Below are 72,089 nucleotides of genomic sequence, written 5' to 3'. Positions count from 1 at the left end.
CCCCTGTAACGGCGTTCAAACACACTGGCATGCCTGCGTTGGGCCGACCACTCCCCGTAACCACCCACAAATGGCACTTCCTGTCAATTACTTTCCAATAAATCTGCGTGATCTCTGCAATCACTTTTCCGATCGCAGTGAGCTGTTCTTGCACTGTGATGCATGCGCAGAAAGCAGACATTAGCCGTCTACGTGCTTATTAGCATCTGTGACCCTTGCTGAATCAGACCCTGTACTTTCTTACACATGTACTGTAGACAAAAACATATACACACTAGGGTTAATATTTGTTTGGAGTCTATTAATTTGCCAGTATATTTTGGGAGTGTGGGAGAAACCCAGAGAACTTAGAGGAAAGCCACACAACCACGGGGAGAATAATAAGACTTTTGGTAATAACATACCTTAGTTAACTCTTTTTCTTCGAGGTCCATAGGGTCCCCAGGAATTATCATGGGGTACGATGTTGGAGCAATCCAATGCACCAAACAGCTCAAGCTTTGGGACTCCCAGCAAGCAATGGTCCTCCTCCCTATATAAACTGTCCTCAGCCACAGGCATTCAGTTTGTAACCAAGCCTAACTGCAAGAGACGGAGAGTGGAGAAGGAAGTACAATGTACACAAGAACACTCAACATACGAAGAGGGAATCTGTGATACAAAATGGCTAAAGAATTGACGCCAGCTGTGTCAGGGTGGGCACCCTGTGGACCCTATGTACCTCGAAGAAAAAGAGTTAACTAAGGCATGTTATACCATAACTCTTATTTTCTTTTTCAGGGTCCATAGTGTCCACAGAAATTACCATGGGACGCCCTAAAGCAGTTCCCTTAAGGGTGGGGACGCAACTGCACAGAGAGGAGAATCCGCTGCCCAAAGGAAGCATCCTGGGGGCAAAAGTATCAAATACATAGAATTTGATAAAAGTATTGATGGAAGACCAAGTGGCTGCCTTTCATAGCTGCTCAGCCGAGATTCAGCTGAGGTGTCATGTCTACCCGCCCATGATGGTCCCACAGATGGAGTGGAATGTGCTGTCACCTTGTTAGGGACAGGGAGACCAGCCTGTGTATAGACTTGAGAAATTGTCATATGCAGCCAGCGAGCCAAAGTTTGTTTGTTTGCAGACCAGCAAAGTTTGTAAAAACCATATAGCACAAAAAGAGAATCTGATTTCCTGATGGAGTTGGTACAATCCACGTAAATACAAAGGGATCACACCACATCCAGGGAAGCTTCACCTGTAGACAGGTCTGAAGACTGAAAGACCGGGACTACAATTTCCTCATTTATATGAAAACGGGAAATAATCTTTGGAAGGTAGCCCGCCTTGGTACGGAGGGCAGCTCTATTTTAATGAAAAATCAAATATGGAGAGCGACATGACAGTGCTACCAAGTCCAAAACTCTGCAAGCTGAAGAAATAGTGAGGAGAAGGTGTCTTCGCTGTCAGCCATCACAAGTCCACCTTATCCAAGGGTTCAAAGGGAGGCAATTACAATGCCCTGAGAACCAAGGATAAATCCCTTGGTGCCACCGGTGGGAGAAATGGAGGTTGCAGCCAAAGAACCACCTGGAAGAATGTTCTAGCATCCGGCAATGGGGCAATCTTGCACTGGAACCAAACAATCAGAGCAGAAACTTGGACTGTCAAGGTAGCGAGACGGAGACCTAAGTCTAATCCAGCCTGAACAAAAGCAAGTACTCTTGATACCTTGAAAATATTAAGGTCATATTTTCTGTGAGAACACCAAAGAAAAAATGAATGCCAAATTCTGTGATAGATGCAGGCAGAAGTAGGCTTCCTTGCCCTCAGCAATGTCTGAATCATAGAAGCAGTGAAACCTCTGGCTTTTAAGAAGGAAGACTCAAGAGCCATGCCATCAAAGCCAGCCGAGGTAAATCCTGGTATAGGCAGGGACCCTGCACTAGCAGAGCCAACTGCAGAGGCAGTGGACATTCTTTGAATAGACATGTCAGATCGGAGAACCAATGCCTCCTGGGCCAGGGCAGTATCATCCTGCCACCTTCCTGCTTGAACTTTCTGACAACTCTTGGAAGGAGGGAGATTGGAGGGAACAGGTATAGCAACCTGAAGTTCCACCTCACCGCCAGTGCATCCATAAAGGCGGCTGAGGGGTCCCTTGTTCTGGACCCATACCTGAGGACCTTGTGGTTTTGACGTGATGCTGAGAGATCTACATCCAGTAATCCCCACTTGTACACCAGGAGTTGAAACACCTCTGGATGAAGAGCCCATTCTCTGGCGTGTATGTCCTGGTGACTTAGATAGTCCACTTCCCAGTTGAGTACATCTGGGATGAATATTGCTGAAATTGCTGAAAAGTGGCATTCTGCCCACAGCAGAATTTCTGCCACTTCCTTCATGGCTGCCGGACTTTGTGTGCCTCCTTGATGGTTGATGTAGGCCACAGTTGTCATGTTGTCGGACTGCACCTGGACAGGCCTGCGCTGTAGGAGGTCCTGTGCCAGTATGAGTGCTTTGTGCACTGCACAAAGCTCCAAGATATTTATTGGTAGGTGAATTTCCTGAACCGTCCACCCTCCTTAAAAGGTGTGGTGATCTGTCACCACTTCCTATCCTCAGACACTTGCATCCATGGTGAGAAGTACCCTTAATGGATGACCCTTGTTTAAATGACTCATCTCCAACCAACAAACGAGGAAGGTCTGGACCTCTGGTGAGATGCAAATCATCTGCAACTTTATCCGATGATGCTGACTATCCAAATGAGCCAGGATCCATTGCTCCAAGGACCTGGAGTGAAACTGGGCATAAGCCACCATGTCAAATGTGGCTAATATGGAGCCCAGCACCTGCATTGCCAAGTGAACTGACACTGTTTGCTTGCAGAGTAGACTGCGCACACGAAATTGTGGTGCCACAATCTTGTCTTCTGGTAGAAGAATCCTCTGTCCCAAGGAGTCCAGCAGCACCCCCAAGTGCATCATCTGCTGAGTTGGAGAAAGAGAAGACTTTTTCCGATTGATTACCCAGCCATGCTCTTGTAAGCAGACGATGGACATCTGTAGATGACACTGTAACATCTCTTGAGATTGTGCCAATATCAGGAAGTCATCTCGATATGGCAGTATCTTGACTCCTTGTCATCTGAGATGAGCCATCATGTCTGCCCTTATCTTGGTAAATACCCAAGGGGCTGTGGCTAGATCAAAGGGTAGAGCCTGAAATTAGTAATGTTACTGATCTCCAGTTCCAGTGATTTAGCCGCAAATGCATATTGCACCTTTAAAAAACTAAACACTCCTCAACACCCCTCATTTGCCCTCTATTAAAATACAAAGCAGACCACTACAGTATACTTGCTACATACTGTAGGTGGAACACTATTAAGTTCTACATTACATGATAAACTGGCCACCCAGTGGTGAAAGTATGAATTGCACCTTTGCTGCACTGCTGACAGCACGGCACAACAACATATGAGAATTGATGTCATGCCAAATTGAGAGCCATGGCACAATTTTCAGAAAGGTGTATGTGGACACATCTGTAGAGAGACAGACCAACCTCTAAGACCAAACAGCTTCAGCAGTACACAAGCACAAATGGTAACTGCGAGCGTTTCATTACACAAGGTGGTCAGATATAGTGAACCAGATGCAGGAATCCGTACCAGGAAGTTTGCATCTGGCGGGGAAGAGCGACCGTGGGAACGCCAATCTCCCCTAGATTGTGATTTTGATGGTGAGGTATGCTGCCCTCACAGTAGCAAGACATTGACTAGTGCACCTCTAGTTTGTCTTACCACACGTCCCTGGCGACAGGTGATATGGCGCCGGCAGCCTAAGTGAGGACACGTCACATGAGACCTTCACCCGCAAATGCCTCCGATGCATCTCTACACATGAGGACTGGGCTGCCGGGTACGATTCCCCAAGAGGAATCGCTTACCTGACATCTCCGTGATCCGACTGCAGTCCAGACCTCAGCGAAAGCCGCTAGCTAAGCCACGCTGAGGCCTGCTGAGAACCTCAGGGCATATAGTGGAACTGGTATTTCGGCGTTGGCGGAGGTAGATGGAGTTGCAGTACAACATTATTACCAGCATCTGGTACCGCTAAACTCTAAAGTTGAAAACTAAGGTAAATCATAAAAGAAAAAAGCTTAGGACTGCCTAGGCAGTCCTGCTGCATAACAGGTGCAACTGGCTTGCACTAAACAAAAAAACTGAATGCCTGTGGCTGAGGGTGTGGTATATAGGGAGGAGAACCAGTGCATGCTGGGGGTCCCAAAGTTTGAGCTGTTTGGTGCATTGGATCATTCCAACTTCATGCCCCATGGTAATTCCTGTGGACCCTATGGACCCTGAAGAAGAAATACAAACTACATACAGTTTGGGCCAGGCCATGGTGGGAATTAAACCGTGGACCTCAGTGCTAACCATTACATCATCCATACTACTTCTAATGCCAGGCAAGGTACATGCTAACCCTTACACCATACATGCTACTTCTAATGCCAGTCAAGGTGCATGCTATAAATACCATTACACCCAGGGGCAGAACTAGCAGCAGTGCAGCTGGTGCCTTGCACCGGGGCTCGCTGTGGTACAGGGGCCCATAGCCACCTGCACGAGACAGCGCTGCCGCCGCTGCCCGCCGATCTGGTACCCCATTAAGTAATTGGATGGAGCCGAATCGGGCCCACTCCAGCCGCTCCGGCTCCACCAACCTGACATAGTGACACCTGCCACGGCCCGGCCCTTGTTTGACATGGCGCGTGTGATGTCATGACATCGCACGCACATGTGACGTCACGACGTCACGAGCTCTGCTGGAGAGCCTGGGTGAGCCATGGATCAAGAGGAGCAGCGCCGGGGAAGAAGCGGACTGACGAGAAGAAGCCGAAAGGATTGGAAACAAGGTAAGTCAGTATAAGTGTAAAAAAAAAAAGCTGGGCGGCGGGCAGCGGGAGCGGGTTGCGGATGGACCAAGTGTGGAAAAATAGTCTGGGCAGCGGGGGGTTGGTGAGGTGAGGAGGTGGGAAAAAAAGTCTGGGCAGTGGGGGGTTGAGGGGTTTGGTGAGGTGAGGTTGTGGATGAAAAAAAACGCTGGTCAGTGGGGGGTTGAGGTGGTTGGTGAGGTGAGGAAATTATGAAAAAATAGGCTGCGAAGTGCGGGGGGGGGGGTTGTTGAAATAAAGGCTGGCAGCAGGGGTTTTGGGAAGTTGGAGAGGTGAGGAGGTGGTGAAAAAAAAGGTTGGGCATAAGGACAGGGCCAGGCACTGGATTTAATGGCTGGGGGGGAGGTGAGGTGCAGGGTGCCAGGAATGGGGGGGGGGGGCAAAGCATATTCTTGCTCCTGGGCCCACCACTCTCTAGTTCCGCCACTGATTACACCATCCTTGCTACTTCTAATGCCAATCAAGGTGCTCCCATAAGAGTACATAACTGTAGTGATTAAATGTCATTTTGTACTGCACTGTAGGGACTATGGAACCAATTTCCTATTATGGCAGCATTGATTCTTTGTGGTGCAGTCTCCTTCACTTCTGCAGATTTGTGTGGATGTTCATGCCTCATTCAGAGCTGTAACCAAGCAAATAGCAAGCAAGTATCTTTATGATCACAGAAATGCTAATAGATGTATTGGTATTTCTGTGATCAAATAGATAATAGCAGCATTATTGTAGAAAGGGGAGACATTTCTGTGTTGGAAGGATCTCTGTGCAAGAGAGTATCCTTAAAAGACAGTTGTCTGTGCAATTAGGGAATCTCTGTTAACCACAGCATCCATTGATCAGTAACAATAGACATAACTGCATGTTACATGTTCATTCTCATAAACATTTATTTGGGTAATGGTCAACACTAACATTTTAGGGTAAAAAAGGAAGAGGTGTTATTTGACTATTCTTTTTTTCTTCTGTTATTATTTATAGCTAATATCTTTGAATAACTTATAGTACCTTAAAAGAGTGTATATATACATATACGTTCAGACTTTGACCATTAGGATCATAGGTAATGGTATTCCTCATCATACATAGAACACCAACTAGACATACTTTTAATTTGCGTTTTATCATTTCTTTCATACAAACACAGATATTAAGGATAAATGATCAATATAGTACCTACATTTAACTAACACATTTTTTAAATTTTTCGTTTTATAAGTATGATCACTAATAGGATCATGAGAGAGCAACTAATTTATATATCTTTAGATTTGACCATTAATAGGTACACGAGACATTAATAAATTTATACATTTTAGGATTGGAATAACAACACGATCTGTAGATATTAATTTAGACACATTTTATTTTGAATAATCCGATACAACATTATTACACAGACATATATTTATAAATATCCTAATGCTTGATATACACTACATATTATCACTTTATTTTTACACACAAATATTTTTTATTCATTTTTTATGCACAGAGGTTTACACGGTTTAACACATGTATTTTGTAATTTAATAATATATAAGGAATAAGGAACTAGTAATAGATAGGTATACACAGGCAGAAGCCTGACTTGGAATAAGGACCTAAATAACAACATATCCTTTAATTATTTATCCTATAAACATGTTTACTTTGGATTCGTTATACTATCCCACAATATTCCCCTTTTATCAAATAGAGTAACTGTGATTAAGTTCTTTAATTTTAATAATTAATATTGAAACAAATGATCTGTTAGACACACTCCCCAGGTGCACGTGGGGGAAGCATATTTAAACTGGATCTGAGGAAACAGGCGAAATGTGCATTGGTTTCATCACTGTGTGTAGTGTAATATGAAATGTTAATCCTGTAACAAGTTGCTGTATACTAGATGTAGAGCCATCATACGGAAGTGGCGAACAGCAGTAAAAGTATTACTAAAACGGCACTGTGCCACAGGCAATATTTAGCCAGACGGAGATGGGTGCCGTCTGTGTGCAGGTGTAGAGCCGCAATACAGGAGCAGTGAATAGCAGGTACCACTAGCACGGCACAGTCCGACAGGCAATATCCAGCCAGACGGATGCTGAGTACACACGTAAAGATTTTCTGTCGAACCATCCAACTAGTTGATTGGTTGGAATGAAAATCTGGTAAGGTATGAAAGCAAATGACAATCAGCAATTTGCTCCCAAACGCCGGGAAATGGACAAAACTGTTGTTTGAACAAATTTTTTAGATCAAACATTTAACAAACTTGTCTGAACGACCATTTTCATCATTTACTCCCATCCGTTACCAGATTTTCATTCCAACCAATCAACTAGTTGGATAGTTGGACAGAAAATCTTTAGGTGTGTATCCAGCTTATAATACTAACTGATACACGCTAGTCCTTGAATGTTTAAACACTAATAAACTTAGCTTCAGTATTAACATGTGATTCTAAGGGCTGCATACTTACCCTATAGCGACTAGTTACATACACGCCAGATGCAAGGCAGGATACTGAATATTCTAATTATTTTAAACACACCTGTCAGGATGCGGCCTGGGATCGGCCGCTACTCACCTCTGCGCTGGTGTCCTTGGGCTTAGGTGTCCAGACGCTGGGAGTGGAGGTGAGTGGTGACTGAGTATTCTCCCTGGGGTCCGCTAGGGCTTCCATGTGTGCATCCTGGTTTCTGGGGTGCCGGACATGGGATCAGCCACCCAGGGGTATTTAAGTCTGACTCCAGGAACAAGTAACTGCTGTTCAACTTCATTATTTCAGTGCCTGTGATACTCCCACTGTTGCTCTGTGCTAATTCCTTCAGCCTGTTTCTTCAGCCTGCTCACAGTTTTCCAGTTTCCTGTATTAGCTTCCATGCTAACCCTTAGTCTGAGACTTTAGCTTTCTCACAGTACTTCAGTGTTTCATGTCTCTTTCCTGTGTGTCTTTGTATATGTGCTGCTAATTCTATTGCAGCTTTCCTGTGGCTATTAACCTGTGTCACTGAGGTGTCATATTACCTGCTAGTACTAATTGCTCAACAGCTGGACCTCCCAGCACTCTCCTAGTAATTGCCTTTGTCCAGTACCAGCATTACTAGCTTCCCCAGTTTATTCCTGTCTTCCCTCTGTGTTTCACTGTGTTTATCAGCTCCAGAATCTGTTGCAGTTCCTGTACATTTTTCTGTGTTTCCAAGCTAGCCTGCGACTGGGATTACTACATGTGCCTGTGTCCACTTCTATCTGTGTTTTGTGTGTGTTCAGTCAACACCTACATTTATAGCTTTCCAGTATATGTTTGTGTTCTTTGCTCTGTGTCTTGTCTCTGCAAATCAGCTCCAAACATATCTAGCAATTCCCAATATATGCCTCTATTTTTCTGTGCAATCAGCACTTGGATTTCTCAGTGATTCTCAGTACACTTTCCAGTATTCCTATGCTAGCCTGTGATTAGGATCCCTAACAGCGTTCCAATATCTAAGCATCCAGTTTACCTCCTGTGCTCTAGCATTTGCTTCGTTAAATATAGTTTCCGGTCTTCTGCCATTCCCAGGTACCTGTCCAGAGGGCTGCGACCTGCTCACTTGGTGCAGCGGAAAACCAAATCCCAATTGGAGGGGTCACTGGAGAAAACCACCAAGTGAGTTAGACTCCGAAACTCTGGTCAGGTCTAGCCAAACCTGTGTTCGGCCGCAACTAGGAGACCTAGTACAGTCACTTCCCAGGTCACCCAAACCCCCCGGCTTACCATCCTCCATGGAGGAACATTTGCATCGGATCGTGACAACTGCATTCCCATTTAACAAGCGATGTGTACGATGATCCAACATACTATATATGAATCCTGATAACGTATTGCATTCCATATATAAAGGGACGTAACATTATTATATTATAATAAGTGACATCAGGAAAACCATACACAATAACTAATTGCTGAATTATGAGATTACTTTACTAGTGATAAACTAAAGAATGGGTGTGAGCAAATAATCATTCGATACCACGGGTCTGATAAAAGATTTGGTTGATGTAAAAGTATCAGAAGTCTATCACAGCAAATCTGCTGAATTTCAGAAAGTGTTTATTACCAAGGGTCAATTCATTTGACACAAGGATTATGTTTTCTTTAAACAACATGTTACTCATATCTCTGAACATAAAAATCTAAATTGTAGCAAACTGTCTGATACATAACAAGTCAGTACATCCATTTAGCTAACTATACTGTGCACTGTATTAGCAACTACAGGATTAACCATAGCATATATGACCAAGGTAGTTATTTACCAATAAAAGACACACACAGTGGATAAGAAACAAGCTGTTTAATATATTTTAAAATTTACATTTTTCTCATCTTTTTTCACTTTCTAATTTTTTTTATATTTTGCCAATAATGATTTATGATATAAAAGTTATTTTTTAAAAACATATTAACATTAAAGGTTATGTTTTAAAAACAATACAATACATTATATCATTTAGAAATAAAAATGGTACAATAATTCCTAAAGTGCACCAAAAAATTTAATTTCTTTTTTTCTTTGTTTTCTGATAATTTATTTTATTACCATAAAATAAATATTCACATTTATTATTATCATAGGTCTAATTGTTTGCAATCAAATAAATACTTTTATATACAATTCAATATTTGCTTATATGCATTTTCAACACTTTCAAGTCCCTCCTCTTCCCATCCCCTCCTCACTCTCTACCCTTGACTTTTCCATCTACTTTACATCTATAATCGACTCTATACTTCAGGACATCCTATCCCAATAGACCTTCAGCACTCCAATCCCTCCTTTCCCAGATCACCCCTCCCCATCCATCTTACTAACTCTAACATCCTTCTCCCCTGGATAGGAAGTTATGGCCCTCATTCGGTCCTCCCTCCCTCCCTCCAACTCCTCCTTTGATCCTATCCTTTTCTGTCTCTTCTGCTACCTCTCTCCTTCTGCCTGTTCCCATCTTGCCCACCTCCACTGTCCCTTCTGCATTCAAATATACCCTTGTCTCCCCATTCTCTCTCCTCCCTTTTGTCTCCAAACTCCTTATGTGTATAGTTTACAACCACCTTACCACCTTTCTTTCCTCCCACTCCTTCCTTGATCCATTTAAGTCTGGCTTCTGTTGTCTCCACTCCACTGAAACTACCCTCACGAAAGTCAACAATTACCTCCTTGCTGCCAAATACAAGAGCCATTACCCTCTGCTCATTCTCCTTGACCTTTCTGCTATTTTGACACTGTAGACCACCTAGTCCTCCTGCAAATCATTCACTCCCTTGTTCTACGTAACCTGCCTTCTGGCTGTCCTCCTACCTCTCTGATCATTTCTTCTCTGTCTCCTCTTGTGACTTCTCTCCCCCCCACTTCCACTTATAGTAGGTGTTCCCCAAGGTTCTGTTCTTGGACCCTTCCTATTCTCCCTCTTTACATCCTCTCTAGGTGTACTTATCAGCTCTTTTGACTTACAATATCTTCTCTATGCTGATGATAGTCAGATCTACCTTTTCTCCTCTGACCTCTTCTCCTCTCTCCTCACTCATATCTCCAACTGTCTCTCTGCTATCTCTTCCTGGCTGTCCCAGCACTTTCTTAAACCTAATGGGGCATATTCAATTGGTGTCAAGAATAAGAAAAATCCAGCACCTGTAAGGTTTTGCCTGCAGGTGTGGGATTTTTGCTATTCAATTACAATCAGGTTATTCTTATTTTTTGAGCACCAGGAGGTTTCTTTGGGCACTTCCACAGCAAGTCTGATGTTTCCTAAAATAGTTAATTTTAGGAAAAATCAGCCGGACTTGCTCTGTCACCCCGATGGCACCCCCCCCCCACGAGGACTAATTAAGCAATTGGAAGTATCCAATTAGCTTAATTAGTCAGTAATTACTTATCTTCCAAAGAGCTTTCTTCTGCATCCAGCATCGGGACCCAGTCCCCTGCAGCAGCGGTGAGTATGTAGTGTGTGTGAGTTTTTGTGAATGTTTGTAAGTGTGTATGAGTGAGTGTGTGCATGTACATGAGTGTGTGTGTGATCACTGATGAGTTTGACCGCCTACTGTAAGTGTATCCCCCCTATGGGACGATGGGAGAACTACATCTCCCTGCAGCACTTGGAGCCTCCCAGCAGCCTTTGGGAGTCCCAGCAGTCCCCTCCTCAGTGAAAATATGGAGGAGAGGCACCAAGGAACTGCAGAGACTGCCAAAGGTAAGTAAGTGTGAATTTTTTTTAAGAGGCACAGGATTTTCTGAGATGAAAACCCAGAAAAAAATATTTTTTAATTACAGTATATACCATGAGTATCAGGAGCACGTATCTAAAATTGGGTGTAAGTGGTGCAAGGTTTTTCATCTTGCTAAACCTTGCACCCAATTGAATATGTCTAAGATTATGCTGATCATCTTCCCACCCTCCTGCATATCCTCACTGTCCACAATCTCTTTATCAATTGAAGGCACAACTATCTCCTCTAGCTCCAAAGTACACTGTCTTGTAGTTATCCTGGACTCCTTCCTTTCCTTCAAACCCCACATTCAGCACCTCCAAAGGTTCTACATCTGTTTCCCCTCTCCTACAAGTCCTCCATTGCTTCCCCTTCCCCTTTAGAACCCAATTCAAGGTTCTTACAGTACACTCACTCACAAACCCCTCACCCATTCCTCTCCTATTTACATTTATGACCTCATCTCCCTTCAAACTCCCACCAACCCTCTGCTCAACAAATGCATGTCACCTATATGCCGACTGATTACTTCATTGCATTCCTGCCTCCAAGATTTTGCTTGTGCTTCTCCCTACTGTACCTCTGAAACTCTCTCCCTCTCCTCATCAGATGCTCCACCGCTCTACAAATCTTCAAATGGGCTCTCAAGACCCACTACTTCATCGAGGCCTTCTAGTTCTCATCCTAACTTACTGCTACATGCTCCTCTCTCTCTGTCTACCCCATCTGTGTCATGCTTGTTTGTCTGCCTCTCCCCATTAGAATGTAAGCTTTCATGAGCAGGGCCCTGTACCCTCTTGTGCTTCTCCTTACTTATGCTTTCATCCACTGGGGCACCTAGCATTTATGTCCTGTTGCTTATTTGAGTGTTATGATCGCTAATACAGCAATGTACTGCATGTAAATCTTGTCCTTCTCCTGCATTGTATTGTGTTGTACTGTAAGTCACTGGTTTCTTGTTCACTTATGTGTTTATGTACTGTGTAAGACACTGTGGAACATTTGTGGCACAATATAAATAAAGTATAATAATTTTAACAACAAAATGTACAGCGAGTTAACATTAATATTTCAAATAGTATTGGTAATCTTTAGCCATATGATATTAGTAGTTTGTCCAAACATATGCAGCATCTTTGTAAATATGTCCAATTAGCATATTAACCATCTTCATATTGTAACTCAGTCCAGCTGCCCACGAAAGTCCTCTTACCACCCATCTGCTGGTTTTCCTATTGTGCAGCTGACTAGGAGGAAAAATTCCTGATGTCCAAGATAGGGTGCAACTTTGCAGGTCTCCAGGGATGAATTTTTGAAGACTAGAAGAAATTACTCTTTGATGAAAGAGCACTCAATGAACACAAAGACTTCTAAATGGAGATTATAGCCAGAATATACTGGAAAGGCTTATAAAATCTCCAAATCACACAATAAAGAATAACTATTGTTTCATTCATAAAAATCAGATGGAGATGACACCAAAATATGTTTTGTATCATGTTCTTCAATCAATGAAAAGATAGGTATGTTGCAGAAATGCTGGCCTATTCTTCAGTCTGTTACTGACTCTCTGAAGCCCTCATGTGCTTCTCCTGTCCCTTACTTACACTATCTTATACTCCCTACAATGGCCCCTAATATTTAATTGCTGCCGCCCTGCTGCTTGAGTGTTATGATGCTACAATGTGTATAAACTAGGGATGTGCAGGCTCGGTTTTACTCGGATTTACTCGGTTCTTATCGCCACTTTACCGCAAATTCGGATTTATTATATTGGCTATCCAAAACACATGATAGGCGATAGCCAATAAAATGCTGTTTAAAGATCCGAGTAAATCCGAGTAAAACCGAACCCGCTCACCCCTAGTATAAACCATGTCCTTGTCCTGCAGTGTTTAGTGCTGTAAGTCACTTTCTTGTTTTGCTCATTTGTAAAGCGCTGGGTAACCCTTATTGCTCCATAATAATAAAGAATAATGAGAAAAATAGGATAAAAATTAGTGGAAACAGAATGCAAAATTTCAATTATGAAGAAAGGGGATTTGAAGATTCATATTCCTATGGTAAATATATAGGCTTCTTGTATTTTGTTTATGTGTCTAGCCAGCCTATGTATTTCACTGAGCTGTACATCCTGGTTACTTCACAGGAATGACATGTACAGATATTCCTGTAGTTAGAGAAGAGGGGAAATTGATTGAATGTCACACACTCATTGGCTGTCTGATCTTTTCACAGATTTGCTGTTTTTGACTGACCAGTAGTTGCCTTTGTAATGGCTAATTTTCTCCTTAGAGTATGGCAGCTTGCATGGTGTATCTTCTTGTGCTGGCTGGCAACTTTCAGGCTGGGAAGCAAACAAGGGCAAGTAGCCCAGGTTTTCTACCAGTGTAAATGTAATTTTAAAATGGACTTGACAATAAAGTTGGTGGTGTGGTCTGTGTAATGTGGCGCTGCAGAGCAGAAAATATTGTATTTTTTTTTCAGGGGGTCCTATCCTATAAATGATAGCTATTTATGGGATGAGATGAAATATATTGCAGCTGGCCCGTGTGTTTGTTACTTATGTATAGGGATGTGCAGGCTCGGATTGGTTCGAGTTTGCACGTGGAGTTCGGATTTTTCCCTCCAAAAAAACGGAACTCAGAAAGAGGCAAAACGTCATCTTACATGGACGAACATCATCATTCCTTACATGGACGAACATCATCATTCCTGGATTGTCCAGGAATGATGATGTTCGTCCATGTAAGATGACGTTTTGCCTCTTTCTGAGTTCCGTTTTTTTGGAGGGAAAAATCCGAACTCCACGTGCAAACTCAAACCTATCCGAGCCTGCACATCCCTACTATGTATCATGCACATTGACATTTATGTAGGGGCAAATGTAGTAATTATTTGGGTGACATGCACATGTGCAAATACAACCTACATAAATATCAATGTGCATGATATATAAGAAACAAAAACATAAGACTCCTACACTGTATATCATTCCGTCGCCTAAATAATTACATATAGTATAGGAGGACCCCTGCAATATATAATAGTGACATGTCCTATGTGTTTGTTACTAATATAAAATATGCTGGCAGTGGCACTTATGTTGCACTTGCGTGTGTAGTAATTATTTAGGTGACATTCACATGTACAGTACATGTCACCTAAATAAATACATGTGCAAGTGCAACATAAATGCATGATATTTTATAAACACATAGGACCCCAGCAGTATTTATAATACATACAGTATGCAGCCCATTGCCATAATATTAAATAAATGTGTGACAGTGACCTACTCAAATGCCACTGCCCTTACCTGTTCTGCGTCAGTCTTTGGCTGCGCATGGACGCCCTGGATTTGCTGGAGTCCACCGGACATGGATGGGAGTGGAGCCGTGAGTTGTGACTAACGAGCTCCGCAAAGGCCCATGGGAGGAGCTGCTGTGGCTGGGCATGCATGGCAGCCCTCCCGCGGCCATTTTAGTATGGGGAACCCAGGACTCTGATGCCTGATTGGAGCTCCGCTCTGATTGGGGTAGCTGCGGCGCCATGCGGCCGGGTAGGTAGTGTGAGCTGACCCGGCATAGGGTTACCCAATCATCTCTCTCTAGCTGGGCAGGGGCTAGGGAACAGGAGCATCCGTTGCCTACCTGCTGGAGCCTGGTGGCCCTGGAATACTAAAATTGTACCGGCCCAGGGGGCAGATGGCACCCTGCCCCCCAGCCCAGCCCACCACTGCATATCTTGCACATGCTTACAAAGTGAACACACCCATATGAGGCTAGGCAGACCATTGTGCATTTTGTACATATAAGGCCTGATTCAGAGACACATGCAATGCTTATTTTCATTTATTTGATTAATTTTTTGCGATTGCATGAGTGCGGAAATCCTTAAACTCTCCTCCGGAGCTTGTATTACATGTGTACACACAAAGGTGCTGTTGCAATCATGGTATCAGAGATGTATTGGAAAGGTGCTGGGTTCCTCTAGGCAATGACTAAGAGATAAATTAACAGACGCATGGAGATGGTCTGTCTTATGGGGGTGTTATGCGAGAATTGCAGGTGTGCTGTTGAAAGAAGCAGCCAGGGGCATAACTAGGAATTTGCGTGTGGTGCCGTGGCACAGAGCAAAAGGCTCTGTGGGTGGCACTGTTGCTGCCCCATGGCCCCTGCATCTGGCTAATATGGTGCCTGGAATGGCATCCTGCAGCGCAGCCAGTATAGCTGCTGCAGTGCCACCCGGAGCATACTTTGGACTCTCCAGACATGCACCCTGTAGCCTGTACAATAGCCTGGAGCATCCTGATGCCCCGGGCAGTGCTGTACTTCCCATTGTTAGTGACTGTGCTCCCTCAGTGTGATAACATGCATTCAGGGGGGGGTCAGCACAGGGCACACTCTATGAGGCCATACTTGGATGGAGAATCTGCACCTGTTATTGGGCAGATGCAAGTATTGATTGTGCGATCGATGGTGCATCTAAAGACATGTAGCCCCAATTGCATAAAGTCATGGATAGGTGACCACCAACAGATGCAGCGGCAACCAAATCTGCATCCACTTCTGAGTCAGGAACATAAACCTTTTGAACAGAGAAAAGAGGAGGAAATGGGTGCTCCCACATAAACAATATTGAGTAAGGGCGTGATATTGGCAATGTGACCCATGCAGACCAGCAAGTCTGATAAGAAGCACTTCTTTATCACCTGTTATATGCCAATGGCAGGTGCAAAAACACACTGACGGTGATGACTTGCAGTAGACCAGCAGTGCAGAGATGTGTGCATCTAGAGTAGGGGTGGGCAATAGTGGCCTCCCAGCTATTGTAGAACTACAAATCCCAGCATGCCCTATAACAGTTTTTGCAATTTAACCGTGCAAAAACTGTTGCAGGCTATGCTGGAATTTGTAGTTCTTCAGCAGCTGGGAGGCTGTTTATTGCCCACCCCTGATCTAGAGATACGTACAGATCTGCATATGTGCAATAATGCCCTATTTTTCTTTTTTGTGAGCCATTTACTTTGCTTTCAACTCTGTATTAGGTCTTCTGTGGTTAAATCAGCAACAGCAGATGCAATTGGTCATTTTTATAGAGTAAGAAGAGAACATTCCCCTTGTAATCTCTCAGAACTTTTATCACAATTTATTATTTATCACTGTATTTTCACTAAGCACTATAACACTGTCTTTGTATAAAATAACATCAATTAATGGACTTTGGGTTACAAATACACATACCCTAACTGTGCGTACTTTGTATATTCTCCCTGTGGTTGCATAGTTTTCCTTCGGGTACTCCAGTTTTCTCCCACACTCCAAAAATATACTGGTAGGGTAATTGGGTCCCAACAAAATTATCCCTAGTGTGTAAGTGTGTGAGCAAGGTGGTAGGAAGGGAACTTAGGGCCTGATTCAGCTAAGATAGCAGATGCGATTGCTTACGCAGTTGGGCAATTGCATGCATCAAAACCACAGGGCGTGCGCGCGACTGCTGAACTGCGATCGTACTGCATACACAAAGAACAGTGTAAAACATTGCACAGTGAGTGATGGGTGTGGTCGGCAAAAATGCAGGTGTGTCAGTGCTTTGTGATGCTGTTACAGGGGCGTGCATAAATTAGCCACTGCGATAGCTAAATTTTCAGTGTAAAATTCAGCCAAGTGACATGTACTATGACGCTCAGACACGCCTGCGTTCGCACAACCACTTCCCCGTTTCCAGCGACCAGCCCCTGTCACCACCCACAAACGGCTTCTCCTGTCACTCATTCTAGCGAGGTGGCTATGCTCAGCGAGCAAATGCTTCACGATCGCTTGGACTGGTTCGCGCACGCGCACAGCGGTACAAACACATGCGCAGAATGCAAACATCGTATCCTAACAAGCAGGTCCCTATGTTTACACACAACTCAGCCAGCAGGCAATTCTATATACTCACCTATGTCACACCCTAACTCAGTTTATTCTTTAATAAGTAACTTTATTCATCTGCTGCTGAATCCCTGGAAATAAAGTGACTGCTTTTAGGGAAAAAATATATAATTTCCTCCTTCTACAAGTGTCCGGTGCCAGGTGTATGTCAGCTTTATCATGGCAGTTCTGCTGGTATTTTAATAATAGTTTTCATGCATAAAATAAATATGTTTATATTGGTTCAATATACTGTACTCTGTTTCCTCCTCAGTTTGTGCACATGTCCTCAGTTACTGTGTAACATTGTGATTCTTTTGCACAATAATATTTTCCAGATTCCTCAAGTTTCACTCCAGTGAGTTTAACATAAACTTCTCCTTTATTTGTGTCTCTGGACAGAGTTATTCGTCCCTGAACTGACTGGGCATAATATGTGTTTGCATTATGCCAAATTATTCCCAGCCACTCCAGCCCTTTCCCCTCAGGTTGGCGGACCCAGATCACACTATGCATGTTAGTGCTGTCAGTGAGGGAGGCCCCGGTCACTTTACAGGTCAGTTCCAGAGTCTCTGTTGGTCTCACAGTCCCAGGACCAGACTCCACTAAGGAGATTTGTGCAGTGACACCTGCAAATAAACACAAAACATGTTAGTTCTCTATTAGCTCTTCCAATGATTATGTTACTGGGAGCACATTGAGATGATCAGCAAATCAGACTCACATTGTAGTGAGGACACAACACAGAGTAACCACAGGAGACTCTGCATGACTGGGATGAGGAGTTACAGAGAAATCAGCTAAGGAACTGACTGTATAGATTTTGCAGTGAACATTTCTCTGACATTGTTCTCTATATAAAGAGGAAGTTATCCTCATATATTTACATATACACTGTGTTAATTAAGTGGGATAAGCCAATGATACATAGCTAGATTCTCCGCAAATTTAATTTGTACATGTGTGCCAATTATTACAGTGCTATACTATGTGATTTATTAACTATCCAATTACACAGCTGGTTACATTGTATGATGCTAACTACATAATATATAATTTGATCATCTGCAAAACACTTTTATGAAACACATAAACTTAAATCTTTGTTTTTATAATGTATTTTTAAAGTTGAAAATTTAAATATTGCAAGGTCAGTAAACCATGTCTATAAAGTCATCATTACTAAATAAAACTATTGAAACACAAAATATTAATAAATGACAACTGTTTGTCGTTCTAAAGGCCCCCATACACGGCATGATATACTTGCCAATCCTACTGACCGGCACGATATAGGTGCTATATCGTGCAGTTTATGGGCACGATATCGTACCTGATATAGTGATGTGCGCTCCCGCGGGGTCGTACATCGCATCCCCAGATCTTCCTGCAAAACCATCTTATCTGGGATGCTATGAACGATCCCATTCAGATGAAGGAGGGGGAAGCCGGCATATTGTGCGGTATGCAGGGACTGCACGATTGCCGGCGGTGACAGCACAATCCGTCTGCCTGACGGATTGGCAGTCGCCCTACATGGTGCATCGCACCATGTATGGGCACCTTTAGTGCATGAACGTGCTTTCACTTAATGTCCACTAGCGACCCGCCCCTGATTTGCTCAGGAGCTATTTCATCTTGCCACAGGCCCTTGCTTCTCATAAAAACTTACCCCATGTCACCACATTTCCATGCATCTCACCAAAGCCCCCTGCATCTCACTACAGCTTCCTGATTCTCACTACTGCCCCTGCAGTTCACCAAAGCATCCTATACTTCGCCACAGTACCTTGCATCACAATGCAGGCCTCTACATCTCACCAATAACCCCCTGCTTCTCATTCCTGATGCCTGCATAACAGCAGTGTCACCACAATCCCCCTGTTGTTGGCTGTTCCCGGCCAGTGGAATGTCCTGGGATGTGCAGGAAGATCATGGATGAGAAATTTGTATTGCAGCTACTGTAAGCAGTTGATGGTGTTACAATGATTGGTTTTTTTTTTTTTTTTTAATTCTAGATAGCTTTGTCTCCCCAGGCTTTTTCCTGGCTACTGTGTCTGCCTTAGAGCATCTTCATGGGTTAATTGGAGGCTGTCTCTCACTCTCTGTCTGCCTCAGATATGACCCTACTCAGTCACTGACTCCTTCCCTTCTCTAGGCTGCTGCAAAGCAACAGGGCACATAGCTAACTTTGATTGGCTCTTTGAGACAGTGAATGCCAATCAGATCACAGCCCTCGGCCCTGCAGTAACAGCAGTCAGTCACTCACACAGCACAACAGTTTTTTTCTGTGACTTGCTTCAAGTCCCAGTTTCAGAAACTCTCTTGCTGTTTCAGCACCCTGGCCAGCTCTTATACAGAATCTTGGTGCAAGATTTTTTTTCTGTCACTTGCTTCACTTAAATGGTCACCGGTCAGCCCCCTTTTGTCACAGATGAATAGTTCATACACCTAAAACTTTCTTGTCCAATGCTGTAGAGAATAGTGAAACCACCATCAAAATCTATCCAGTGTTTCAAAATAAGTAGAAATATGGTAAGAACTTACCTTTGTTATCTCTTTTTCTACGAGGTCCACAGGAAACCTTGGGGTATAGGTGATGACAAAGACATCCAGGCACTATGCAGTTAAATTTTTTCTCCCAGGATGCAATGGGGCCTCCCTCTATACCCCGCCCCTGGGCTGGAGGCTCCTCAGTTACGTAGCAAGCCAAAGGCCAGAGGAGGGTAAAAGAAAGAGTCTGGAACACACTAGAATCACATTCTCAAACAAAAAGAGATGGAAAACCGGTGACCAGAGTGAAGCCCATCTGAAGCATAGGTGTGTCAGGGTGGGCGCCTTGTGGGCCCTATGAACCTTGTAGAAAAAAGAGATAGAAAAGTAGAGATATGGTAAGAACATACCTTTATTACTTCAGGGTCAATAGAAGGTCCACAGGAAACCTTGGGGATTCTCAAAGCAGTACCCTGAAGGGTGGGGATGCTCCTGTGCAGAAAGGAGAATCCGCCACCCGAAGGAAGCATCCTGAGTGGCAAAGGTATCAAAGGCATAATACGTCAAAAAGGTCTGGATAGAAGACAACGTGTCCACCTTACAATGATGTACAGCTGAGGCACCATGACAAGATGCCCATGAAGGGCCTACAGACCGAGTAGAATGGGCAGTAACAGAGGGCGGAACTGGGAGGCCCTCATGGATATAAGCCTCAGAGATAGTCCTGCGAAGCCATCTAGCCAAGGTTTATTTATTGGCTGACCAACCTCTCTTGTGGAAACCATAAAGTACAAACAAGGAGTCTGATTTCCATAGAGAACTGGTATGATCCAAATAAATCCTGAAGGCACATACCACATCCAAAGAGGCCTCTCCTGCCGAGAGGGCTGGGGAGTTAAAGGACAGCACAATAATGTCCTCATTAATGTAGAAACTAGAGACCACCTTAGGAAGGAGCCCAGGGCGAGTTCAAAGCACTGCCCTGTCCCTGTGTAAAACTAGAAATTGGGAATGAGAAAAGAGAGCCCCCAAATTAGAAACTCTTCTGGCGGAAGCAATGGTAAGAAGAAAATCAGTAAACCATTTGAGATCCACTGAGCCCAGTGACACAAATGGAGGGCTCTGGAGAGCCTTAAGGACAACAGATAAAATCCCAAGGCACTACAGGGGGGACAAAGGGTGGCTGGAAATGAAGGACCCCCTACAGAAAAGTGCGGATGTCAGGAAGAGGAGCAATCCTTCTCTGGAACCAGACTGAAAGGGCCAAGATATGGACATTCAGTGTAGCAAGGTGGAGACCAAGGTCTAAACCCTTTTGCAGGAAAGCCAACACTCTGGGTATCCTAAACACCTGGGAGGCATAACTTTTTGGATGACACCATTCAAAATAGGTATGCCATTCCCTGTGGTAAATTCTAGCAGAAGCAGGTTTACATGCTCTGAACATGGTGTTAACCACAGGGCCGGAAAAACCTTTGGACCTTAAGAGGGATGTCTCAAGAGCCACACCATCAAAGACAGATGACCCAGATCTGGGTAGAGGCAAGGAACCCGAGACAACAGGTCCGGACGTTGAGGCAACAGCCACGGAGTGTCGATGGAGAGACTCCGAAGATCTGAGTACCATGGATGACGGGGCCATGCTGGAGCCACTAGCAGGACTGTGCCTCCCTCTTGTTTGAACTTCTGAATTACTCGAGGAAGGAGGGAGATTTAAGGAAATAGGTATACAAACTGGAAGGTCCACCTGACTGACAGAGCATCTACCAAGAGAGCTCTGGCATCTCTTTTCCTGGACCCGTATTGTGGCAGTTTGTGATTTAGTTGAGAGGCCATGAGGGCCATGTCTGGAAGGCCCCACTTGTCCACTAGGAGCTGGAACACTTCTTGGTGAAGAGACCATTCCGCTGGATGCACGTCGTGACGGCTGAGGAAGTCAGCTTCCCAATTCAGCACTCCTGCAATGAACACAGCTGATATGGATGGTAGATGGCCTTGCGCCCATGTCATAATGCGTGACACCTCTGTCATTGCCGACTGACTTTGGTTTATCTAAACCGTCAAAGAGGAACTCAATGTCGTGGCATTGTCTGACTGTACCTGCATCCATGAAGCAACAGCCTGACTTTCTGCAGATCCCTGAAAACTGCCCACAGTTCCAAAAGGGATGCCACTTCTTAAGGTGGGCCACCTCGAATCTCTGTAGCCACCAAGTTAATGACAGGTGCATTAAGTGGAGAGAGCACCATCAATTGAGTCTGTATATGATGGGGTAATCCATACCCACTTGGAGAGGATCAATTTCTGCAGAGGCCTGGAATGAAACTGGGCATACTCTACCATGTCGAATACTGACACCATAGATCCCAGCAACTGCATCACTGAGTGGACTGACACTCGGTAACTGTGAAGGCATCTGCGTACTCGCATCTGCAAAGTGGAGATCTTTTCAGCTGTCAGAAAAATCCTTTGCTGTTGTGAATCCAACAGTGCTCACAGATAGAGCATCCTTTGAGATGGAATCAGTGAGGACTTCTTCCAGTTTACCAACCACCCATGTACCTGGAGCACAAATATCGTTAGCTGCAAGTGGTGGTGAAGTACCTCTAGAGACCCTGCTAGCAGTAAGAGGTCATCCAGGTATGGCAACAGGTGGATCCCTTGCAGCTGCAGAAAGGCTGTCATTACTGCGATAACCTTTGTAACACCCAAAATGCAGTTGCAAGGCCAAACGGTAGAGTCTGAAAATTAAAATACTGTTGTGACACAGCAAACCTGAGAAAACGTTGGTGAGTTGAAGTAATTGGAATATGCAGGTATGCATCCTGGATATCCAGAGACAACATACAATCCCCAGGTTCCATAGCCAGTATAACTGAGCATAGGGTTTCCATCCTGAACCTGGGTACCCTGAGAAATTTCTTCAGGGACTAGAGATTAAGAATAGGATGGTAAGAACCATTTGGCTTCTGGACTAGAAAAAGGCAGGCATAATACCCTGTTCCTCTTTGGTACATCGGGACCGGTACAATGACTCCTGCCTATAGCATGGCTTGTACCACCTGATGAATAGCCAAAGCCCTATCTGCATTTTTCGGAATCCCTGTGCAAAATAATTGATGGGGAGGCCTTGTGTTAAAGGAGAGGACATACTCCAGAGAGACCACTTCCGTCACCCAGGGATATGTGGTAATCTCACACCAATGCTGGGCAAACTGAAAAAAAGTCAGCCTCCCACCCTGGGGTTCCCCAGGAGGAAGTCCTTCTCATCAAGTGGAGGGCTTGTCATCAGGTTTGGCAGCCAGACGTCTGGTAATCCAAGGCTGCTTTTTAGGCCTGGACGATTTCTTTGTGGTGGATGGCCTGGGAAAAGACTGAGTTCTATCCTTACCTGGGGCCCGAAAGATCTGAAAGGATGGAGTCTGAGCCCCTGAAGAAGCTGTAGCCAAAGGCAGACAAGCCGACTTAGCTGCTGCTAAGGTATTCACAATATTTTCCAAGTCAGGGCCAAACAAGACTTTACCATCACAAGGAAAACATTCCAACCCCTTCTTGGATTCCGCATCAGCTCTCCAAGAACCGAGCCACAGAAAACGGAAAGCCGCAATGGCCGCCAAAGAACCCTGGCATTTAGTAGGCCTATATCCAAAGCTGACTCATTTATATAGGTCGCCGAATCTCTGAGATTTCCCATCAGATTCAGCTGTTCCCTGGTAGCATTAGAGACTAAGGATGTTTCAAAGATATTAGCCCAATATTCCATGGCCCGAGCCACCCAGAAAATAGCTATAGAGGGTCTGCACACAGCCCCAAAAGGGAATAAAAAAATTTAAGGCATACCTCTACCTTCCTATCTGTTACATCCTTCAGGGATGTCATGGAAGGCATAGGAAATGTTGTGTTTCTTACCAAGCGCGTGACATGAGACTCCACCACCGATGGAGTCTCCCATTTGGAAAAATTATTCTCAGCAAAATGGTAAGCAGAGACTAGATGCTTCTATGGTTGATACCGCTTCACAGGCATTTTCCAAGCTACCTCCAAGTGATTCACCAATTTGTCAGCCAATGGGAATGTAGCCTCAGTCACCTTTTCTTCCATGAAATATGCATGCCTAGATTTAGGCGCAGGATGCTCATCCTCCTCAATGATCTGGACTGCTTTTACAGCTTGAGTTAGCCCAGGGAAATATATTTTAGACTTGACCCCCACATCCAGAGGAGGTAGCTCTGAGTCAGACTCATTCAGAAGTAGTCCATCATCAGATGACACATCATCTTCCCATACAGTAGATTGCAATGATAGCAAGACCCTTTTAGCTGGTCTGCTGATAGGTGCATCCTGCTGACGTATCTCAAACGCACCCTGCAATATAGCAGGAACTGTATTAACCCACTGAGGGGGCAACACCTGTGACGGTGTAGGAGGTTGCAGCAGGTTTTTGCGCTGGCAAAAGGTGCTGTTGTTGAAAACTGAACTGTGGATACATAGGAGGGCCTGCTAAACGCCCTGCAATGGTTGTTAGTGCTTTTGCAAAGCACTCCCATGGCGGCTCCTGCTGAATGGCAGAAGCCTCAGAAGGACCTGGGGCAGTGTAACACCGGAAACATAACTTCTCAAAGGCTATGTCCCCTGCCCCTAACACTGCTGTACATTTTTTACAGAGCAGTTTAATAGGGGTTAACTTAGTTATATCACTCTCACTGCAAGACATAGTAAAGAGGATTACTTAATCAGAGACTGAGGACCTCATTCAGAGTCGGTCGAAGCGGCCGCACGGTCGTACACCACCGATGTTCGCTATACTGCGCATGCGTAAAGTTCGCAATGCGCGTGCGCAAACTAGCCGCTACGATCAGAAATTTCTCTCTCCTTGAACACAGCCAGGTCGGTAGTTTGAGTGACAGATTGAGGCATTTGTGGGTGGTAACAGGAGAAGGTGCTTGAAAACGGGGGAGTGGAGATCTGGACGCAGGCGTGCCTAATTATGCGAACGGCATTTTATGGGAGTGCATACGGTTTATGGGAGTGCATAATTAATAAAGTAGCGTCATGGCACATGTGACATGGGAGGTTTTTACACTGACATGATCGTAGAGCTTAACAGAGGGTATAGTCAACCTTAAGCTCTACGACAAGTTCCGATGGTTCTCGATGGTCTCGATTAATCCTCATATGCCCGGAGATGACGTGTAATGCGTACGAAAAGGGGGCGTATTTTTTTGTATTCCGGCCGCTTCCTCCCCTTGGTCGGCCAGCTACCGATCCGAACTTAGGGACGCAACTTGCGAGGGAATCATTTACATATCCGGCCCCTTTTCCCGTACGACCGTGCGGCCGCTTCGACCGACTCTGAATGAGGTCCTGAGTCTCAGCTGTGACTTGTGCCACACTTAATTTTTCTGTTATCAACCCCTTGTCCTGAAAAATTAAGGAGAGCGCTAACGCAGGACTTTCCGTTAGTACCGATAATGTATACAGTACCAAAAATCCATAAGAACTTGACACCACCTCCTGGACGACCAATTATTTTGGCACGCCAATCACTGTATCAACCTGTATTGATGTATTTAGATTGTATCCTACAACCATACATCACCTAATAGCCTTTCTTCATGAAGGATACTACCAACATTTTACAAAAATTAAATTGTATACAGAACATTCCGGAAAATACTCTGTTATGTACTTTGGACATAAGTAGTTTATACACGTCAATCCCGCATTAGGAGGGGTTAAAGGGCCTGATTCAGAGCCGGACGCTCTGACCAGAGCGCTCGCTCTGAATCAGGGCCCTCCTACCTAAAAATTGACCGGCCTCCTGGCCGCTCGCATAGCTGTGGGTGACCACAGAAAAAAGAGCCTGGTGGCTCTGAAACGTTGGAAACGACTTCAATACAGATATTACTATTTCTAACAATGGCCACCTGAGTAGTTGTGTGAAGTTTTGCACTGGAGTGCCGGATCATACACTGTTCATATATATATATATATATATATATATATATATATATATAGAGAGAGAGAGAGAGAGAGAGAGAGAGAGAGAGAGAGAGAGAGAGAGAGAGAGAGAGAGAGAGAGAGAGAGAGAGAGAGAGAGAGAGAGAGAGAGAGAGAGAGAGAGAGAGAGAGAGAGAGAGAGAGACTGATTAAACTGCACCTGTATGAATGGTAAGTGGAAAATGTACTAGCTGCTGTTCATATAAAACACTATGGTCTATTAATACAGCCGCTGTGTCTTTGTACACAATGATAATACTGCACATTACGTTAATTATGCTTTCTAATAAAATTTTGAACAATTGGCGAGTTTCATTTATACAGTGCTTACATGTATTTCTTTATGTTGGCTAAATGTTATGCTTGTAGTTTTTATCAGTCTAATTTAATTATCTGAAATAAATTTTCTTAAATAAAGATGTAGATTTTTATTCTTACAAGATATTTTACAATTTTCAAATTTTATTTGTAAAAATTTAGAAAATTATTAACAGCTACAATGCAAAAAATACTTGAATGCTTGTATAAGCTTGAGAGGATATAAGCACACTGTTTTTTATTGGAACAAAACTAGTTAGAGCTGGTTTGATGTTGATAATTTATGATTGGTGGTCTATGGTTGTCACTGATAATGGCTATCCTATTAGCTGCTCCATTTAGGCGGGGTTTAGCAGTTCTATTTAAAGGTTGGAGGAGGGGTTTCGCTTCCTCTTTCCAGATTGTGATCCGGTCTGATAACTATATTGTGTCTGCTGATATACTGTGTGGTGTTTTTTCTTTTGTCTGTCTCTGTATACTTTTCTAAATTCTTTCCTTTTTACTTCATTTTTCTCCCCTTTTTTCCTTTCATTTTCACATTTCACCCCTTTTCCTCCACACCTCCCCCTCCTTCCATCCCCCCCCAATTTTGATTTCTGCTGTCAACTTATCCATTAGTTTTCCTTTCCATTTATTGCCATGCCCCATCATAGCCATAGTTTTCCCCCCCCACTGTTTTGTCAAAGCAGCGAGATCTCTAACGGTCGCCGCTGCTTTGTCCATCACCCGTGGTGCACGCCTGTCAGCCGTTGTGGCAGCGATGGCTGCACAGAGTCCTAGGCATCCCCCGCTGTCCCCTTCTCCTATCAGCCTGCAGGTTTGGCTGGCTAGGGGGTCAGCAGGTGGTACAGGCACCCCCCACTCCTGGGCCTCGCTGTTCACCGCCGGAGGTGACAGCCAGTCAGCCTCGGCGGCAAGCCCCGCCTACCAAGTCATGGGTGCCATTTTAGTTACTGAGGAGGTTTTAACCTCCTCAGATTCCCCCCTACGGTTCTAAGAGCTGGGGGTTTAAACTTATCCCCTATGAGTAGCGTGCACTCCTCTCCCAGGGGCCAATCAGTTGGGCAGTTAGGCAGCCATCATTGTTCACCTGGTGGGGGTTCCTTGCGCAGGCTAGTTGCGCCACCCAGTGGGACACAATTTACTGGTTTTATCTCTCCCATGATCCCCCCTCTATCAGCTGCAGCAGGTAGTCTGGCTGGGATGCAGGCATTGAATTTTGTTCAGGGTGGTATGCCTGTGACAGCATTCTATTGGTCCCCTTATTTTAGTCAGGGTTTGGGGCATCAGCCATTGCAACCACATTTCCCAGGGCCTAGTCAGCAGTTTTGAACCCCTCCCTTTGTTCAAGGAGCGGAACAATTTCTGCAACATTATGTCACTGCCCCTGCAGTGTTTAATCCTTATGCACAGCAGCTGCAATATGTGCCTGGGCAGCAGGCAAGCCCGCAGCAAATGTTGCAACCCCCTTTCCACTTGCTTCTCCGCCAGCTATGCCCCCCATTCCTAGGCAGGTAGCACCAGCGCAGCCCCATGCTACCCCATCGCCACAGATTGTGTCTGTGCTATCAGTTGCTGCTAGTGTGCTAGATGTTGTTGTCCCTAATACAGATGTTTTGAGTTTGCAGGTTCCTTCTTTTCATTCGGCGGTTGCTGCCTCCGCATCCACTTCCATAGTCACTGAGGATCAGTTGTCGTTGTGTCAAAGTGCAGTGGGCGCAACGTGCAATGAGGGACAGGCCTCTTCATCAGCGGTTGAGTCAGGGGCTCCTTCCACATCAGGGCCAGGTGAGAAAAACATTTTGCCTAATGTTAGCACTCAATTGACACGTTCGGAAGAATCTTCTGATTCTTCTAGCTCCGCAGAAAAACCACGCAAGCTGATGAAGTATTTTAACCGTTATAGGGTAAGGGCAAGAGCCCTAAAAGAGCAGGTAGCGTGGCGGCCAGTTTTCGGGGTTAGGTCCAAGGTGAGGGAGCGAATAAGAAAAGGTTGTTATGTCGATATGTTTTCAATCACTCATGACGCTAAGAAAGCAATGGACTTGGCGAAATCTGAGGGTCCGGCAGCAGAGGAGGCTAGGAGAAGTTACCAGAATTGGCTTTCTGGGATTTATGTGTTTGCAGCCTGTTATATCGAAACTCGGCCATCTGAGCGTTTGAAAATGTTAACATTTTTACATCTGGTGCAAGGCATGTATGTTTCTGCTAGGTTTAATATCTGGAGGAAATATGACAAGCTTTTTAGAAAGAAGCAGGATGGTCAAAAAATTTTCAATTTTGGTTCTAAGGACGTAGAAGTGTGGTTGGAGGTCACGCAGCATGTGCGGCCCACTAACGAAGTGCCTGTGGGGCGTAAACAGCTCTTTTTGGTGCGACCGGGTTTCAACAGAGCGGGTAGAGGGAAGTGTTATGCGTTTAACAACTCGCAATGCGCTAGAGGGACAAGCTGTTGTTATAGACACATATGTATGCACTGCGGGGGAAGTCACCCGTCAAAGGACTGCAGTCGTCCCGGGGGTCATGCAGGGTGGAAAGGAGACCAGCAACCTAACCTCTAAGTAAACCTGCGTCTCCGATTAATGTAGATGTTTTAGAGCGATGGTTAATCTGTTATCCTCTTAAGGAGGAGGCAGAATTTTTATTTAAGGGTATTAAAGAAGGTTTTAGACTGCCATTAGTTTGACCGGTTTTAGTGGTAGCCAAAAGGAACTTAAAATCAGCTAGGGACTTACCAGAGGTGGTAGCAGGGAAAATAAATTTGGAGGTCAGTTTGGGTAGGATGTGTGGTCCTTTTACCTCACCTCCATTAGCTAACCTTTGTATTTCACCTCTTGGTGTGATACCAAAAAAGGAGCCTGGTAAATTCAGGTTAATTAAGCACCTGTCTTACCCGGACGGTGGTTCAGTGAATGACGCTTTAGATCCAGAGGATTGCAGCATCACTTACCAGTCATTCGAGGATGCCTTTAATATAGTGCAGGGTTTTGGGAAAGGGGCTTTGTTAGCCAAGATAGATATTGAGTCTGCTTTTAGGTTGCTTCCCCTGCATCCTGGTTCCTTTCGTTATATGGGTTTTAAGATGGGCAGTTCATACTATGTAGACAAATGTCTACCTATGGGCTGTTCTATTTCATGCTCCTTTTTAAGTGTTTTAGCTCCTTTTTACAGTGGTGTATTCAGGCGGGTACTATTCAATCAGGTGTCGCGCATTACTTGGACGACTTTTTATTAATAGGGCCAAATAATAGTGATGTGTGCAGTGAGCTTCTTTTTTCAGTTCAGGCTTTTTTCTCGGTGTTGGGAGTCCCCATCACTGAGAAAAAGATCGAGGGGCCGATTACCAGATTGTTTTATCTGGGTATTGAGGTCTACACTGATTTGGGCCTGTGCAGATTGCCCTGTGATAAGGTGCAGAAACTTAGTGATTTGTTGTTAAGTTTGCTTTCAGTTAAAAAAGTATCTTTGAAGCAGCTGCAGTCTTTGCTGGGTTTACTTAACTTCACGTGTAGAGTCATTCCAATGGGCAAAGTTTTTTATCGTAGGTTGGAGGGGCTTCAGCCGGTGTAAAAAAGCCCCATTACATGATTTGCCTGTCCGTAGAAATGAAAGATGACTTTAGAGTTTGGTTGAGGTTTTTACGCAAATTTAACGTGGTTTGTGTTTGGCTGCCGCCGCCAGTGGCCAATGCCGACCTGCAATTGTTTACAGATGCATTAGGGCCATTGGGCTTTGTTGCGTTCTTTGAAGGGGAATTGTGTGCGGAAGCTTGGCCGGAGTCATGGCGAGTTGAGGGTTTGACGGGAAATTTACTTCTTTTGGAACTGTTTCCCATTGTGGTAGCTGTGGAGATTTGGGCTTTAAAACTTTGCAATCGTAGAATCATATTTTGGTGTGATAACCTGGGGGTAGTGCAGGCCATCAATAATCAAAGGTCGGTTTGCCAGCAGGTGATACGGCTACTTAGGCATTTGGTTTTTGTTTGTCTGTCTAGGAATATTGATTTTACAGCTAAACATTTTCCTGGCGCTGAGAATGAGATTGCGGACACGGTATCTCATTTTCAATGGATTTAGTGCGCTTGTGCCTACAGCGGCGGTTCACGGTTTGTCTTGTCCTGATTATGCTTGGCAGATCATAAGGCCGGCATTGTAGGACTCGCTTTGAGGGCACTTGCTCCTGGTATGTTGAGATCCTTTTCAGCGGCTTGGAACGAATGGCAGGCCTTCATTGCAGGTAAAGAAGAGGGTAAGAGCATTCAGGAAGTTATGTTGGAGTTTGTCTGGCGTTGGCACGAGAGCAGCCGTTCAAAGGCGTCTATGTCAGGCGCTTTAGCAATAATTTCTTATTTTACTCGTTTAAATTGTTTGGTGGATCATACCAAGTATTTTGTTATTGCTAAAGCGCTGAAAGGATGGGCAAAGGAACAGAGGTTGAGTGATTCTCGTAGGCCTATTGACACAGGGATGCTAAAGGACTTGGTTGTGGCAATATTTGTTATAGCGAAAGATGATTTTGAGGCCAGTTTGTTCGGTTTGGCTTTTGGATTTGCATTTTTGGGGGCTTTAAGGGTGGGGGAGTTAACAGCAGTTAATAAAAAGTCCAGTAATACAGGTATTCTTTTGGACAACATCATAGTAAAATCAGATTTGATTATCTTAAAAATACAGAGATCAAAGACAGATCAGTTGGGTAGGGGGCATTGGATCTCTGCCCCATCGCATCCGGAGCCGAGCATATGCCCAGTAGCTTTGGCTGGCAGTTACAGCCAACGCAGTCCTAAGGGAGGGGTACAATGGTTGGCACATGTGGATGTTTCCCCGCTATCTAGATTCCAGTTCACAAGCATTTTTAATGATTGCCTTATAGCTCTGGGCTTGCTAGTTGAACTGTATGGCACTCATTAATTTAGAATAGGGGCTACATGTGCGGCAGAGTCAGGTTGTTCTGCTGAGTCGATTAAACGCTTAGGCAGGTGGAAGTCTTCTGTGTTCAAAAGTTATTTAAGAAGCGACAAGCTGCAGAAGTAGTGGTGCTCCCTGCGAGTTTGTTCTTTGGGAAACCCAGGTCCTTATGCCACCCGCCGCTAGTGTGATACCCCAAAGTAGCATCTATTGATGAGTAATTCTCACCGTTCTAGTTGTACCTGTTTCTTCTAGTTTTCCACGCCACAGCAGAGAGGCAGGTGGTTCCCAAACAACAACACAATAAATGACATGATAAGTAAAATAGTGTTCACTTTACTAAGTTGGAACTCTTCAACAACTCTTGGTCTCCTTAAACACACAGTTAGCAACAACACTTAAATATATATCACAATATATGGCACAATATAATATATTTATGCAATACTTTACATTTATATCACATCACCAATTCTCAGGAATTACCACTTCAAGTTACTAAGTTGACAACCATACTGTACATTATCTTGCTGTACTAATAGTTAACATATAAGATATAGGCAATGTACCCACACAAAATAATTATAACTCTCTAAGAATGTCCCATGACCAGTTTTAAACGTTGGTGTACATACTGTATATGGGAAATCTACTACCCGGGTTATGTGGACTCCTTTGTAATTATGTTCTGGTGAGTATTGGTGACTTTAGGGATTGTCCTCCTGTGATAGTCTGGTAATGCAGATTTCATTGTACACAGAAAGTGAGGTCTGCCACTGTCTGTGCTGCTCTGTATAGGTATAACCCTCTCCTGACAGTACAGTTGGAGCTCAGCACTATCTATCTCAGCAGTACTCACTGATTCCTTGTTTTCAGCTCAGCAACACTTTCAGGCTGCCAGTCTATGGAAGCCAGGACTCTTATTAGTGTCTTTCCAGTGTTTGCCCCCAGTTATGCAGCCACCTCCCTGAGTCTGCCTTGATGTGCCGTCAGCAGCAGGGACACAGCTGGATGCCTGTCTGGCAAGAAGAGGTGGCCAGTCTTAGATCCCAGCTCCACCTGGTCTGTACCTCCAGAATCTCCACCTCACACAATTCTGGTCTCCATCACACTGCAGTGCTCACACCCAGCCATTCTGTCAGCCAGCACTTCAGCAGTGCAGCTCCTCCTTCCCTAGAGGTTACCTCAGCTCTGCCCTGATCAACTGCCACCTCCAACTGTTACTTGCATTACCACCTGACACACTCATGTGACATTGTGCACCTGACCTCTTGAGCAGTTGCAAAGACTGCTGGGAGTTGTAGCCCGCCTGTGTAATGCATATACATGTCAGCGCAATCCACAGTATCAGCGTAATACTACGCATAGCGGGGTATTACACTAGGGGGGATTTGGAATTCTTTTCACCTTTGCCCTCAAAAAGTAAATAGAGGTTTGGTGTCGTTCACCTCCATCTGGGTCATTGCATTGCTTTTTTCACCACCAGGCTTAATTATAATTCTAATCCGATATTAATAGATTTACCTGCAGCCTCTTTTTTGCAATTTATACAGTTGTCGTGTCTTTATTTATTATTTATTTAAAGCTTAAGAGTTGTGTGAAAATAATAAAACTATGGGTGACTTATGTTACTGAAAGAAAAGTTTAAAACTGTAAACAAAAAGAAATGACAACATACACAAGTTATTATTACTTGTTTTTATTACCAGTTATTTATATAGCACACACATACTGTATTCCACAGGGCTTTATAGAGAATATTTGCCATTCACATAAATTATATAAAGAATATAATGTGGTGCGCTCTGGGGCACTTAGGGGTCTATTTATCAAGCAGTGAAAAGTGTGGAAAAGTGGACCAGTGGAGAAGTTGCCCATAGCAACCAATCAGCTTTGAAGTAGCATTTATCAAGTACAGTCTATAAAATAGTTGGTAGGAGCTGATTGGTTGCTATGGGCAACTTCTCCACTGGTCCTCTTCTCCACACTTTTCACTGCTTGATAAATAGACCCCTTAATGTTCCCTAATGATTTAACTATGTGTGCTATCTTTAATTTATTTATCAGTGTGTAAAGGTGTTAAAGTCCCATATATACTGTATCCACAAATTAACCACATGAATTACAGAAATTGTCTATAGTAGATAATTAGTCCTTAAATGTCCTCAAATGTCTGTAGGTAAGGTGTTCATATAAAGTCCCAGAACACACTGATGTCACTTTGTCTTTGGTTCACGAGGTCTGTTGGATTGATGTTCTTATTAAGACCTAGCCCTCTTCACCTTTCCTCTCCACATCAAATGTAATATTATTCACAGTATCAGGAACTTATTGATGCAGTTTAAATAAATGAAAATGTACTTACCCGGATAGTATAGGCTAGTATAGTGTAGGCTGTTAGGCTGGTAGGCTGTTCGGGCGTCCAGTTCCGAAGTGTTCAGTTTTAAAGTGTTTTGTGCATATAAAATCAATATTAGCGTTAGACCGGCGTTCTGTTAGCTGTGAAGTGACACTGCCATCTTTCATCCCACAGGTAACTACTGAAACCAGATTCAACAAATCAATGTTTTTATAGCATAGCAGCTATTACATTGCATAGGTAACTACTGAAACCAGATTCAACAAATCAATGTTTTTATAGCATAGCAGCTATTACATTGCATAGGTATCTACTGAAACCAGATGCAACAAATCGATGTTTTTATAGCATAGCAGCTATTACATTGCATAGGTAAACTGATATTAGTTTTTGTAAGTTGTTTTAAACTTGTACTATGTTTGTATATTAAAGGGAATTAGAGGTGTATACAGACCTTCACTATGCACAGATTTGATTAGCACCTTCTGCTGGGGGTGGAGGGCTGTTTGCAAGGGGGTGGGGGTAATCAGGCTGCACACATGTTTCTTGCCTTATATCTTGTAGATCAGTGTAGGTTGTTAGGCTGTTCGGGCGTCCAGTTCTGAAGTGTTCAGTTTTAAAGTGGTTTGTGCATTTAAAATCAATATTAGCGTTAGACCGGCGTTCTTGTTAGCTGTGAAGTGACACTGCCATCTTTCATCCCACAGGTAACTACTGAAACCAGATGCAACAAATCGATGTTTTTATAGCATAGCAGCTATTACATTGCATAGGTAACTACTGAAACCATATTCAACAAATCGATGTTTTTATAGCATAGCAGCTATTACATTGCATAGGTAACTACTGAAATCAGATGCAACAAATCAATGTTTTTATAGCATAGCAGCTATTACATTGCATATTTAAACTGATATTAGTTTTTGTAAGTTGTTTTAAACTTGTACTATGGGCCTGATTCAGACCCGGTTGCAAGCGCAGAGCGCTCACAACCAGGTCGATGGTGGCCCAGAGCAGATGCGCACAACAGAGCCGGCTCCGTCGTGCGCATGCGCGAGACCCGGATAGCGAAGGGCACTTCGTCGCTCCGGGTCTCGCAACAAAGGGGGCGAGCTGTCGGTGTTGAGTGACAGTTTGCCCCCTTTGGTGGGCGGGCTGGGGGGGATGGCTGCCCAAACGGAGGCATTCCCATGAGAACGCCTGTTGTTTGGGGGACGGGCCCACTGACATCACAAGTGATGTCAGTGGAGAGCTTTCGGCTCTGTTAGAGCCGAAAGCTCTCTGGGGCTTGCGGCCACGAGACCCTACCACAAGGGTCTCATCGCAAGCCAGATGTGACCATCATCATGGCCGCTCGCTGTAGCTGTTGGTGAAATAAGTAGGGGTAGGGACGTTAACCACCTAGGAACATCCTCCCTTATACGGCACCTGCAGCGCATTCATAAAAAGTTACTGTCAAGTTCAGAAACTTTGGCTAAGACCGTAAGCAGTCCAGGGACACCTAAATCCCGTTGTCCTGTTGTATCCAAGCGCCTGCAAACCACACCGTCAACTCCATCCTCGTCAATTTCCTCCTTAGTCAGGATCTTGCTTCCGTAGAGCCAGTTTGTGCAGGGACAGAGTAATTGCCAGCTTGTTTTGTGGGGGCCCAAACGAACCAATCATTTCAGCCACAGTTGTGTGGCAGACCCTGGCGCTGGAATGATTGGTTTGTTAAAGTGTGCATGTCCTGTTTATACAACATAAGGGTGGGTGGGAGGGCCCAAGGACAATTCCATCTTGCACCTCTTTTTTTTCTTTGCATTATGTACAGTTTGGGGCCTAGTTTTTCAAACTGCCATCCTGTCTGCCACTGCAGTATCACTCCTAGATGGGTCACGTGTTTGTACCGCCCACTCGTGTCGCTTAGCATAGTCATCCAGCTACCTCGGTGCAACCTTTTGGACATAAAAACACTATTGTGAGGTGTGAGGTGTTCAGAATAGACTGGAAATTAGTGGAAATTAAGGTTATTGGGGTTAATAATAGCATAGGAGCAGAAAAACCCACAAATTCTGTGATTTTAGCTGTTTTTATGCTTTTTAAAAAAAAAAATACAGATCCAAAACACAAAACCCAGAACCCAAAACACGGAAGGGTAGTTTTGGCAAAACCAATCCAGATCTAAAACACGAAGAAAGATCCAGATCCAAAACCAAAACACCAAACACGAAAAGTGGCCGGTGCACACCCCTTGTAACTACTGAAACCATATTCAACAAATCGATGTTTTTATAGCATAGCAGCTATTACATTGCATAGGTAACTACTGAAACCAGATGTAACAAATCGATGTTTTTATAGCATAGCAGCTATTACATTGCATGTTTAAACTGATATTAGTTTTTGTAAGTTGTTTTAAACTTGTACTATATTTGTATATTAAAGGGAATTAGAGGTGTATACAGGCCTTCACTATGCACAGATTTGATTAGCACCTTCTGCTGCGGGTGGAGGGCTGTTTGCAAGAGGGTGGGGGTAATCGGGCTGCACACATGTTTCTTGCATTATATCTTGTAGTTCAGTGTAGGCTGTTAGGCCGGTAGGCTGTTCGGGCGTCCAGTTCAGTTTTAAAGTGTTTTTTGCATTGAAAATCAATATAGCGTTAAACCGAAGGAAACAGATGGAAAAAACACTGCAAGCCAACACTAACACTGATGGACTACACCCAAGCTACACAGTGAGTTGCCAAAATGATCAAAACAAACTTCAGCAGTCTGCGTAACCTGCACACGCTACACTGGTCTCCCTGGTTTGGACACTGCAAAACCTTTCTCCTCAGCTGCAGCTTCTTGCACTGAAATTTCAGATTTTGAAAAACCTCTGATTGCACATCCCAAATAATGTCATTTTGCTTTATATACACATGATTACCCTGTCTAAAACTACTTCTTACCAGTGTATTATTTCCTGCTCATCATTTGACTTTTATTCCTGCAACACTATTTACCTAGACTCTTCCACTACCTCACCACCATATCATACTTACTAATTGTCTGCCTCCCCTCTAATTAGCTGCATCCTCTGCTGTGCTTTCCTGCCCACCTCCTACTTGCTCTCCTGTCAACCTTCACTCTCCCCCAACCATGAGTAAAGGCCCCCATACATCAGAGATTGATTGCAGCAATCGTGCAATTTGCAATCGATTGTGTATAAAAATCTTTCCCTTTTTCAATCGATTGCATATTGGAGAGATGCCACAATCGATTGAAAAAGGGAAAGATTTTTATACACAATCGATTGCAAATTGCATGATTGCTGCAATCAATCTCTGATGTATGGGGGCCTTCAGTCACCATGCCTCCTCGCTCCTGCCCCATACCAACCATATCCACCAGCTTGCACCCTCCCCTTAGATCTAGCCCACATGCCCTCACCCACAACCCAGACAATCTCATCCACATATCCCACGTCCCCTCCCTCCATTCCCCTGTGCTCTCTGGAACACCAGATCTGTCTGCAATAAACTGCCTGCTATCCACAACCATTTTTTTTCACAATCTCTAAATCTTCTCGCCATCACCGAAACCTGGCTCTCCTCCTATGACACTGCCTCCCCAGCTGCGCTCTCCTATGGGGGCCTCGCCTTCACCCACTCTGTCAGACCTGACAACCTCCAAGGCGGAGGCGTGGGCATCCTCGTTTCCCCCAACTGCACTTTTCGCATTATCCCACCTGAGCCCTCCCTTTCTTTCTCCACCTTTGAGGGACACTCAATATGTCTCTTCTTTCCCATTCATCTCCGTGTTGCAGTCATCTACTGTCCCCCAGGCTCCCCCACCCAATTCCTTGACAATTTTGCTGCCTGGATTCCCCACTTCCTCTCTGCTGACCTTCCCTCTATAATCCTTGGTGACTTTAACATCCCTATTGACATCACTAATCCTGCATCCATCAATCTTCTTGCCCTCTCCTACTCCTTTGAACTTTCTCAATGGAGCTCCACCACTGCCCACTGTCTCGGCCATTCCCTTGACCTTATCTTCACCCATCTGTGAGCTCTCTCTGACTTCTCTAACTCTCCCTTGCTCCTCTCTGACCACCATCTGCTTTCCTTCACGCTCTCAACTCCTCCACTCTTCCCCTCACACAATGCCACCATCACCAGATACAATCTTGAGACTCTTGACCCAGCTGTCCTGCCCTCATCACTTGATACTCTCCTCTATCAACCATGGCCTGCCCTAATCAGGCAACCTCCTTCTACAACATCACCCTCACTTCTGCACTTGACTCTGTTGCCCACACCTCCTCTGTCCCCCTCCGTCAGTCCAAACCCCAACCCTGGCACTCCAAACTGACCCGGTTTCTCCAAAAGTGCTCGCGCACAGCCAAGCACCTCTGGAGGAAATCTCGCTCTCTGGCAGACTTCCTTCACTTGTCCTCTCTTCATACAGCTCAGTCCTCTCCCTCGCCAAGCAATCCTTCTTCCAGTCGCTCATCACCTCTCAGTCCTCCAATCCCCGCCACCTTTTTGGTACTTTCAACAATCTCCTTCGTCCCCCCCTCCACCCATCCCATCCTCCCTCACTGCATTTGACTTTGCCTCCTTCTTCTCCTCCAAAATTGAGGCAATTCATCACAGTATTTCCTTCAATCTCTTAGCTGCAACCCTACCTCCCCCACCATCCGTACTTCCCAGCCATCCCACCTTGTGCTCCTTCAGCCCTACCACAGGCGATGAGGTCCACTTCCTCGTCTTGTCCTCTCCCCCTTCCTCCTGCCCCCTTGACCCCCTTCCTTCTTGCCTTCTATGCTCCCTCTCCTCCACTGCCTGCTCCCACCTTGCTCACCTTTTCAACTCCACCGGCATCTTTCCCTCCTCATTCAAACATGCTCTTGTCACACCTATTCTTAAAAAACCCAACCTCGACCCTTCCTCACCCGCAAATTACCGCCCCATTTCTCTTCTCCCTTTTTCCTCCAAACTACTTGAGTGGCTTGTCTACAGCCGCATCACCAGCTATCTCTCTGACAACTCCATCCTTGATAATCTTCAATATGGCTTTCGCCCACTTTACTCCACTGAAACTGCCCTGGCCAAAGTCACCAATGACCTGCTATGCTCTCCTCTCCTGAGCTCTCCCCTTCTGTCCTCTCTCAGGTATCCAGCTGCCTCTCTGCCATCTCTTCCTGGATGTCCGAGCGCTCTCTGAAGCTCAACATGGACAAAACCGAACTCATCATCTTTCCCCCCTAATAGAGTCTCAACTCCATCCAATCCTGTTGGTTCCAGCTATGCAACATCGCTCGCATTAGGCCTTTCCTCTCCCAGAATGCTACCAAACTGATTATTCATTCATTATCATTTCTCGGCTTGACTACTGCAACTTTCTCCTTACTGGCCTCCCACGTTGCCATCTTTTTACAGGGGTTGTCCACTGTGGTGCAGGGCTACGCTGCCCAAAAATACAAATCATTTTTGCAGAGGCTGTCCTGTGTGGTGCAGGGTTATGCTGCCCAAAATACAAATAATTTTTAAAGGGGTTATTCACACCAAAAAAATAATGCACTCCATAAAATTAATAGAGGACAAAAATTTGGTGGATAAAATAGGGGAAGATCAAGAACCACTTCCTCCTTGTGCTGAAGTTGCTGCCACTAGTCATGACATAGATGATAAAATGCCATCAATGTAATCTGCCAAGGCCGATGCCCAATGTCATAGTAGAGGGCATGTAAAATCCAAAAAGCCAAAGTTCAGTAAAATGACCCAAAAACTGTTTTTAAATCGTCTGAGGAGAAATGTAAACTTGCCAATATGCCATTTACGACATGGAGTGGCAAGGAACGGCTAAGGCCCTGGCCTATGTTCATGACTGACAGTTCAGCTTCACATGACGATGGTAGCCCTCCTCCTCCCGCTAGAAAAATTAAATGAGTTAAGCTGGCAAAAGCACAGCAAAGAACTGTGCGTTGTAAGAAGATATCACAAATCCCCAAGGAGAGTCCAAGTGTGGCGGTGGTTGCGATGCCTGAACTTCCCAACACTGGATGGGAAGAGGTGGCTCCTTCCACCATTTGCACACCCTCTGCAAGTGCTGGAAGGAGCACCCACAGTCCACTTGCTGATATTCAAATTGAAGATGTCACTGTTGTAGATGGCACTGAGGAGGAAGTGGATGAGCAGGATTCTGATGGTGATGTGGTTTGTTTAAATCAGGCACCAAGGGAAAGAGTTGTTGTCCGTGGGATGAAAAAACCCATCACAGTGATGCCTGGGCAGAAGACCAAACATTCCACCTCTTTGATCTGGAAATATTTCTATCCAAATCTGGACAACAACTGTCTTGCCATATGTTGTGTATGTAAAGGTGTAATAAGTATTGGTAAGGACGTTAAATACCTATGAACATCCACCCTTATACATCACCTGCAGCGCATTCATAAAAACTTACTGCCAAGTTCAGAAACAGTGGTTAAGACTGTAAGCAGTCCAGGGACACCTAAATCCCTTTGTCCTCTTGTATCCAAGTGCCTGCAAACCACACCATCAACTCCCTCCTAGTCAATTTCCTCCTAAATCAGGATCAGAAGTAGTCATGCAAACAAAAAGTATGGTGGTTGCTCATATCAGCTTAATGACATAGCACAGGTGCTTGTAAAGGGCAGGGTTTACACTGAACACAGAAAAAAGGGATTTGCCCTCCAGCACACTGTAGCAAGATCAACAAAAAATGCTTAAATCCTACATGACAATAGAGATTCAGAGGTATTAGGTATATACATTTGCAATATATGAATAAGCGCCAGGCCATCGTCAAGGCTCCTCTATACTGGCATCCCTAACATTAAGGGGTTCATGTCCGAGAAGCAAGGTACCCCAAAAAAGTCCAGCCAACGACCATCCCCAGGGCACTACACGAAAAGGAGAAAAAAGGTGATAGTGAAGTGTAAAGGATAATGTGTAAAGATAAATCAATAAGTGTTAATGAAATGTGAAAGAATTAAAATGACAAAAATAATAAACAAACAATTAGAAAAGTGATAAAAAATATCTATGTGAATTAAGTGGTGATGCCCTGAAAAAGGTCCAGCCAGAACAACTCCGGGGGCCCCACTCCCAAACGCTCACCCCAAAATAATTATTGCTACATAATATTAGCACCCACTCTGTGCCATATAATTACAAATTGGTGTACTGCATAATAACAGCACATGTATAAGCTGAGAGCTAACTCACCTTGGAGGTACCCCAGAAACCTCCATATGACACACTAAGGATCAGCACATCCTCCCAATGCTGACTCCCTTCATGCCTCTCAAGACTGCAAACAAAAAGTATGGTGGTTGCTCATATACATGCAATCTGTGAATTTGTGAAGGCTTTGGGACTCCTCTGCTATTACTCACTGCGTTATCGGGACCATGGAACCAATTTTCTATTATGACTGCTGTGAAACATTGTAGTGCAGTGTCCTTCACAGATTTGAGTGGATGTCCAAGGCTCCTTCAGAGCTGTAACCAAGCTAATAGCAAGAAGAGTATCTTTGTGATCACAGAGATGCTAATAGACTTATGGGTATTTCTGTGATCAGAGAGATAATAGCAGCGAGGGAAGACATATCTGTGTTGGAAGACAGCTGTCTGTGCAATTAGTGAATCTCTGTTAACCACAGTTCTCATTGATCAGTAATGCTTTACATACACTATACAATTATCTATCCAATCTGGCTGGTTGGAATGAAAATCTGGTAATGTATGGGAGCAAATGACATTCAACCATTTGCTCAAAAACACTGGAAAACAGACAAAAATGGTCGTTCAGACAAATTGGTTAAAACACACAAATTTAGCCAATTTGAACAATTGTTTTTTGTCCATTTTCCAGTGTTTAAAACCATATGATCGATTGTCATTTGCTCCCATACATTACAAGGTTTTCATTCCAACTAGCCAGATTGGACAGATATCTGACAGAAAATTGTACAGTGGATGCCCAGTATAACAATAGACATAACAGCCCAACCCACTGCTATACAGCCTGGAAGCATAAGGGACCAAATGGCATCCAGAACCCTATGTATTACTTTTGTAGAATATACCTGTTGCATGCTACATGATCATTCTCATAGACATTTATTTGGGCAATGGTAACTTGTTAGGATAAAAAAGAAGAGGTGTTATTTGGCTATTCCTTTTTCTTCTGTTTATTTCCCCTTCATGTTTCCTTATCATTAATCATATCACCACACATTGCCTAAATCTGTAGAGCAGTGTTTCATAACCTTGTTCCTCAAGGTACATTCCAGGTTTAGTGATATCCATGCTTGAACACAGATGGTTAAATCAAACAACTAAGGTACTAATTAAGACACCTGTGCTCAATTATGGCTATCCTTAAAATCTGGACTGTTAAGCTGGCCACACACTAGACCAACTTACATTCAACCATCCAACCAGTTGGCAGGTTGGATGAAAGGTGGTCTAGTGTGTGGCCAGCTTTAGTGTGCCTTGAGGACCATGGTTGAGAACCCCTGCTGTTGAGTGACAATGTATTGTATCTTTTTGTGAATGGGGCTTTAATCAATCACAGTGCTTGTTTTCCAGGTCTCCCCACTGATCACAAGTGAAATAATTATCTCCACCTGTGGATCTTTTAAAATGTGTCAGTGAGTAATGAAAACACCTGTGCACCTGCTGGGCGACCTGCAAAACGTGACCGGTTTGGGGTCCTGAGGACCGAGTTTGAGAACCACTGCCCTAATTCATTCCACAAATATTGTATCGGTATACTGTATAGCAATATATTTACAGCAAATGGTATTAAATGATATACAATTTTATAATAAAATAATGTTAGCTGGAATCGATTTGGTACTGAACATATGGGGGAGAGGGAGAGGGAGGGAGAGAGAGAATTTACTATACATATAATTAAGCATGACTAAACCTATTCAAATTTCTATTACTTGATTGTGCTTTCAATTTCAGGATTATACACCAAATCTGCCACATTTTCAACACTGCCCCTCCTCAGACTCATTAAATTTGTATTTCAGGTTGCCTTCTTTCGCTGGGTCATAATTGGAACACATTTGAGTATCAGGCCAATTAGTATGATGACACCCAGGATACAGAGTAGATTTTTCCTATGTTCGTCACCATTTCTTGTGCCCACTCTTCTAACCCAGAGAACCACTTGAGTGGGTTCAACCAGGTGACCCATCCAGTTAATTCCTTGCCCACTGCCGCTAAAAAGAGGTTGTGCTTCCTCCTAAATTCCCACTTCAGCTGCAGTATTTCATTCATTTTCTGCTCAATCACCTCCTTCGGATCATCTGTACTATTGGTGATGTAGGTGCAGCATTTTACTCCATACTGAGTATCAAGGTTATACAGTACCCACCTGTTACAGCCGTGACATAGTTCAAAACCATCCTGTGTTGCACAAGCTCCTTCTTGTAGGCTTGCAACTCCCTACCAGTTAACCTGAAGGTGTCATCACACATCTCAGTGATATTATTAATCAAATTCGCCAACGCTTAGATGTACCTATAATTTATAACTCCTCTGGCCATATGGGTCATATCTAAGGCGATGAGGAATTGAAACCCGGTGGATTCCTGCATCAAATTTGAGGCTAAGGTGTCTCCCCTGTCTATGAGGTGTCTTTTATAAATGTGTTCATAATGAGTATGGGTATAAGGAGGGGGAGAGTTGTAGTGAATGTCTCTCATTTTATCATGTGTAAGGGTCATAATTTCTGGTAGTACCCTTCCGAGATAGCATAAACCTTCAGAGTTCGGAGAGAGCCACTTGTACGCTTTCTTTCCACATATGGAATACACATCATGTGGGAGAACATAAGGAACAGAATGCATCATTATCATTGAACACATTATTCTGACAAATAATCCTATCCCCATCCCCCCATTTGACTGGTACACGTTTCCGGTTGTATAATATTTGCACAGTACCCTAGTGATACTCTGTCAACCTTTACTTTGTCGTATCTACGTGTGCACCTATACCAGAAGTAACTCCCACTTGCAATAATTCTGCGTACAAGTTCAGAATTGATAGGCTTATTATCAGCTCTGTGTGAATAGGTCATTGTCTGATTGTTCCAGATCACCTCTCAATTTTCTGGTTTTCTGAAATTGGTGAGATTTAAACATATCAGGGATCTATTTACATGGTACTTGCGGAGCTTAAGTCTAGGGGGTCTAGATATATTACATTTCTTGTCCACCGGTCTCCCCCCATGTAATTCAAGTACCTCTGCTAACTTTAATGGATATGGCACTAATCCCAAATTACTCTGTCCTCGAGGTACTTGTGAGCACACCCAACACTCTGGTTTAGAATCTTACCCACTAATGAGTGGTAATCACTCAAAGGGTGTCTGTCAAATTCGACATTACTACTTGACTGACATCTTTGGATGCACTCATCCTCAAGTATGGTTTTGCAGTACTTACAGATACAGTATTCCTCAGACAATAGCCCATCACACTGTCTCTGAACTCTGACTACTAGACCTCTTACTTATTCCGGCTTTGATCAAAGTGATAGACCGATACTGGGCTGGGATTCTACTAAGTTCTTGTCCTCTCCATCAGAACCACCTCCAGACCCATACTTGACTTCTTGGGGCCTCTCACAAAAACAAAATGTCCTGATCAAAATAAAAGTACAAAGGGAAAACAGGAACAAAACAATTCTTGATTGAAGACACTCCATCTTGAAATAACAGTCCTCCAATAACGCTCTGATACACTCAAGTACAGTTCAACAGTGCTACATGTCAGTCCTCCCGGAACAGGTTTTCAAGCGATATTCGTGTGGATTCACCTTTTTCTACTTCACGAGTTCTCTTCGGGTAAGCGACCTTCTTGCAATGAGAGTAGTGGACCCAAGTCTCTCTCGGCTACTTTCAGTAATGTCGTGCTGGTCAACAAAACTTGGTATGGTCCTTCCCACCTGTCTATTAGGCAACCTGAGCGTAGAAAATTTAGAATCATAGCATAGTCCCCTGGTTCGATATCATGACAGTTGGTGTTTGGTAGATCAAGGAATAGCCAGCTTCAAGCTTCTTTGCTGATTTCTAAACTGCTGGTTCATCCTGACAAGGTATTGTACTGTCACTTCACTGTTACACTTCAAATCGTCCTGGGGATCTATCATTACATGTGGCTGTCATCCAAAAAGGATTTTGAAGGGTGATAGGTTAAGGGAGTGGTTCTGATGCTATACAATACTAGTGGCAGTGCCTCTGGCCACAATAATCTTGTTTCAGTCATCACCTTGCTCAATTTGTTCTTAATAGTGCTGTTCATTCTCCCCACCTTCGCACTGGCTTGGGGTCGGTAGGGAGTATAAAGTTTACTATTAATGTCCATAAGCTTACACATGACGAAAGACTTCACCTTGTTCTCATCTTCCACCCTTTGTGCATTACAAGGCACAAAAACTATAAGGTATTTTTAGCAGTCATACAAGATCAACACTAAACTGTTCTACTTTATACTTCTACACAGGCCCAATACAAAAGGTAGTTTAAACTGTTAATAGATGGTTATATGTCATCATGCAGAAAGCGTTAACATTTACTTCAGTTCTGTGGAAACAAAACCATAATATGTTATCATTTTTGAAAAGGCATATAACAAACATGTTTTTCTCTGGCGTAAAGTTGGGAAAAGAAACCTTGATCATATAAAGGAAAAACAAATATATATATATATATATATATATATATATATATATATATATATATTAGGGGTGTGCACCGGCCACTTTTCGTGTTTTGGTTTTGGATCCGGATCTTTCTTCGTGTTTTGGATCTGGATTGGTTTTGCCAAAACCACCCTTCCGTGTTTTGGGTTCTGGGTTTTGTGTTTTGGATCTGTATTTTTTTTAAAAAAAGCATAAAAACAGCTAAAATCACAGAATTTGTTGGTTTCTCTGCTCCTATGCTATTATTAACCTCAATAACCTTAATTTCCACTCATTTCCAGTCTATTCTGAACACCTCACACCACACAATAGTGTTTTTATGTCCAAAAGGTTGCACCGAGGTAGCTGGATGACTATGCTAAGCGACACGAGAGGGCGGCACAAACACGTGACCCATCTAGGAGTGACACTGCAGTGGCAGACAGGATGGCAGTTAGAAAAACTAGGCCCCTAACTGTACATAATGCTAAGAAAAAAAAGAAGTGCAAGATGGAATTGTCCTTGGGCCCTCCCACCCACCCTTATGTTGTATGAACAGGACATGCACACTTTAACAAATCAATCATTCCAGCGCCAGGGTCTGCCACACAACTGTGGCTGAAATGATTGGATCGTTTGGGCCCCCACAAAACAAGCTGGCAATTAATGTGTCCCTGCACAAACTGGCTCTACGGAGGCAAGATGTCATCCTCATCCTCCACCGATTCCTCACCCTCTTCAGTGTGTACATCCTCATCCTCACAAAGTATTAACTCGTCCCCACTTGAATCCACCACCACAGGTCCCTCTGTACCTTCTGGAGGCTGGTCTCCCTGGAAGAGCTGATAATTCATTTTGATGAACATCATCTTCTCCACATTCTGTGGAAGCAACCTCCTACGCCTTTCGCTGACAAGGTTCCCGGCTGCACTAAACACTCTTTCGGAGTACACACTGGAGGGGGGGCAACTCAGGTAAAATAGAGCCAGCTTGTACAGGGGCCTCCAAATTGCCTCTTTTTCCTGCCAGTACAGGTATGGACTGTCTGACATGCCTACTTGGATGCTGTCACCGATGTAATCCTCCACCATTCTGTCAATGGTGACAGTATCATATGCTGTGACAGTAGACATGTCAGAAATTGTTGCCAGGTCCTTCAGTCCGGACCAGATGTCCAAACTTGGTCCTGCCTGCCCTGCATCACTGCCAGCGGGTTGCTTAGGATACCTAAGTTTTTTCCTGGCAGCCCCAGTTGCGGGAGAACATGAAGAAGGAGCCGTTGACGTGTCACGTTCCGCTTCAGCTGACAGTGTGTTCACCAGCAGGTCTTTGCACCTCTGCAGGCTTGTGTCGGCCGGAAAGAGAGACACCACATAGGATTTAAACCTAGGATCAAGCACGGTGGCCAAAATGTAGTGGTCTGATTTCAACAGATTGACCACCCTGGAATCCTGGCAAAGCGAATGAAGGGCTTCATCCACAAGTCCCACATGCCGAGCGGAATCGCTCCGTCTTAGCTCCTCCTTCACTTTCTCCAGCTGCTTCTGCAATAGCCTGATGAGGGGAATGACCTGACTCAAGCTGGCTGTGTCTGAACTGACTTCACGTGTGGCAAGTTCGAAGGGTTGGAGAACCTTGCACAACACGGAAATCATTCTCCACTGCGCTTGAGTCAGGTGCATACCCCCTCCTTTGCCTATGTCATAGGTGGATGTATAGGCTTGTATGGCCTTTTGCTGCTCCTCCATCCTCTGAAGCATATAGAGGGTTGAGTTCCACCGCGTCACAACCTCTTGCTTCAGGTGATGGCGGGGCAGGTTCAAGAGTGTTTGCTGGCGCTCCAGTCTTCGGCACGCAGTCGCTGAATGGCGAAAGTGGCCAGAAATTTTTCAGGCCACCCAAAGCGTCTCCTGCACGCCCCTGTCGCTTTTCAGAAAATTCTGCACCACCAAGTTTATTGTGTGAGCAAAACATGGGACGTGCTGGAATTTGCCCAGATGTAATGCCCGCACAATATTGGTGGCGTTGTCAGATATCACAAATCCCCAGGAGAGTCTAAGTGGGGTAAGCCACTGGGCGATGATTTCCCTCAGTTTCTCTAAGAGGTTGTCGGCGGTGTGCCTCTTACTGAAACCGGTGATACACAGCGTAGCCTGCCTTGTAACGAGCTGGCGTTTCTGAGATGCTGCTACTGGTGACGCTGCTGCTGTTGCTGCGTAAGGTGATACATCTACCCAGTGGGCTGTCACAGTCATATAGTCCTTAGTCTGCCCTGTTCCACTTGTCCACATGTCCGTGGTTAAGTGGACATTGTGTACAACGGCATTTTTCAGGACACTGAGGACACTTTTTCTGACGTTTCTGTACAGTCTCGGTATCGCCTGCCTAGTGAAGTGGAATCTAGACGGGATTTGGAACCGGGGACACACTACCTCCATCAGTTGTCTAATTCCCACTGCACTAATGGCGGATACCGGACGCACGTCTAACACCAACATAGCAGTCAAGGCCTCAGTTATACGTTTTGCTTCAGGATGACTGCTGTCATACTTCATCCTCCTCGCTAAGGACTGTTGGAGGGTCAATTGTTTAGTAAAAGTAGTGGTGTTCCTACTTCCTCTCTGGGATGATGAACGACTCCCAGCAGCAGCAACAGCAGCAGCAGCGGCAGCATTAGGCGTAGCAATGCAGGATCCTCCAGAGGAATCCCGGATAGGAGAGTCAGTCATGCCAGTGACATGGCCTGCAGGACTACTTCCGATCCTGACTAAGGAGGAAATTGACGAGGAGGGAGTTGACGGTGTGGTTTGCAGGCGCTTGGATACAACTGCTTACGGTCTTAGCCAAAGTTTCTGAACTTGACAGTAACTTTTTATGAACGCGCTGCAGGTGCCGTATAAGGGAGGATGTTCCTAAGTGGTTGACGTCCCTACCCCTACTTATTTCACCTTTACATATGGTACATATGGCAAGACAGTTGTTGTCCGGATTTGGATAGAAATATTGCCAGACCAAAGAGGTGGAATGTTTGGTCTTCTGCCCAGGCATGACCGTGATGGGCTTTTTCATCCCACGGACAACAACTGTCTCCCCCGGAGCCTGATTTAAACAAACCACATCACCATCAGAATCCTCCTCGCCAACTTCCTCCTCAGCGCCAGCTACACCAGTATCCTCATCCTGTTGTACTTCTACAGTGACATCTTCAATTTGCATATCAGCAAGTGGACTGTGGGTGCTCCTTTCAGCACTTGCAGGGGGCGTGCAAATGGTGGAAAGAGCCACCTCTTCCCGTCCAGTGCTGGGAAGGTCAGGCATCGCAACCACCACCACACTTGGACTCTCCTTGGGGATTTGTGATATCTTCTTAGAAAGCACAGTTCTTCGCTGTGCTTTTGCCAGCTTAACTCTTTTGATTTTTTTAGTGGGAGGAGGCCTTCCATCGTCATGTGAAGCTGAACCACTAGTCATGAACATACTAGGGATCGACCTTAGCCGTTCCTTGCCACTCCGTGTCGTAAGTGGCATATTGGCAAATTTACGTTTCTCTTCAGCTGATTTAAATGTTTTTTTCAAGGTCATTTTCCTGAACTTTGCCATTTGGGATTGTATGTGCCCTCTACTATGACATTGGGCATCGGCCTTGGAAGACGACGTTGATGGCATGTTATCGTCTATGTCATGACTAGTGGCAGCAGCTTCAGCACTAGGAGGAAGTGGTTCTTGATCTTTCTCTATTTTATTTTTATCGGAGAAAGTTTGGTCCTCCATTTATGTTATATCGATTTGATATATACGTGCGGCTAAACACAGAAAATATTTTTTTTTTTGGTTTGGACTGGAGTGTACTTTCGGGGGTTACAGCACCCTTAACGGTCAAGCCAGCTGGCCCTTTACTTATGACACAGGCGCACGCTTGGCACTACTTTGTTGATGCACGTGCGGCTACTGCGCACACAATTCACAAACACAGAAAATAATTTTTTTTTAGCACTTGGGGGGAGCACCCCTGATGGACAGAGCACCCCCTGGACAACACTACAGCACCCCTTTAGGACTGGGACACTGCACAGGACTTTGGAGTGGACACAGCCCCTATGGAGAACTGACTGCACAACACAGTCCAGCCAGCCCCTATGGACTTTGAAGTAGTGGACACAGCCCCTATTAACAACAGCAGCACAGCACAACACAGCCAGCCCCTATGGACTTTGAAGTAGTGGACAACAGCAGCACTACACTACACTACACTACACAGCCCTAACTCCCACCCTCCCTCTTCACTGTCCACAGCCGAGTGAGAAAATGGCGCCGACGCGGGTACATTATATAGGATCCAAAACCCGCGAGACTCGGAAGGCGGGATGATGACGTTTTGCCTCGATTTCAGATCCGAGTCAGGCGGGAAAAGTCGAGCCTGACTCGGATCGGGGGGGTTCGGATTTCAGAAATCCGAACCCGCTCACCCCTAATATATATATATATATATATATATATATCTCTATCTCTCTATATATCTGTCTATCGCTTAGGTTTATAGCGCTCCATGGAGGCTTTTAAATACATCTTAACTACAGGTACCTTTTTAAAACACCTTAAACTTAACTCATGTAGTAACGTAAATAGTGTATGGACATCAAACATATACATATAATATATCTGGGTTCAACAATCTTAAACAAAAGTTTTAGAGACAAATGATGTGATAGGGGTATGATTCTAGTATCTGGCTACATTTCTATATTATTATCATGTGTTATAAATGTAACTCAACAACTCCTTGGATTGCTTTAATCAAGCCACTAATTGCTGACAATAATCACAAATTAATTGGTCAGGTATATGGTCAATAACTATATGTCAATTAGTTAGAGAATGCAAAATGTTAACAAACCCTGGTTGTATTATAGTCTGAGTGGGCCCTTGAAATGTCACATTATTAACTGTTGTTTCTTTAACAATTGAATTAAGTAAATCTGTTTTCCCTTGGGATTTCAAATCCTCCCAAGAGAGTCCGTGAGCATGACCTATTATTTCAATGAATGCATAACAGGCAGGTAAACGTGGAGTGGGAGATTAATGAAACGGTGAATGTAGTTCTGATATAAATACAGGTTTTGGCATACCTTGTGTACAATTTCCTTGCATAGTACCTATCCCTACAGCGTGTAACGGATGGACAAAGCTAGGCTTATTTTCCATTGACTTAGTTACGTTTGACACATATCTAATATTTGCAAGTGTTTCTTTGTATACTTATTTACTATATCCAGTATCTGATTATCAAGGCATTTAATAACTAGTGGGTCAAAACTGCCCATGTCAGGGAATTAATGTTCACTGTCTTGTGTGATGTCACACCATTCATTCACAAATTTGACACAATCAGCCCCATACCGAGCAAACCCGTATCAAATTTCTGTCCCTACAGGACATCTGGAACCTGTTGTTTCTATCTCTATTTACAATACAATAACAAAACCTTTTTTTATCTCTAATTGCCTCACTCGGCATCTATCAGATAATATATATCAACAACGACCCCCCCCCCCGATTGCCTACTTCTGTGGTCTATCAGGTAAAGTATTTCTGCGCATCCGCAGAACACTTATTCAATGCTCATTTAAGCATACCACTTTAAAATTTAGTAGTATAATACTTGCATATAAACCATCACACAGAGAACATTGAAGGAGTTTCCCTTATCATGTAATATAGCAATATGAATAAAACAGAAATGCTTTTGAGAAGTCAGATAGCGAACGTTGGTACCAGTTTATAAAAGGGTTGGTGACAGTTTTTTTTCCTCTTTCTTTTAATTCTACTAATATCATATCCTTGAAGCAAATATTCTATTTTTATCATTTAATAACAGGTCATAATTAATAACTAATTATAAACCATTTAATAACCTACTTGCAAGTTTACCCAAGATTACTGTATATACCTTTAAATCATCTGGATAATTCATTCAAGAATGAGTACGCACAGGTATGAAATAAAGTAAAGGAAAGTGTATTTCAATAACAATTTCTTATTCAATAATATTCACATATACAGTATGTAAAACAATATTATCACATTTCCAATATTTCAATATGTTTCAACAATATGTGTGTGTATGAGGATTGTAAAAGGGTAGAAATATTTCTTCATGCATTTAGAGCAAATCCGAGACTTATTGATACATTGTGGAATACAATCTATCTGAAGAAAATACTTATGCGGAAAGGAAGAGAGAAAGAGATAGAAAGAGAGTCTTGTGTGTGTGGGTGCTATGGGGTATGTGAGAGATTGAAGATTACATGGTACATGAATTACATAACAAATATATATTCATGGACATAAACACCATATAAGGGATGATACATATCTACCCTCTGTTCCTCTGGCCTCCTTCTTCCCTATATGTGTTATTTTGTAGTGGTCGTGTGTGTGTGTTTTGCAGAGCCTGGATACTTACTGTCATTAGCCTCTCTGCCCTTTCTTCCTTGTGCTTACTTATGTTTTTATCATGTTGTAAGGCGGATTCCCTAAGGGCATCTACAGTTATACCCCTCCAATTGGGCAGTGAGGTTTGTACCCTTGTTTTCAAAGATTCTTTAAGTCCATCCATTAGTACTGAGATGGCCACTTCCCAGTGATGTATATCATCTTTTATGTCGGCTACCCAAGTATATTTAGCCATTTCTTGTAATGCCCTTGTAAAATAATCTATTGCGGTCTTATTATCTTTTTGTTTTATAGTAAAGATTTTCTTCCAGTCCACTGCAACTGGGAAGTATGTGGCCAGTTGGATTGTTATTTGCCGTACATTACTTTGGTTGTCTGCGTCAGATAAAGATTTGTCCTCTTCTAGTCGACAATCTTCAATAAATTTTTGGATGTCAATACTGGTAGGAAGACAAGCTCTCAGCACTATCTGACAATCTTTATTAGTAGGCTCATGAGCATTACCCAAGTCCTTGATACATTTTTTGCAACCTGTCAAATCTTTTCTGGGGTCTGGAAAATCTGTGATAATGGACCGCAATTCGGACCTAGTCCAAGGGCAATACATGTCTACATTTGTAACAGGAATTACCCCATGCCTGTCCGCTTTCCCACTGGGAACTGCTATTGTGCGAACAGGGTATATTCCTGCTACTTCACTATTTTCCAAATTAATTCCGGGCCTTACCGTCTCGGTACTATGGATGGCACCATACTTACCTGTTTCACTGGTACCAGCCACTTCTCCTGCATCTGCTACAGCCTCTTATTTATTTTAGGAATATTGCCTTTCTTGGATGCTGAGTTCATGAGAAATGGCCAAGACCAGGGTAGGGTCATCATCTCTTCCTGAATAAATACATTTCCAAATTAGTTAGTACAGGGTATATGTTACAGTTATTTTCATTTTTTTTTAGTTATACTGGTTTGTAACTCTGACCTTTCCCACATATGGTGGCGGTGGTGCACTTGCTTTCACTCTTTCTAAAGTACCAGTTTTCTGCTACTTACTCATTTCTCTTTGAATTTCCCCTTCTTGTTGCCACATGTTCAGACAATCATTATGTTTCATACTCAATATGCATGATTTTAACAGACATATTTGATCTTGTACTATATGTAATACTGTACCTCGGGATCGAAACTACCAATTTTTTGGAAATGATACTTTACCACTCTGTCATGCATACCCATTCATTAACATAAGCCATTGCATACTTACCATACTTGTTACGCATTATGTACCCTGCGGATCCTTTTGGTCCGCCCTCAACTGGAACCACAGTTGACTCGGTCATCCTACGAGTAGATTTTAACACCCATTTTGGTGGCTTTACAAAACTGCTAAATTACTTCTTTAGGATACCAGTGGGGGATTCTTTCTAAGTACTCCCACGGAACTTCTACCCATCAATATGCAACTGACCGTTCTACAACAGGCAACGCATATAGCGGGGGACCCTACCTACTTTGGTTTATTTCCACTAGAATTCCAGATGGGAAACATCACCACCCCATCCAGTGGACTTCAACCAGGACTTTTCAACCGAGAGAATCGGAGAAACTTCCTTTTTTTTACACAATTCACGCTTGCATATTATACTCTATGCGTACAATACACAAATGTGCAGTCCAGTCACAAGACACACAGGTACTTGTTATCTATGTGTCTTTTGATTACAGAGGCAGTTTAACTAGGACATGCCCCCTGCACCTGAGGTCTTCATAGGACAGCCTCACACCTGGAAATCGATTTCAAATAGGACATGTTTCCTGCACCTTTCAACATGTGGTTGCGATCCTTACACACCGCCGGAACCTGTCTTTGTTCAACGTTTTATTGCTGTACCTTTCTGGGTCAAACACTTATGCAATTCTCTTTCAACTGCTCACACACAAAAAAAAAACTATATTTTCTGTACTTCACAGAAACAGATAGCACTTTCCCAGAGGTTTTACACTTTGTTGTAAAACATTACAGTAATCCTATTCAAATCGGATAGTTATTTTGTCAATATATATATATATATATATATATATATATATATATATATATATATCTTAATTTAATGAATTAACCCGTTGCTAATAGTGCAGCAAATTTACACACTCTCATCCGTACTTGCGTTTCGCACCACTTGTGTGTCTTCGTATGCACGCACATATATCGCTGCATGCCTGTGTACGCAACTATCACATGTTAATCAAATCTAGCAATAAAACATAAACTGTATTCTTATTGCTGTTAATGATTGGTACTTTTATATGCTTTCACGTTCCACACAAGCAACGGAAGTTACCCAGGCGGACAACTTCCGCTGCATGCTATCTAAATGTTTACGTGCGAATGGAGCTTTTGTTATCTCAGGTCTGTGCAAGTATTATGTGCTTATATGCTCACACAGTTTTATAATTTAAAACATATAAACTTATCTAATTTGATTCAGACCTAAAATGAGTGCTATACTTATGGCAACAGTACAAGGACATAATTTAAACAGTGTGCGTAATTTCGCTGTGCGTAATTTCATGCAAACAGACCAAAGAAATAGCTTTTCTTTGTTGTCCCTCAATTCGCACCAGCACCTCTGAGACTATACAAGACAGACGTGGTTTAACAACATTAGATCGTTTCAAAACAAAAATTGATTTAGTGATGCATCTCCACACTTTGGACCTCATTCAGACCCGCTACTGGGTCGATGTTTAGACCCTGAGCACGCGCAGTGGCCGCACTGCGTGTGTGCAAGCCCCAGAGCGAGAGAGAAATTCACTCGCTCTAGAGTTCACTAGAAAAGGGGCGGCTGTCAATGTTGATCGACACCTCGACCCATTTTGTAGGCATGGCGGGGGGTGGTTTCACAAATGGAGGCGTTCCTTAAGGAACGCCTGCCGTTTTGTGGGCAGCCGCACTGACATCAGCAGTGATGTCAGTGGGGAGCTTCCTGCTCGATCAAAGCAGGAAGCTCCCTGGGGCTTGCGGTTGCCGAGACCCAACCTTTAGGGTCTCGTCACAAGATCCGATGGTCGTGATGGTATTGACCATCATGACTATCAACCTGGTCGGTCGCTAAAGCTGTGCGTGGGAAACCACAGCTTAGCTAGCGACCAGGAGGTCGCACTTGAAAAGTCAAGCGGCAGCCCTCATTCAGAGCGAGCGCTCGCTTCTTGCGACCGCCTCTGAATGAGGGGGTTTGTTGTTAGACCAACATCTGAGTAGCCCTGTTAGACCCCGAGTGTGAGATGGACTGGGCAGAGCCCCCATCTGTGAAATCTTATTTAAATATCTCTACGACTGTTGACGCCACGTGGACGCACTTTGCATATGGCGATACGCAAATATGGGTGCACAATGTACGCAACGTGTGATGCATACACAATACCTTCCCTTACTGTAACAACACCAGCATGCATAAATGTCGCTATCTTTGTATCAAAACACAATGTGAATTACAGTGCAATATATATATCACAGTAAAATAATCTTATGTGAAAACAAGTGAACACACACACCTGTTTCTGTGGTCCATCGCACAAAAGTAAATATTGTATTGAAAGTATATATAACATTATTATCACAAGTTATACAGTGGTACAAAATAGTTCAGGAAAAAGGTCAGAGTTACAAACCAGTATACATACATTCGCATGCGCTCCCTGTATCCAGAGTACAGTCGTCACCAGATGACTGGTAGAATACAGCTACTACTCTCTGGATCAGGGGAGCCTAATTTATACAGTTAAATTATGGGTGTGTATACTAGCAGGCTGTGTCTTCCTCCATTGCTCCAGGGGTGGGATGTTTCCAGTTCACTGGGGGTCATTGGTTGGTTCAAACGATGGGCGATGCCTAGGCTCAGGATGCTTTTACAGATGTTCACCTCTGGGTTCCCTCCGAAAACCTAGTTCAAATCAACCTTTGTTATATGCTATATTAAACATAAATCTGGCATTGCTAATATCTGCTTGACGCAATGTGCGACAATCTATTCGCAACCCCTGGATTACTGCTAACACAATTCTGTACATTATGACCCCAAACATGATGTTAATATGTGGTCCCGTCCCTGGACTATATGTATAGCGGTTTTTCTTCTCTTTAATATATTTGTACTTTGGTGTAAACCGTTTGCTGTATGTGTGACTACTATGTGTAAATTATTGGGTAGGAGGCAGGTTTGTATTGTGTGAGCCACGAAAGTCAGGATATATATAATACATTGGACATGTCACTATTAATTCTAATATAAATTTCTGATCTGTAATATATATATATATATTGAATACAAAACAAAATGCACAGATAATGGAATGCACAGGCATGCAATGTGTTATGCAATGCAGTCAGGAGCTACAATCAAAGGTCTGCATATCTTTAGCATTTTGTATGTTATCTGACCTTCTTGTTGGTTTTCTGCAGACCAGAGACAATTACAGTGCAGGGTCTATTTGATCACTAACAGATTCCCATTGTCCAAGCTAACAATTGAAGCAAACATACGGTATTTACACTCCCAATCAATCCAAGGTCTATTTTAAAAGTTTTGAATAGAACAATCTGATATTGGTTTTTTTTGTTGGGACAATGTAAACTGGGATTTTGTTAAGGTCTGGGATATAAGTGTATTTTAATATTTTTGACTTCGACACCTGTGTTGAACTAGATAATTGATATGACAGGTGTTTCACCACAGGTGTCTGCAGTCATAAATTAAGAGGGAAGTCCAGGAGCAGAGCATTTTGTACTTAATGGAATGGGTCATGTTGGAGGGTCTGTGTATGGAGTGACCAGGTACGAGTACTGCATTCACATCCACAATCCATAGAATTGCATGGTGCAAATGCAGCCAAGGGATGACGTACCGTAGTGCATGTAGCCACGGCAATTTGCCCGGTCTAATGCATGTGCATGTTTGCAGCACAAGCAGCAATGATGCAAGATGACAGATTTGTGCGCAGGACCATTTTTGCTGCTATTGGTTCTAATTCGTCAGCTGGTTTTGGTTTTGCCAAACCGCTGAGACTGGTTTTGGTTTTGGATTTTTTTCCTAAAATTGTCAATAAAGCTTAAATCACATAACTTGGTTCTTTAGGCCTGATTCAGAGCCGGACACTCTGAACGAGCGCCCGCTCTGAATCAGGGTGTTTTTTTTTTTTTTTAATTTGTAGCGGCCTCTTGGACGCTCGCATAGCTGTGGGTTACCACCCACAGCTTATGCGAGCATCCATGATGATGGTCGCGATGGTCATTATTCGGGTCCAACATCGACCCACTTGCCCAACATCGACCCGCTTGTGAGCGCTCAGCACTCGCGAGCTGGTCTGAATTAGGCCCTTTGTTCCTATAGAATTATTAACCTCAATAACATTAATTTCCAATCATTTACAGTCAATTTTGGCCACCTCACAGCTCGCAATATTGTTTTAAATATTTAATTTTGTGACTGGGTGAGAGCTGTCACACTTGCTTTCCCTTGCAAAAGATTGTTTCAGTCAGTTGTTTTTCTTAATATGCTACTCGTCTTCTTGGTCCCCTTCTTGGATGAAGATCCATCCCCAGCAGCAGGCCTTGTGCTGAAGGATTCTTTTGAGGAATCCTGGATAGGGGAGGAGTCATCTAGCCTTACCAAATTGCATACATGACTACCTCCGATTATTAGTGTGGATATTGAGTATGAAGGTGCTGGCAGTAGAGATTGCAGGTGCTGGGATCTAGTTGAACTAGTTCAACTAGCTGAAGCTAGACAGCTTGTTGTTATATTTTTAGCACCAGTTTCTAATGTTGTCAAAAAAATGTCATGAGATCATTGCAAATGACATATCAGGGAGGTGGTTCCTAGATAGCTAATGTCCCTACCTCTACTTACTGTGGTTTTACAAACATTGCAGGCGGCTTGGCAATTGTCAGGATTTGGATAAAAATAATTCCACACATAAGAGGTGCATTTGTTGGATCTACAGTATGCCAAAGCATGACAATGGCCTTCCTCTTATCATGGCCAGTAACTGCTTCCACTTATGCCTGACTTACACAAACAACATCCTCATTAGCACTGGCATCAGCTACACAAATATCCCCCTCATCCTCTTGCACTTTTTTGGTGTCATCCCCAATTCTATGTCATCAGCTATACTTCTGCTGCTCATCCCCACGTTTGCAGAGGGAGTAGAAAGGAGAGTTCAACAGTATCAGAAAGGTCAGGCTCACACATCGCATTCATGGACACACTAAGGGGTGAATTTACTAAGAATCAAGTCTGATCGAGTTTGTTTTTTTTTAAACTCGATTTGCTTCACCTAAACTTGGGTGATTTGATGCTTTTGAAACTCTCAAATTTACTAAGATGTGTGTTTAGCTGAGATCGAGTTGGCCGATGGTGAAGCAGATCGAGATATCTCCCCCAAGTAGTAAGTTTAGATAGAGATTTCTCATCCAAGTTTGCAGTGTCTTCTCTCAGCCAATCTCTCATGAACAAGCAGCCTGCATATATCAGTGAGATATGGGAAGGCTGCTTGTGTGTTATACCTGTCAAAAAAGGGTTAAATGTAAAAAAAAAAAAAAGTAGGGTCCCCCTTGAAAAAGCTTAACCAGCCTCTGGCTGCTCACCCAGTCCTGGTTCCTAAAAATTTTGGGGGAAAAATTAGTAGGGTTACCCCATATTTTAGGAACCAGCACTGGGCTGCTGATACTGTCCTGGTTTTAAAAATAGAGAGGTAATTATTGTGTAGGGGTGCCCCTATTTTTAAAACTAGCATCAGACTCAAATCCAGCCAGGGTGTAATGCCACAGTCGGAGGACCCTTTCACCGGGTCTCCCCAGCCAAAGCATTATCACCCCAAGTGGGTTAGTCCAAGGCAGGGATCTCAGGTGAGGTGGAGACCCCCCAATAAAGAGTTTTCCCCCTTTCCCAAGCACCCCAGGCTTAGGCTGAAGCCTGGGGCTCTTCCTCGCACACCCCTGGGCTGTGGGTTTGGGGGTAATAGTAGTGAAAATATTAATAAACTATTGTTTTTTACAGTGGAACTACAGGTACCAGTGTGTCTGCCCTGTGGCACTTGAGGAACTACAAGTGCCAGCAGGCGGCCGGCACCTCTACACCTGCTGTAAATAAAATAGTGAAAAAAACACAAGACACACATACACCGTAGTGAATGCAATTTTATTACATACACCTACCTCACTCACCCATACTTACATTCCGCCAGATGTTCTTACCCTTGACCAGTAGTAATCCAATGAGCGCACCTGTAAAAAAAATCCTATACTAACCTTCGTCCTTGTGCTGGTCTCCATAACATCCCATGGTTCTTGGCAAAAAAAAAAACACCAGTACCAGAACAGAAATGTATAGATATGTGTTACCACATATACCTATACAGCATAGAATGCCAGAAGATGCTACTCTTCTGGAATTCACACACCCCACCAGCCAATCAGAGGCTGTTCTACATGTAGTAGCCTCTGATTGGCTGTGACCCACGTGCTGGAGAGTGACAGGCACGTGGGTCACAGCCAATCAGGGGCCACTATATGTTGAGGTGGCAGAGTGTGTGAATTCCAGAAGAGTCTCATCTTCTGGCATTCCGCGCTGTATAGGTGTATGTTGTCACACATATATCTATACAATTCCGACATGACACCAGGTACACTAGTTTTTTTGTGTTGCCAAGACCCGGGGATTCTCTGGAAACCAGTGCAAGGACTTAGGTGAGCATAGGATTTTTTTTTAAATGTACAGCCATTGGAATTCTACTTGAAGAAGTGGACAGAACATCTGGCAGCAGGTAACTACTGTATGTGTGAGTGTGGTAGGTAGATGTATGTAATAAAATTGTACTTCCTATGGTGTGTGTGTCTTGTTGTTTTTTCACTATTTTTTTTACAGCGGGGGTACGGGTGCTGGTCGCCTGCTGGCACTTGTAGTTTCACAAGTTCCAAAGGGCAGGCACCCTGGCATCTGTAGGTCTATGGTAAAAAAAACAATACTTTCTATTTATTTTCACTACTATTACCCCCATACCCACAGCCCAGGGGTGAGGGGAAGAGCCCCAGGATGCAGCCTAAATCTGGGGTGCTTGGGAGAGGGGAAACCCCTTTATTGAGGGAGTCCCCACCTCCCCTAAGATCCAGCTTGGGCTGACCTACTTGGGGTGATAATGCTTTGGCTGGGGAGACCCAGTGAAAGGGTCCCCTGTCTGTGGCATTACACCCCTGCCAAATTTGAGTCCGGTGCTGGTTTTAAAAATAGGGGGATCCCTACACATTTTTTCCCACCTAATTTTAAAACCAGTACAGACTTGAAAAGAGAGAAATTTCACCCGAGTTTGCCTTTAGTAATTATGTAATTTATTATTGAATTTTATTTTTATTTTATATTATTGTTATATTATGTTATATTAGAAAAACCTCCAGTATTTTATATATATATATATATAGATATATATATATATATATATTGAAATATATACTGATCAATGCAATTTGTGTGAAAATAAAAGGGTTCAGTGAGAGGAAAATAAAACCCATATGAAAGTGATTACTCCTATTGAGGGTGTGAGACATGATGGACTAATGGATGTGCAGCAAAATGGAGCAATGTGGGTATATATAGGTCAGGAGGACCAGACTAAAATTACTCTTTGAAAAAGCTCCCAGAAAACGGAGCAAAACCAGTTAGACACCCCTTTTGTTCCTTTACAAGTGTGCTTGATGCCCGCAGTGGATGACAACTTACCTGGAGACATCACTATTGCTGACCGCTAGCCACAGAGGTGTGCCCCTACACAGATGCTGCATGGTGTCACCGGGAATAGCGGCTTTGTGTAAGGGGGAGATTTTAACCACCTGACTGGTGATAAGTAAACATGGTTGTACATGCAAGCCACTCATTGCCTGGGGACGTGGCATAACAAGCTGTGAGCACAAATGGCACAGGATTTTATGCACCTGTGCTAATGATCTTAAACAGGTTCAATGCACTAAGGTGAATTTTAGCCCAGGAGATCCTGTTAACCGGGCCAGCAATAACAGGACTAATGCTGGCCATACACGCTGCAATTATCGGGACGATCCGCCCGATATCAGCAGATCGCCGCGATAATTGTAGCGTGGGGGGGGGGGCGACCGAGGGTTAAATATTGCTTGGTCGGGCATGCTGGATTGTCCAGCATGCCCGCCCGATGCGATATTTACCCGGTAACTGTCGGCTGCATTGGGCAGTGTATGCCCAGCGCAGCCGACAGACGGACATTTCCTGTGTTCTTCCTACTGAAGGAACAGGGAAATGTCTCCTCCCCCGGGGGCGGAGCGCAGATGTCGGGCTATACACTGTGAGATTTCTCTCACAGTGTATGCCGCGGACATCTGCGGCTGGCAGCCAGCCAGATAAAATGCCTGTCGGTCTGACAGACATTTTATCTTAGTATGGGGGAAGAAGAAGAAAACTCTCTTGCTGGGGGCACTCGAATGTAAAGGTTATAATAAGAATAATATATAAAAAATAACTTTTATTAGATATATTTTAAAATACCAAAAACAAGTCTGAGCCTGTTACTTATTGGCATTACTGTTGGAATAACAGCTATAAATTATCACAAGCAGAACACGAACATACATAGAACATAAGACAACATATAATACAATACTTATCACAATTGTGTGAAGCTAAGTGAAATATTACAAATAGGTCTATAATTCTCTGTCTCATACAATATTGAGACCTATATAAAACATATACTAGTTCAATGACCTCATAATGTCGTCATAGCACAATGGCTAATCAGAATTACGGCAGAAGCATACAAGGAAATCTTCTAGAAAAGAATGTGATAATAACCATACAATATTCAATATAGGTTACGTGAGATATCACAGCACAATAACACTGAACAGTAATCAGAGAAATACAATGATAAGGGGGTCAGATGAAATAATAGCTGACCCTGCAAATATCAAAATGAATATAAGTAAATCACAGGTTGTAATGAGAGGCAGATCACACGTAGGTCGCCTGTGATGCCACCCAGGTACTTGTAGACAGTAAGGTTATAGGAAAAAGTAAAGCTACTCCTTTATGTGGAGTTTACAAAATAGCAGCTGCTGCATGCCATTGTATAGCCATTGAATGGCATGTGAGCGTACTATAAAGGTACTCCCAGGGTAGGGAATAAGTACAATGAGTATCTGCTGTTGGACTGCGTTAAAAAGAAGGTCCTGGTGTAAACATTGCAGGAACCTCTAATAGGCGCACCCCAATGAGAGTACTCATAGAGACAATAGTTATCGTAATGAAATAACACAGCATAGGTTTGCGATCTGTGCTGCTGCCAGTCATATACCAAAGGTAGTGGTGAGTGGTGGGAAACCCAGATCGCATATGCAGTGATAGGAAGAAAGAGTATGAGTGTAGCTGCACTATGGCTAATACAGGACAAGTGGAGCTCTGTTGCCCTAAAGGTATTGCAGGGTCACAAACTTGTCTCTGTTGAATAAAGCCACTCAGTGCGCTAAAGAAAGTATAGTATGAAAAGTACCTGAGCGCTCACCTCCAGGGAGCCGGTGTATGGTGTGAGAGATCTGCCGCTATAAGAGCCTGTCAGTATGCTGCCATGACGAATCCCACCTGTACACAGCTGGATTCGCGGGTCTGAGACGTGCGTTTCACTGTCGCTTCCTAAGTCAGAGGCTCTTCTAGTGGCAGATTTTCTATACTACACACCGGCTCCCTGGAGGTGAGCGCTCAGGTACTTTTCATACTACACTTTCTTTAGCGCACTGAGTGGCTTTATTCAACAGAGACAAGTTTGTGACCCTGCAATACCTTTAGGGCAACAGAGCTCCACTTGTCCTGTATTAGCCATAGTGCAGCTACACTCATACTCTTTCTTCCTATCACTGCATATGCGATCTGGGTTTCCCACCACTCACCACTACCTTTGGTATATGACTGGCAGCAGCACAGATCGCAAACCTATGCTGTGTTATTTCATTACGATAACTATTGTCTCTATGAGTACTCTCATTGGGGTGCGCCTATTAGAGGTTCCTGCAATGTTTACACCAGGACCTTCTTTTTAACGCAGTCCAACAGCAGATACTCATTGTACTTATTCCCTACCCTGGGAGTACCTTTATAGTACGCTCACATGCCATTCAATGGCTATACAATGGCATGCAGCAGCTGCTATTTTGTAAACTCCACATAAAGGAGTAGCTTTACTTTTTCCTATAACCTTACTGTCTACAAGTACCTGGGTGGCATCACAGGCGACCTACGTGTGATCTGCCTCTCATTACAACCTGTGATTTACTGACCCCCTTATCATTGTATTTCTCTGATTACTGTTCACTGTTATTGTGCTGTGATATCTCACGTAACCTATATTGAATATTGTATGGTTATTATCACATTCTTTTCTAGAAGATTTCCTTGTATGCTTCTGCCGTAATTCTGATTAGCCATTGTGCTATGACGACATTATGAGGTCATTGAACTAGTATATGTTTTATATAGGTCTCAATATTGTATGAGACAGAGAATTATAGACCTATTTGTAATATTTCACTTAGCTTCACACAATTGTGATAAGTATTGTATTATATGTTGTCTTATGTTCTATGTATGTTCGTGTTCTGCTTGTGATAATTTATAGCTGTTATTCCAACAGTAATGCCAATAAGTAACAGGCTCAGACTTGTTTTTGGTATTTTAAAATATATCTAATAAAAGTTATTTTTTATATATTATTCTTATTATAACCTTTACATTCGAGTGCCCCCAACAAGAGTTTTCTTCTTCTTCCCCATACTACGTTTATCTATACTCTCATGGGGAGCACCTCCACACTTTACAATATTTTTGCTTGACACCTATACTAGGGTTTGATATTTATAATTGTGGATTTTCATTATTCTTTTGACTAATTATATCCAATATATTATATCCTGTGCTCAAACTATATCCCCCTATTCCCCCCTTCCCTGGTCATTTATGTTTAGACATTTTATCTTGCCGTGTATGCCCAGGAAATTTGCTCCTTTAAAAACAAATTTGTTTACATATCTACTTGGATACAATATCGATTACACCCAAAAGAAAAAAAATCTGCTGTGGTGAGCTTTCACACTAACAGCCATTAAAGGGGACCAATTTAAAGACCCCTGGAGTATAAACATAAGAGACGTTATATTTTCTTTATGTCTTAATGTTTTTTTATGCCATTTTATTGTGATTTTTAATAGGAATATACACTGATATAAAAGCAACCGGTTGCAACCTTTTTACTGTTACATTGTGCAATAAATAACTTTATGTGAGTATTTAAGTGTTTAATTCACATGCCAGACCTCATTAATAATTAGTGCAAAAACTAATAATTATTTAATGTATGACACTATGTCTATGTTTGCAGAGTTGTGCACATTTTTTTGTACTGTACATAGATATTAGTCGCAATGCACATGCACCGAGATCGATTACAGACGTCGAGAATCTAGAGGGGTGTCTTTACTAAAGTGCAGGTTTTTAGAAGTAGAGTTGTTGCCCATAACAACCAATCAAATTTTAGCTATTATCTTCTAGAAGGTGTGAGATAAATAAATGATAAGTAGAACCTGATTGGTTGCTATGGGCAACAACTCTACTTCTAAAAACCCGCACTTTAGTAAATATAGATCTAAGTGTCAGACAGTGAGCATTTATGTGAGATAACAAGGATTGGCTAGACAATTGCTGTGATATCATGACCATTTCATGGGCCAGTGTCTGCATATGTGTACGCAGTTGCAATGGCTCCCGACAGACATCCGACAGACATTCTTAGCAAACATCAGGTTACTCAGAGGATCGATGGTGCAACTGATGTACGAACGATGGTACGTCTTTGTACGCAAGAGGCGTGTCAGATGCTGTTGATGGTGCTGCTATACAAATCCCAGCAGCTGCGCATTTGCATATTTTACAGTACCACTGCGTATGGATACTCAGTTGCAACGGGATTAGCCTACATTTCTAGATCATTTCAACATGGTTAATTAAGGATGAGCTGAGAGAGTTTGCTATTAGGACAATAACGACTACATAAATTATGCCTTCAAGTAAAATGTGAATAATGAAATGAAATTTCTTAATTGTATTTTACATCAATTTATTGGAGCAATAATCAAAAAAGTATAAATTCTTTAAAAAATAAAAACCAAGCAATTTCTTACTGATTCCAAATATATACCTGTACCTTTTTTAAGGAAACAGTAAGACCATCTTCTATCATTACTGGTATATTTTAAAACTCCTATCTGGAACCTGTATAACCAGACTCCTCCATTTCAAGCTATTTTATGCCACTAAAGTTTATTGTTATTTTATTATAGTTGTATTAACACTAATCAGGCAGTAGCTAAAGAATATATAAATCAGTCAGCAGATATAGTTATATTATTCAGGCAATAAAATGTAGGCAATATTTCTAGGATATATAAGCATTACTAATAAATATATAATATAAAAGAAGGAAAACAGTGCACAGTTAGTCACCAAAGTAATTAAGTGTATGTAACAGAGAATACGATATGTGTGTGTGTGTGTGTGTGTGTGTGTGTGTATAGTGTATATGTATATATGTATATATATATAATATATATGTGTGTGTGTGTGTGTGTGTGTGTATATATATATATGTATATGTATATATATATATATATATATATATATATATATTCCTGTTTGCCATACGCAGGATGCACTCACCAGGGCTTGTCTTTAAAGTTTCAAAGACAAAACATACTGTATTGATCACATCATGATTTTGAGTTTCCAAGTCGACATTTCAACCACACAAATGCGGTCTTCCTCAGGACACCACCAGTGCACCAGGACCCCCCATTGATGCAGCAGCTCCCTATGTATACACACACACACACACATATTGTGTGTGTGTGTGTGTGTGTGTGTGTGTATATATATATATATATATATATATATAATCATTTTGATTTTATTATAAACTCGTCATCAGGACATATCAGGAATGTCCTGATGACGAGTTTATGATAAACACAAAACGCAGACCCAGTGGCTGGCTCATGGCTACTATCTTTTCTAATAAGACCGGTGAGTGACACCGACTTTTGTCTCTGCATATATATATATATATATATACTGTACTTGATACTTGCCCAGGTGCCCTCTGTAGTTGGGAAAAACTATGCAGAGGTAGAAAGCAGCGGCACTCACAGGTCTATATATAAGAGAATGGCACCACACTGGGGTTGTTCAGTCCAACGTTTCAGTCAGGAGACTTTTATTAAGATCGTGTTCTTGGAAAACCGTGAGCAGGAACCTCCAACACGTTTTGTTTGAACCAAACTATCCCTGAGGAATTTTGGTTCAAACAAAATGTGTCGGGGGTTCCTGCTCACGGTTTTCCAAAGCTTGCACCCATTGAAGAAATACCATGGCTGTCTGGAGTTCCCAGAATTCAGTACCATTTTGGTTGGACCATCCAGATCCCGGGTTGGGTGATTCATATTTGATTACATGCATTGTGTCAAGTGGTTTTCATGTACGTGTTTTTAACCCTTACTTTTTGATAAAGTCGATACATACTACCCTATGAGTTCTTTCTGATCTTGTTTTTGGTGCTGGGCTGCATTCCAATATTGGAGGCTTTAAAGAAGTATTGGGTCGTGATTCATCATACCATCGATCAAAGTGGAATTGAGATAAGCTTAAATATTCTTATTTAATGTATGCACAATACTTACCATAATAGCCAAACATGTTTTGAAAATACTACACTATCAGCGCCCTCTTGTCTTATACTGTGTGTGTGTGTGTGTGTGTGTGTGTGTATATATATATATAATTTATATTACACTGGAGCATTTGGTGACCAATGGGACACAACTTTGTATGGCCCAGGGGAGCTTTAGGGCGGCATGGGGGCAGAGCTTTGGGCAGCATGGGGGCAGATCTTCAGGTTGCATTGGGGCAGGGCTTTGGACTGCAAGGAGAGGATATTCGGACAGCTAGAGGAGGAGCTTTGGATGGCCGATGTGGGGAGGGGGTTGAATGGTCCAGACTTCGGATCCTCCACCACTGTAATGTAGTGTTGTCGGATTCAAAGCAGTGCAGATAGTGTTCACAGGGAATTTTTGTTCCTGCCTGGACTGCATTGAATTCTGTGGGCCTATTTTCATGTGGGCCAGGAGCTGAAGCTCCAACTGCCCCATTAGTAATCCAGCCCTGCTCCTTCACTGACAACACTAACATGTTTGGTGTGAGTTGGATCTGGCAACCTGAAGGGAAAGGGCTGGAGTGGCTGGGAGCAATATGATATGAAACAAGCTTATATTATCCCCAGTCTATTCAGGGGCGATTAACTCTGTCCAGGGCCACAAATAAAGTAGAAGTCCATGTTAAACTCACTGGAATAAAGCCTGAGGAATCTGCAAAATATTATTGTGCAAGATACTCACAATGTAACACAGGACATGTGCACAAATTAATTTAGAGGATGGGAGTGGAGTAGAGCACATTCAGAGCTGAAATGAAGAATTTAGAAATGGAGGAAATTAAGTATAAATAGTCTTATAGTTCTAGCTTCATGCTGTGAGTAGTCTATCTGCTCAGCTATGGAGTAGCACCAGCTACACAACCTTTCCAAGGCTGTTATTCAGCCTCCATACAGGCAGGATCACTCCTACAGTCGTCAATCTTACCCATAGATAAATTTCTGGCTCAGGGAACCTCAGCAAAATTGTTACCTCCATGGCAGGTGAATCGCAGAGCAGAATCCAATTTGGAGCACAGCACTGAAACAATGGCAGCATCCTCAGCTGCTATGAAGGCTGCTGATGTACAGGAGGACACGGATACTCCACAGGTGCATCGCTCCTTAGAGTCTTCTATTACTTATAGTGATGTAGCAAATGCTACCAAATCTGTTATGGTTCCTCTAGGCAATAGCTTACATTACTTCCCAATCACAACAACTTACACACCGGGGTGCTGAAACTGAATACAGGATAGGAGGGATTTGTAATGACATGTCAGACTTACAATGCATGGTAAGAAACCTTGAAAAATAAAACTTCCCAATTAATAAACTGGATGACATTGAAAATAGATTCTGCAGTAATGACATAAGGCTTGAGGAACTCCCTGAATCCATCAGAGGTCTTGTGCTGGACCTTTGTGTGTCCTTGCCTGAATCACCCTGCCCTCACTATTAGGCATTGAGGAGGAAAGTAGAGATCTAGTAATCAAGAGGGTTCACAGAGTAGGACCCCCCCCCCCACGATCCTCCAATGCTCACCTACAGGGCACACTTTTCCTATGCTTAAATTACCTACAAGATGGCCTTCTGGACATCTTCAACAAAGCTACATTCCATCACATCCAAGACTTTTCTGTGGAGCTCACCTGGGCACACAAAGCCATTCCCCTAACTGCCCGCAACTAGTCAAGGATAAAAGAAAGTTTGCCTTTATTTACCAAGCTAGGCTAGGCTTATATGAAGGTGATGCTTTTAAGGATTTTACATCCCCAGATGACATTTTAGCTTATCTAGAGGAAGAATCCTGAATGAGATCTCCTGATTTCTCTGATTCTCCCCCTTCATAGTCCTGAGTTCAGCAGGGACCATGCAAAAATACTCTCACTGCCCTACTAACTCCTCCCAATTTTAAGTCCAGTGCTGACCTGTGATCTTTCTACTTGATATCCTTTCCTGGTCTATGGGGCATATCCAATTAGCCATGGGGTTTACCCCGTGGCTAATTATAGTGCTGGTTCGAATTCAATTAGCTGGGATTGCACGCACAGGTGTCGCCGAGACCCCGCGCGTGAGTCCCCACTGTCGGGCTTTACCTCGCACCTCATGTAGGTGCGAGATAAAATCTGCATAAAGCCGCCCTAATCGGCCTCGCGTGAGAGGCAATAACACACCGTTTCCGCATTTCTCGTGGAAACAGTGTGTTCCTGCGCGTAAGAGCCGATTAATGGCGCGGGAAAAAAGCTATTTTATTGAATAGGTTAACCCCGCACCGCGGGACTTTCACGCCTCAATTACTCATGGGAGAAGTCCAGTGGGTAATTGGACATGCCCCTTAGTTTATTAATTACCACTACACCACATGTGCACTTGATCCTAGCCAAGATTAGTCGCTCATTCTGGCTGTATTGGCAAATGTTTCCCAAGTGGTTATGTATTTAAGTATTCTTTTTGACATTCATGTTTATTCTAATTCTATGTATCTCTCCATTCTGGATTTGAATTATTCCTACCTGCTAATTCTCAACCGGGGTACGTCCAGTAGAATTGCCCCAGATAATATTTTTTTTGTGTTTATTCTTGTTATTGTTATATCAGAAGTCCATGTGTTTCTTCTATGTTATGGCACAGCTTTGTGTAGCTTGTATATGTATCCTGGTCCATTCCCCTTGTCTTTTATTGTAACCATCCTCTTTTTTGATTCTCATTCCCTTTTTCCTTCCCAGGCAGCACAAATCCCTCGCTTCAATATATACTCAACATATACTCTTTTGATTGACCAATTTTGTCTGAACTCCAGATAGGCTCATGGAATGTGGGTGGTAAAAAAAACTCTGTCAAAAAGTCACAAAATCCTAAAGTACTTGTCTAAACAAAAAATGTATTTAGCATTCCTAAAGGATACCCATCTGACTCCTCTGGAGACTGAGAAGCTGCAACTACTTCAATGGTCCTTGGTAGCATCTGCTGCCATTAATTCTAAGTCCAGGGTATGGTCATTTTAGTAAAATGAAATATTATTTGGCAAATTTTATCCAGAGGGGAGTTATGCTTATTGCTACAGTGAATGTTGACAACTCTCAAAATATTCTGTGCAACATCTTGTAATACATACAAAAAATCCTTCTTCCTATCTCTCCTCACTAAATGAGTGACCACAGCCATGGATCTCTCATCGTATGTGGAGAGCTTAATTTATTTATTCCCACTATTTGGATCACTCTTCTCCCTCCTGCAGCTCCCCTCCATTGCCCATGCTAGGTGTTCCCATGTTCTCCAAGAGGCTCCAAATAATTTACATTTATATCCTAATGAAATGGAATATTCTTTCCTCTCAGCAGCGCATAATACCCTGTCTAGAATAGACTGCACCCTCATTTCCCACTCTCTGTTTCCAAGGGTGATGGAAGCTAAAATTGAAACAATATCTCTGTCAGACCATGCTTTGATATGGGTTTGCTTGTGCAACGTAGTTAACAGAAGTACTTATCACCAGTGGAGATTGCCTTTCCGTGCCTCAGAAATGCAATAATCATAAGTCTTTGTTACAATTAATAAAAAATTAATGGAAATTATTAGAATGTATAATTAAGTTTAAAAATGATTAAAAATTGTAAATACACAAACAACACTGTAAAATATCTAGACGATAATAGTTAGAATTTGATTGTTATGGGCAACATCTCCGCTTCTAAAAACTCTCACTTTAGTAAATATACCCCTTGAAACCGCCAGTATGATTTGCAGACACCTGCCAGCTTATTTTAAAAAGGTGTCAGACAGAAGGAACAGGGTTCCTGATGTTGAACTAGTTACCCAGGTGATAGGCCAGGGCGTAGCTACTGTTATGGGGCCTGGACCTCAGTGTTCTCTGAAAAATGATATCTCTGTATGCAAAGATCTGCTGTGGATTGTATCACTGTGATCTGCTGGTTACTAGTAGGAAGGCATCGGTCACTTTACAGGTCATTTCTGGAGTCTCTATTGGTTTCACAGTCCCAGGACCAGACTCCATTAAGGAGATTTGTGCAGTGACATCTGCAAATAAACACAGACATGCTTTAGCTCTTCCAGTGATACTGTTATTAGTTTTTTTTATATAATCTGTTTTCTTTTATTAGATTTTTTTTATATAATCACCAAATAAAACTCACATTGAAGTAAGGACATGACACAGACTAACTATGCTGTATAACTGGGCTTCATAGTTAGAAAAATCAGGTCAGGTTTTGTCTGTACACCTTCTGCTCAGATTTCCTGGAGGCTGTGCTCTTTTTAACAGGACATTACCTAAATATATTTAAATATACTCTGTGATACAGAGATAAGTCCAAATATACAGTATAGTTAAATTGTCTTTGCATGCGTCTGGTAATTTATGCAAATGTATATAGTGCTGCAATGTAGGATTTATGTGCTTTCCAAATGGCAGGCTATGCTTACTATACTTTGTGCTGTTATACTTAAAAACAAATCTATTTTGGTAATATAAAATAAACTTTTATGAAATTAATAGACAATTTATTTTTTTATTCAACATATTTTAAAGTGTTAACATTTTAATTGTTAATCAGTCTTATTGAATTGCTCCCATTGACAATCAATGTGCACCCATATTCCAAGTGCAAAAATGCAACTGTACTGGTCACAATTAACACTAACACTGTATATATAGTAGTAACATTTTTAAACAGTTTATTAAAACTAATGTGATAATCAGTGTGTCTTAATATGTTACTTGATCATTTACACAGTGCAATACTATATGATTTATGATAAATAAATGTTAAACAAAATAACAATAACTGCACTGCGCAAAATACCAGAGCTGCTATTCCCACAATGGTGTTATCTAACAATGTATGCACACAAACACAACAAAAATAAAGTAGGTCTGGGCATCTGTTTTGGGTAAATAAGTCTATTTCTAAAAGTTCAACTTGTATTATATCTATATATTAGAGATGAACATTTCGGTTTTGATGAAATCTAAAAACACCTGAACTTGGGGTTTCCAAGTAAAACCAAATCCTGGCTCAGGTCTTTCTGCCAAGAGCTCGTGTGTCTTGGATTGCAGTGAGTCCCTTCCTCGTGAACAGACAATATTTCCACAAGAGAGTGTATGGAGAGGGTATGGGCTGTTGTCCTGCCCCCTGCTTCTCTCCAGCCTATTGCCCCGTCTTTCCAGCCTCCTGCCCCCTTTCAGTCCAGCCTCCTGTATTTCTAGTCACTGCCCCCCTGTGTTATTTCCAGCCTTCTGTCCCATTTCTCTCCAGCCTATTGCCTCCTGTCTTTCTAGCCTCCTGCCCCCTTTCATTCCAGCCTCCTGTCTTTCTAGTCTCCTGCCCTCCTATGTTTTCGAGCCTTCTGTCCCCTGTTTCTCTCCAGCTTGCTGTATTTCAAGTCTCCTGTTCCCTGTCTTTCTATCCTGTGTGTGTAATCCAAATTCTACCTTTATGGCAGCAATGGGTCCATCCCAAGAAAGTTTGGAAAGTCTATGCTGCATAGATGCTCAGTCAATTCTCAGTGCCTGCTTGCGCACTGCTGCATGACCATGCAACATAACTCTCTCTGTCATGTTGATGCTGCATGCAGCAGCTTGTCTAGGCTGAGTGCTCCTGTCACTCAGCACTTGTAATGGCGGAGCTCTCAGCTCCACCTCACACAGTCAGCGCCAGTGGCAGAGTAGCAGCACACAAGACCTGAAAGTGGGACAAACTGTGACCCATATTGAATCAATATGGGACGCAGCATGTCCCTTCCAAATATGGAATGATCTTGTATATTACAGGATGGGTGGCAATGGACAACAGCCATCCAACCCCTATGACAAGTTGACAACCCCTATGCACAGCAGCCAGGCCCTATGCACAGCAGCAGCACAGCCCCTCACTTGCGTCCTTTTCACTCAGTCTCCACAGCCGGAATGAAAATTACGGCGAGCACGGGGAACATTTAT

At 43.1% G+C, this 72,089-nt stretch overlaps 1 pseudogene; it reads right to left on the bottom strand.

The window, feature by feature from the left end:
- Positions 1-42,113: 42,113 nt before the first annotated feature.
- On the bottom strand, positions 42,114-52,656 carry LOC148526582 (uncharacterized; annotated as a pseudogene).
- Between the last annotated feature and the right edge of the window lie 19,433 nt (positions 52,657-72,089).

This window comes from Taudactylus pleione, unplaced genomic scaffold (genome assembly GCF_031769625.1).
Source record: "Taudactylus pleione unplaced genomic scaffold, aTauple2 ptg000095l, whole genome shotgun sequence".
NCBI lineage: Eukaryota > Metazoa > Chordata > Amphibia > Anura > Myobatrachidae > Taudactylus > Taudactylus pleione.
Note: the sequence above shows the minus strand (reverse complement) of the source record. Positions and strands in the feature narration are given on the sequence as shown.